This window comes from Toxotes jaculatrix, chromosome 12 (genome assembly GCF_017976425.1).
Source record: "Toxotes jaculatrix isolate fToxJac2 chromosome 12, fToxJac2.pri, whole genome shotgun sequence".
Lineage (NCBI taxonomy): Eukaryota > Metazoa > Chordata > Actinopteri > Toxotidae > Toxotes > Toxotes jaculatrix.
Window position 1 is genome coordinate 2,403,473 of NC_054405.1, and position 63,623 is coordinate 2,467,095.

Here is a 63,623-nt window from a genome sequence, read left to right on the forward strand (position 1 = left end):
CCTGTTGTTCCTTGAAATGTAACACCGGCTTTGAGTGTGATGGTCACACTCATCAGAAAAGGCTGATGATTGGCTTGTGTATTTCAAATTATAGCTTCATAAGGAATACGAGACATCTGACTACTCGTTCTTATCGCTTAATTATTAAAAATTATCATAAAATAAAACAAAAAACTGAAAAGTTGCATGTTAACCCTGTGAGACCTGAACTATGAAAGAATGGTCAGAAAATTCTAATTTTTCAAATATGAACTCTTTATTTGTCCCTTTGACAAAATGTAAAAAAAAAATAATTACAAAAATAAATTCTAATTATATTTTTTGTTTGTATCACACATGTCAAAACATTTGGAAAAGTGAGGGGGGTCCACCAGGAGTCAGTATACGAGCATAAGAGTTCATCTAAAAGGGTTAAATGCAAAGTTTATGCTTGATGGTGATGCAATGAGTCCCAGAAATGTGGGTATCATATATGATACGTACGGGCTCACAGGGTTAATTGACAGCATCTGAACATGCGTATCTTATCATTTAACATGTAAATGGCTGCCTGAACATTTTAACACAAACATTCAACATTCACACTTTTTTTGGACATGGCTTACATGCAGCCATTGACAACTGAACTGAGTGAGCAGCACGCTGCAACACTTGCACATTTATACAGCCGTATTTCACATGTAAGTATGACAGGCGGAAGAAGAAGTAGTTCCTCCCAACTGGGTATAATTTACATGATACCCCTATAATATTGTTACTTTCCACTGTGTTCCTGTTAATAATAATCTACACATTTACCCTGTCCAGACCTATGTCAGTATCAAGCTTACCACTGTCTTTTTGTCACACAGTATCATAAGATGCAGAAAAGAAAAAGACAGGAGAAGAACCTTTTTCAGTTCTGTAGGTGGGCATTCATTGAGGGAGCTTCATTTTGAGCCTGTTCTTTACCACTGCACCCTGCTTGTATAGGATGGACAGCTGCTAGAGGCATTTTGAGTGAGGATGCTTTGAAAACAAAATGAATCCTTTAAATGTCTTAAAAAGTTTTTCTTCTTTCATTTCTTTTTCTGCTTTTATCCACAAACTAAGAGATCTGTATCATTTTGCACTAGATAAGTCACTCAACAGATAAAAGAGAGACAATATCGGTTTAGTAATTTTATTTTTGTTGTTCCTGGTAAATTACACATGTTGCTGATACTTTGGTACAAAGCTGACTAATGATTTGGTAATCTGGCATAACAAGGGATTTTAACCAATTTGCAGCATCTACTATATTGTTAATTGCTTACATCCTCCTTATAAAGTAGGATTATCATTATCATTGCACAAGAAAACTCTGTGTTGGATGTTTACAACTTTCTCTTTTTTTGGCACTAATTTTACTGTCGACCTTTGTTTTATCTGCCAAGTCAGTTTGACTAACTTTGAGGTTTGACCCAGACGTGCCTAATCATCTTAATGCTTGACACTGACAAAAATGACATGGCTCATCAGAAATAAACCACACGTCCACCATGAGTTCACAGTGAAACCATCATTTTCATCCAAAGCTTCTTTAATATGACAACATTTCTGATAGTCATGTTCCATGCGAGATGTGTTTTCCAAATGAAACCTTCTGATCCAGTTACAAGCTGATGATAAACACAAAGTTAGACAAGGTGTTTCCATGTTTGAAAATGTCGGACAGTACAAAATGAGTCATATACAATGTTTGGGTTGAATAATAATAATAATAATAATAATTAAAGCAAAAGCTGGACTGCATATATATATTCTATGTTTAAGTTGATCTTATACATGATGGACAACATGGGAGAGAAAACACTTACAGCTGTAAAGTCCTGTTGCATGTCAAACTATCGTGCAGGAGTGCAAAAAAAAAATGTATCAAAGAGAAATGACTGGCTGGAATCCAGTTATGCCCTGAGTTTCTGTCCTGGTCACCTCTCCTTTGTGATAATGACCGACGTGCCAATGTAATGTGGGATCTCTCTGTGGCTCTCTGGGGACGAACTGGAGCTGGGGCTTTGGCTGTTACAGCTGTAAGAGGCTGTGTCTTTATTGTGGGAAACAGGGCGGTCTCTTATATGGCTTAGTGTGGTAAAAGAGGGGGTTTTACTAGAACCATGTCTGCCCAAGATTTGATGAAAGTTCAAAGACATATATGGAGCTTGGGGAAGTCCCACCCCAACCCCCCTACCTATCAACATTCTCCTGTCGTCCTCAGCAGACCTGGGCTGTAGCTCTGCGGCAGCTTCACACTGCTGGTTACCATCAGCAAGTTGCGGATACCCTGCAGTTGTGTGGCTGTAGGGAGCCTCCATCACACACAGCCTCCTCCTCTGCTCCAGCACCATCTGCACAGGGAGAGACTGGCCCATTCCATGCAACGAGCCAACCTCCTCGCCTTTACCCAGTACCAGGCCACTGATCAAAGGGCCGGCCAGGGCCCGGTCACCTTGAAGTCCCTCAGCACCTCTTGTATTATGTAGGACGTCATGGCTTAAAGGTTTACTGTCTTTGGTGGCATGAGGACAGGGAACATCAGACACCTCGCCGTGGACAAGCATGTAATGGGTGCATGGTTCTTCCTTCAGCCTGCTGGTAGAATGTTTGTTTGTGCTGCTGGAACTATCATGGTAGATCTCATCAGGGTACCTACTGTCAGCTGCCAGCACGGAGCCTGGTGAGAAAAACAAAAGCTGAAATTAGAACAGAACTTCTGCTTCAAATAAAATGTCAGAATGTCAGGCAGTGTGTTCAGGAACCTGGTCGAAAGATATTTGTGGAGATACACTACTTACTTCTCAATAAACTGTCAATATTGTATCAGCTTGTGACTATTTGTTGGGGCCTTACATCCACACTGAGCCAGCGTTCCACCTCTGACAGCTAACGTTTTTGTAAACACTTTCCAAAGCAGACACATTGGAAAATCATGGTCATGCATGTTGTGTGGTATTAAGGCCCAAAGTGAACCAAGAAATCCCCCACACCACCACCACCACCAGTCTGGACTGTTGACACAAGGCAGGTTGGGTCCATGGATTCATGCTGTTGATGCCAAATTCTGGCCCTACCATCTGCAGCCTCAGCAGAAATCCATCAGACCAGGCTACTTTTTCCAGTCTTCATCTGTCCAGTTTTGTGAGCCCAGATCTCTGTTCTTGGCTGACAGGACTGGAATCTGATGTGGCCTCAGCTGTTGGAGTCCATTCTCCCCAAGGTTGGATATGTTGTATATTCTGAGATGTTTCTCTACTCAGCACAGTTGTACAGAGTGGCTGAATTAGCTGAGGTTCTGTAGCCTTTCTGTCAGCTCCAACCAGGCTGACCTCTGACCTCTCTCATCAACAAGGTGTTTCCATCCTCAGAGCTGCTGCTTCACTGGATGGTTTTCATTTCTGGCTCCATTCTGAGTTAAACTCTACAGACTGTTGTGTGTGAAAATATCAGGAGATCAGCAGTTTCACATTTTTTCATTCTGTTGTTTTTCATTAACTGAAGTCCTTGACCTGCAGCATTTTATACCTGGCTCTTCTGCCACAGGACTGGCTGATTGGAGAATTTCATGAATAAGCGGGTGTTCCTAACAAAGTGCTTGATGAGTCTAAATGGTGGGGCAAGACAAACCTTAGAACTTAGAACCTAGAACTCAACTAAGGATGTTAAATGAGTTAGAGAGCAAGGCATTGTAACTGCAAACACTGATAGACTGATGTCTTTGCTGATGGCACACATCGTCATTGATATGAGGACTTTAGAGAGACAAAACTTTTTAAATCGCAACTGCCACCACTTTTTATCATGGTAACTTAAACTTAGTTATACAAAGAGTGTACCTGTGCATTTGTTGGGTGCTGGGGGGCAGCTGATGTTCCATCCAACAGGCCCCCTGCTGTGCAGCGAGCCTATAATCTGCTGAGCCAGCTGAGAGGAGGGAACTAAGCTAGGTAGCTGGCTCTGAGTGTCCAGATGCCGGCGATTGTTGGCGTAGTGGAGGGTCAGATTGTAAGTGGGGCTGCAGGACACCTGGCTTACTTCTGGGTTCAAGCTGGAGCTCTTCTCCCTGTAAGGGGTCACTGCATATGGAGGTCTCTCCTTCCATAGTCCCCTCTGTGGGGAGCAGCTCAAGTGGTCTGGAATCTGGAAGATCTTAGCAGCCTGCTGCTATCCATAAAGACACAACAGCATAGATAATGTTATTGGCTATTTCAAAATCACACTATATCAGTGTACATACAGACATGCAAGTACTGATTTCAATTATACATGAAAGAAATCTCTCCTTTAATACCATCATATAATTACAACTACATCACCAAGACCTCCTTAACTGATGGAGAAACTTTCATACAGCATGAAGAATTACCTACTAATTCATAGGTAATTACAGACTGATTTTCACACTCTAATCACATTAAAAAAGTGTGTTTCCTGGTTAAAGGGAATATGATTGTTCCAGATCCTGCCACTTCCACATGCCCTGCAGTAACCCCAGCCCTTCCTGCTGTTTTCTTTCACCTGATTCCCCACATCTTCCGATTCACCCCTGTTGCCAATTCCCTCATTAGTTCCATCGTATTTATAGTAGTCCACTTCCATTAATTTCCATCCAGATTGTCTAAAATGTCTTACCAGCTTTTTTCTTCTGCCAGTTCCACCTTTGTGTAGCCCCTTGCCTTCTGTCCTTTGCTTGTCTGTGTAACCTCATCCTCAGGCCTATATGAAGTTCTACCTGAGTCATGCATTTTAGTCTTGAATTTGAGTCCTACCTTTTTCTACTGAGCTGTGACAGAGGTGCTATCATAAGCCAAGTCCTACCTCAGGATAGGGAGCTGCTCTAGGTTTGGTCTTCATCTTGACCACTTTGGTTCTCAGTTGTTTGCGGTGGTCCTCGGAGGAAGTAAGACTGAGACCAGGCTTCGTGGCTTGAGTCTGGTCTTGAGATAACTGCAGCTCATTGCACTCGATGTCACTGTATGCAAACAGACAGACATACACTGCATATCTTTTTACTTGTTTAACTGAAGGCTTTACATGGAGAATTACAAGGGGAGGCCGCAGACTCACGTGAGGACGTAGTTCACACTCACAATACAGTGAGGTCTGGAGGAGCGGCTGTTGTGGACAATAGTGGCGTAGCTCTGCACCCACACCCAGCCTCCATGCTTTGATAACATGCGGTAGTACTTTGTGGTCACCTGCCCCTTTACTAGTACTACAGGAAGGACAAGGACAATCAGGATCAAAGACAGAATGGTCAAACCCAGCATCAGTCTGTCAGAGTCACACAGGATGGGATTCTTCTTATAACCAGCAGAAAGAAGCAAAAACTTCTCAACTGACTGAAGTTACAGTCAGTTGAGAAACTTCAACATTCATTGTGTTTTAAGAATAAAACACAAGGACTTACATAGATGGTGAGCATAGCGTAGATGGAAAATATCACAGGCATGGACATGGTGGTAGAGAGTCTTCTCTATCAGGTCCTGAGGCTCATAGCCTGTCAGCTCTGCCACCCTGGTTCCAGCACACAGGAGAGAGGGCACAAGCCAGCAGTCAGGGGCTATTTGGATATAAATTGCTGAATTGCATCATAATGTTCAGTTAACAATCGAGCAGTCCACATATTTTAAAATAGAAAAGTATTTCATATTGTGTACATATTTTTATATTCACACATTCATGTAGCAAGATTCTATTTGTAATTACACATTATTTTTTTCTGTTGATAGTTTGTTGAAAGGTTTTTTTTTATGATTTTATTTTCCATACATTTATTCCATACTATTTATCTGCTAACTTTGTCAAGAGTCTCTCCTACCTTGTGTCCAAGAAGATGAGTTTAAAGTCTAGGCTGGCCCGAAACATGAACATGTTGCTGTGGAGTTTGATCTCAGTGATACCACTTGGGGGGAGGGAGTGACCGACTGCCACCAGCCCCACAGTCTGATAACAGGATTCATACAGTGCCATGTCCATCATGTACTGGCGTATTTTCAGGTAGCCGCTGCAATGAATCACCTGGGAAACAATAGCATGACACCAATGTCATTACACATTTACAGATTCAGTAATTGTGAGAGACAGAGAAAATTTGTACCAGCCTCACAGCCACGGGCAGGCTATATGGCACCAGGCCTGGGCAGTCAAAGAAAGATATTTTTTGGCTAGCTTTAGCTTTGGCTAGATTTGGCTAGCTTATGTATAATATATCAGTGTCACATGTCAGATTCTCTGTTTTCCAACCAAAACACAAAATCAGGTAATCCCACCATTTACTCCAACACAGATTTACTTGACAGCTGCGTCCAAGATATTTTCCCTGAGCATGAATTCATTGCTAAAGGTCATTAGCACTCGTCCAATGACATCTTGCAATATTCAGTGATTGTTTAACACTCGTCTGAACAAGATGACTCACTGTCACGAGAGCTGACAGATTCATTGGATTACAATGAAATTTCTGTATTCAACTCCAAGACACACCACCTACACCTTGTGATGTAAGCTGGCAACCCTGTTGGTTTTCCTTTGACTTTGCTGTTTAGGTCTTTTCAGGCCTGCCCAAATGATATTTTCTGCCTGTGCCACTGGTTTACACCCAACACAAAATCCCAGTATTTTCCAAACCAAGCAGCACTTTTCAACCTAAGTAACGCACACACCAAAACAGGAAACTGGGATTTGAACTGTGAAACTACTAAGAGTATGCAACTACTACCACATAATCATACAGTATATCCCTACATTTAGCAGCGTCTGCTACATTATCCAATGTTGATCCACAGTCTCATTTAACAAACTCTCTAATAGTTTACCAATTGTACACTGGTGTGCGTGTAGCATGTATTGTCCTGTCCCAGGTTGCAGAGCCACATATACAATATAGGCTACTATATTTTACATGCTACCTCTTGGACACATTATACGCCGCCATGGACTTCATTTTCACTGCTATGCTGATGACACACAACTTTACATCTCCACAAAATCCATCCCCCCAGTCATCCTCTCCACCATCACAAACCTCCAGTCCCTAAATAACCTCACCCCCCCCCCCCCCCCACCTTACTGATCTTCTCAATCACTATTCCCCCACCCACCATCTTCAATCATCGGGCTCCAACATCCAGACCCCAATCACCAGAACCAAGCAGCGAACCTTGAGGGACCGAGCCTTCACAGCTGCCACCCCGACCCTCTGGAACTCTCTCCCTCAGCAAATCAGAAACTCAGATTCAGTACAGACCTTCAAATCCCAGCTCAAAACCCACCTGTTTAAACAGGCATTCCCTTGAACCACTTCATTTCTCCACCACTTGTCATTGTTGTTACTCTAACTACTACTGTTGCCATTGTTATTTTTACCTGGACAAGCGCTACACAAATTTGATGTATTATTGTTATATATTAATATAAACAAAAGTATTTGGCCACACCTGTTAAGTATTGAATTCAACTGTTTCAGTCAGACCCATTGCCACAGGTGTATAAAATTAACCACCTAGCCAATCAGTCTCCATTTGCAAACATTTGTGGTACAAATTGGGTCTCTCTGAAGAGCTTAGTGACTTCAAGTGTGGTACTGTGATATGATGCTACCTTTGCAATAAGACGAAATTTCACCCCTGCTGGATACTCCATGGTAAACTGTAAGTGCTATTATTACAAAGTGGGAGCATTTAGAAACAACAGCAACTCAGCCACAAAATGGAAGACCACGTAAAATCACAACAGAGCCCATGACTGCTTAGGCGGATGGTACATAAAAAAGTTTTGGCTGCCTGCATCCAGGAAACTAGATTAAAAGGCCCCCGCTTGCAGAGTGGCTCTTTTTTTTTCTCCCCTTGCTGCCTGCCTGCCTGAGCAGAACACTTCAAGATAATGTTTGTTTAACAAGAGGTATGTGGAGGGAGGTTGAGAACCATAGGTAAGTTGGGGTACCCTATACACTATTTTACTCACGTAGTTTCTTTTGTTAGACACACCAGGTTAGCAGTTGGTGCCACCCCCTGTATATTTATTTTATTGGTTTCATTTATTTGGCACATTCTCACTGGCTCATCCTCCTCCACATTGTTGTGAACCCTCTGTGAATCGAGAGCAACAAAAAATAAATAATTTTGTATTGTCTTCTACTCTGACTCTCTCAGTTTTCCTTGTTGGTGTGTGGCTATCCTATTCCCCTAGGGGATGTAACAATGAATCACAGTCAAAAGGGGAGAGTCTGGGTTTGGTGGATGCTGGGAGAGCATTACCTGCCTCACTGCCTTGTGGCAACTGTGAAGTTTGGTGGAGGAGGGATAATGGTATGGGGCTGTTTTTCAGGGTTTAGGCTGGGCCCCTTATCTCCAGCGAAGGGCAATATTAATGCTTCAGCTTACCAAGGCATTTTGGACAATGCTGTGCTTCCAACTTTGTGGCAAAAGTTTGGGGAAGGTCATTTTCTATTCCAACATGCCTGCACCCCAGTGCACAAAGCAAGGACTATAAAGCCATGGTTTGATGAGTTCAGTATGAAAGAACTTGACTGGCCTGCACAGAGCCCTGACCTCAACCCCATCCAGCACCTTTGGGAGGAACAAGAACGGAGATTGCGAGCCAGGCCTTCTCGTCCAACATCAGAGCCTGACCCATTCTGAGATTAATCAAATTTGCCTTAATGTTTAAAACTGTTGTTAGCAATGACTTGTTTTTAAGTCATCACCTAACGAAGACCCTGAGACCCCTAAGACTTATATATTACCATAAAGTCATTGTATTTGTTGGAGTAAATAATGCACCTACCTTATATCCTCCACATGTCAATCCTGCATTTCGTTTAGCTAGAACACACTTCATCCTCAAGAAGAAGGAGCGTTCTATTTCATAATCTATGACACAAATACACATTACAGAAGTATTACTCACATTATATAATAGAATGTGTTTTTACAATACAAAATCCCAGTGTTGTCGTCACCAGTAATACTACTACTACGTTTGTCTAAAGCAAATGAAGAAATTAGGTAAAATCCAAGCTACAAGTACACATGTAGGGTTGTAAAAAAAAAAAAAACTTGTTCACTGTATAATGAAATGGGCGTATTCTATGTTGCGCTTCCTGAGGTTGGACAATCAGCCATAAACCCCTCTTCAGTGGGCCAAAAGCTGACCAGGATCATTTCAAGGTATGTGAATGACACACTGTAGTGTGCCTTTTCAAAATTAAGACCACCCACTCTGTCTAGTAATCTGAGAATAAAGTTCATACAAGGGACATCAGCAATTCTCAAGACTCACAGGACTGAACAAAGAGCAGTCAAAATCATAGCAGTTTTAATGCTGTTGAGATAAATAAAACCTGCAGCCACTATTTGAGAATTTACAGTATGGAGACTGAAACTACTCTTTAAGTACCTGAAGAGAAGTGATGGTGTGGGGGCTGGCGAACACCCAGCACTGCTGTCATCTCATCATGGTCTGATGGGTGGATGTACTCAAATATACTGTTTCCTGTTAGCTCCACCTGCAGCACATACATTTTTCAGTATGCACACATAAATGTGCTGAGATGTGTAATGATCAGCTACACCACAACCAATCAACCAAAATGTAAGACAAAACATAGAACCGTATTGAATCCATGCAGAAATGAAAGCCCACATCCCAAATGGGCTGAAATTTGGAATATGTTTGTATATTGTTATACTGTATATTATATGTTCTTATTATATGTTCTTTCTTATGGTATAACTGAGGTCTTCTGGATTCATCTGAAATGTGATAAACATAAACAGCAGTTGTTCACATAAAAATGTACTTGTGTTTTTGCCTCCAAATCGTTAGTTTCAATAGAATAAACTTACTCGTGCATGCACTGTATCATGCTTGTAGCTTGTTGAGATGATGGAGTGTCTTACCTGGGACAGGCCGAGGTGGACTGATGCTGTTTCTGAGATGTACATGATTTTGCCATCAGAGGCAACAACAAACACAAAGCCATCCAGAGTCTGAGTGAAGTAACACAGAAGTTACTGTGTAATACAAGTTAGTAATGTTAATGGTTTTCATTTTTACAATGTTATATGCCAGTACATTTGCTGTTTAGTATAAACATTTTTATTATTTAACCTTTACTACCTTTTAACAAGCCTTTTTATTTTTATTAAGAAAAGCATGTGATCAGTGTTTATTATTTGCATTTATTTTTAATTTTAAAAATGGGTGAACATTTTTAAAATCCACTGAAAACCATATCTTAACAATATAATTCCAAGTTCAAATACTTTAAAAAAAAAAAAAAAAAAAAAAAAAACTCAGCCCACTACCTGTCCATTTATTGTATGGGTATGCCTTTACCAAATAAAGACACCAAGGTATTATAGAACACAAGTGCACTGGGGATGACATGGCTCAGGAGGTAGAGCGGTCATTTAGTAATTGCAAGGTTTGATCCCTGGCTCCTCCATCGAGCATGTCAAAGTGTCCTTGAGCAAGACACTGAACTCCTCACTGTTCCACCATCAGTGTGTGAATGGGTGAATGAGGCATACATGGTTGACTGACTTGTTTACCATTCACTACTGAGCTGTTTTCTGTTGCAAGAAGCATTCATTCTTGGCACCAAGACTGCAGTGCACCACTGGCTTGGCATCGCAGTCAGTGAATGTCAGCCATGCACCATTACTATAATAAAGCTAGTTTGGGCCTACATTCTGATCTGTGCAGTTACCTGCACTTCTACTTTATAATATATTATTATACAGATATCTGAAAATGTCTTGTAAATGGAAAAGCAAGGAAGAAAACCTCCCAAGGTTCTTAAAATGTTAGGTTATAGAAAGCCCCATGCTGAGTTCCTGCAGCCCGTAGTGGTAAAGGTCTTCTGTAAAGCTAAAATTCATGCAGTGAAAAAACCTACTGAAATACAGCTGATTAAAATTAATAAATAAACTGAACAAACCTTGCCATCTACTTGCTGTCAGTACTACTTTACAGTATTTAATCATATCTATTAATGGTGGAATGACAAAGAGAACTGTTAATGTACAGTAATATGAACATTTACATTCAGTTAAATAGACTGATGAATAATTTAGGATAAGACCAGATTTAATCCATTGGCTATTTTTTGCAGTTTGCTAGGTTCACATCAGAACATAGTTATATCATAGAATAATGTAACTACTACAATACAGTATGGAAGAGCATACTTGTAAAAGGTGGGAACCCAGCTCTTTGGCCATGCTGTCCAGTGGACTGAACCTTGTTGACTGGCCCCATCCATCACCCAGACCTACAGAAAGAGACAAACACGGTAAGATAGTCAGGGAGACAAAGACTGAAACTCCATCTATCATGGAGGAGAAGAATACTCTGGGCTTTCACACCTAACACACATTGTGCAGATCAAGAGCTTCATTTCTGATGGAGAGAGCAGTTCTTGAACTTTGACGCCAAATATTTTGCGGCAGTGATGGCACCAGTCTCAGGTCCATTCTCAGTTATTATGGGATGCCCAGCCCCCCCAGAAGTGCCTCCAATCCAGTGCCTCAATTCATTTCACAACTTATCCATTCAATACAAACAAGAACAACAACCTGCATAGAAAATGTCCCAATAACTTCTGGCTTCAAACTACTCTTGATTGAGGAACTGATTTTGCAGGGACAAGCATATCCACAAGATGACACCACCCAGATGAGAGCATAAGGAAATACGGCGTAATCCATACCCAAATGCTCAACATTCCAAATGATTCCAGATGCAGATTGCCTGAAAAAAAAAAAAAAGCAAAACGCTGGGAGATGCACAAAGTGCAACATGTTCCTCTCTTCTAGAAATAGTAAGAATGCTTCTTGAAATACCATCTAGAGTGAAGAAATCTCTTTTTTACCACAACCAAATCTCAAAAGATGTTATTTAAAATTCAATATTACAGAAATTGTCATAAAATTCAAATGCACAGTTACAGTAACTGTAGTTATGAATAAAAGTAACATAAAAATTTCAGTTAGGAATAAAACTAATGTACATGAGCTGTGCTACACTGATATGTTGGGAATCTCCATCAAATATCCATTAATACACAGAGTTTGTGTGCCTAAAACATACTTCTAAAATGGTAACAGCAGTGCACCTAATACAAGAGTCACATTTGGCTCATGGGCGCACTTCTGGTTGGCCAGTTCCAGATGTTTTCTATTGAAGGCCCTTTGATGTCAAACTGGGAAAGCCTTTCACCTGCAAAACTCATGATGTGATGTGTGCTAGGAGCTGATCCATCACTTAATGCTAGTTTAATATTTTTAAAATCCTGTTTTTAAAAATCACCTATTCAGCAACAGCACAAATTAAGTACAAGGCAAGAAACTGAACCAGTGAATACTAAGGACAGAGAACACTAAACTTCGTTTGCCTGTCCTTTCATCAGAGGAAGCTGAACTGCATCTGGCTTTCTGGCATCATCATCACAGCCCATTTGAGAACTAAAGATGTTGTCCATGCAGTCTCTCTTCTCCACAGCCAGATGAATGGCATGAAATACATTGATCCATACTTGAGGATCAAGTATGGATACTTCCTTGTCTTGGCACAGGTTGTTCAGTTTTCAGTGTGGATGCCTTTCGAATTACAGTAAAACTCTTTAATTAAGACATGGTGGATCACAGTGATTCAAGTTTGTAGAACAGCTTGTTAGGACAGGAGTTTCTGCTTCAGCTGAAGACATGTCTGAACTTACACAGTATTAAATGAACAAACTCCTACATGACTATGCGTTGTGTATTGTACATAAGAACATGAGGATCTGCTTGCAAAATGTAGTAATGCTTATGGCTTCATGTTGTTCCTACTCATCCAGCATAATTCAATGTCTGCACTACCTAACTACACAAACAACTGGCTAGTACATGGCTGTACAACACCAAATTAACAATTTGAGTGTGCAAGATAGGCATACAACTTTTTTCACCAGTTAACCTTAAGAAGTATAGCAGTTACACATAACAAATGTTGTTACATGAATGGGTTAACAGTGGCTAACACAGGTTAACAGACCAGCAGGACCAGGTACCGTTAGCATCAAATGTTGAGGTGAAATTATCTACAAATTGCATATAAAGTACATTTAACGTATTGGGTAATGTATTGCATCATTTCCAGTTGCTAGCAAGTGATGGTGTGTTGTGTTGTTCTGTCTTCTCTGAGTTAATTTTCTGTCTGTCTTTCTGTCTTTCTCCTCAGTATTTAATTATCCACTGTCCATTAATTTCATTCACCAGTGGTGCTCAAGCACTTACAACTTCTTTATTTTTCTTAGTGAGTTTCTCACAAAAAACTACTGTATTCACGTTCTTCGCTTCCGCTTGTTACTTTAGCTTATCACGTTAGCTTATCAGCTAGCAATGGCTTTTCTCTCTCACTCTCCTGCTCTCTCCTGCTCAGTGTGCCTGATGTTCAGTTATTCCTCTGCCTCCTTCAGTGATAATGGTAAATGTAATAAGTGTAGTTTATTTGCAGCAATGGAGGCCAGGCTTAGTGACTTGGAAGCACAGCTCTGCACCATGGAAACTCAGTCATCTGCTATGGTAGTTAGCCAGGCCCCAGTATCTGGTGCGAGCCCTCCAAGCGTAGCCCCTATCCCCCCCCAGTAGCTCCCAAGCAGCTGGGGAGCCAGGGCTGCTGGGTGACTGTCCAAAATAGGAAACGTAGCCCTAAGCAGAAACCTATGGTTTAGCACCAACCTGTTCAAGTTCTCCCCACTCATCAATACACCTGCTGAGAATCCAACTCTGGTTATTGGCAGCTCTATTTTGAGCTAGTTATTAGTCGCATGTCATCATTCAATAGCTGGCTGTCGAAGTGGTGTCCAGCAAATGACGTGGGCTTTGTAGACAATTGGTGGACTTTCTGGGGAAGACCTAGTCCGATTAGGAGAGACGGCATCCATCCCAATTTGGACGGAGCAGCTCTCATAACTAAAAAAGTGATTCCATCAGGACTTAACTCAGTGTCATGCAACAATATAACAGAGGACTCCTGTGCTGACTTCAGTCCCTCTCAAACTGACCATCATGTCGACAAAGTTGCTGCGAATGACACTTGACTCTATCGCTCCTCTAAGAAAGACGACAGAGAAACAAAAGAGGTTTGCTCTGTGGTTTTGCTCTCAAGCTCACAAATTAACGCAAACAACATGAAAACTTGAAAGGATTTGGCGTTCCACCAAACTGGGAGAATCCTGCTTGGCCTGTCAAGATAGTTTTAAAGCACACAGGAAGTCCCTCTGTAATGCTACAGCAGCCTACTACTGTTCATTAATAGAAGACAACAAAAACAACCCCAGGTTTCTCTTCAGCTCTGTAGCCAGGCTGACAGAGAATCACAGCTCTATTGATCCATGTATTCCTATAGCTCTCAGCAGTAATGACTTCATGGGCTTCTTTAATAATAAAATTTTGACTATCAAAGACAAAATTGATCTCCTCCTGCCTTCAATTAGCACTGATTTTTCTTTAAGCACAGGAACCTCAGAAACATCCTGATATGTATTTAGAAAGTTTCTCCTCCATCAATCCTCCTTACTAACAGGTTATGTACCACAGTCTTGTAAAGCAGCTGTAATTAAACCGCTTCTTAAAAAGCCTACTCTCTCTCTCGTCTCTCTGTCTCTCTCAGCCCAACCGGTGGAGGCAGATGGCCGCACACCTTGGGCCAGGCTCTTTTCAAGGTTTCTACCTGTTAAAAGGGAGTTTTTCCTTGCCGCCGTTGCCAAGTGCTGGTCTTGGGAGAAATGCTGGGTCTCTGTATATAATTTTAGAAAGAGCATGATCTAGACCTGCTCTATATGGAAAGTGCCTTGAGATAACTTCTGTTATGATTTAGTGCTACATAAATAAAATCGAACTGAATTGGAAACCGAATAGAAAATAAAGACATCATACTTACCGAAAAAACAGAAACCAGAATGTTGGAAGGGTTTGGGTACAACTTACCAAAAAACATACAAACAATTAAAGAAAAATAAGAAAAATAACATAATACTTCATTAATTAGGCAATTATTTTCAGAAGGACTGCCAGAGCACAGATCAGAAGGAGTGAAGGAGAAGGACTGACATCCCATGCTGGACAGATTTTGATCCCATAATTCCCAGATTTACTTGGCATGTACTGTTTGAATGGCCAGCAACCTTTGAAAGGGACCACATGTTAAACCATTGTAACATCTGGACTGAGACTGTGATTGAATTATTAAAAAGAAAACATTATTTGTTGGCGATGAAATACAAATTCCAGTGTCTCCCATGAAAGTCAGAGGCACTCCATGCCCATCCACAACCCCTCCTACACACCCACACTTATTTTCCACTTCTCTACATATAGAGTACACTCACATTGCTGAATGTTGAAACTGGATGTAAACTTTGTCCTGCAATTCATGTGAATCATCCAATATATGTGTATTACCTTGGCATACTAGGCTGTGGCCCATTTCCATATTAACCGTCAGTCTCTGAGGTTAGGAAATCCCTCCTAATGGTATCACTACAAACGTTCCACAATTGTCACATTTCCCAAAAATCACCCTTGTATGAGGATAGACACACATCGCCCACAAAGTGGAGGACTGTCATTTATCCCTTACTCCCCTTATACAGTAGCTGCTGTAATATGTGGGATGATTCTCACTTTTTGAATTAGTGTTGTATTTTGTTATGTAAAATTATTCATTAAAGCACAGTATTGCATAATTTAATTGTTAAAGCTTCATTGATCTACTTTATACCCCCCCCCCCCCCCCCCCCCCCCCAACACACACACACACACTCACACTCACACACACACTCTTATCAAAACTAACACGGCATTAAATGACACACAAAAGCTTCAAATGCATAGAAATGACACACAAAATGTGGCAGAAAGCGATGTACTTTTTAAATGCAATTCCATGAGGTCATGGGGCCATGAGGTTAAACGTGCTGATACACTGAATGGCAACTTAATTTCTTGGGATACATTTCCATGTATGCTTTTTTCTAGAAATAAATATTTGTATGAAGATATGTGTGGGAACAGCTCTACTTGGAATTGTTCAATCAGGAAGGACAGGAGGAAATCTTAATGTTTGACAGTGTTAATCTAAAGTCTTTTTTATTTATCTACCATGCTGCTCCACTCAAATTCCCAACCTAGGAAAGTCAACAGTAAAAAAGTGATCTTTTTTTGGGGTGGAGAATTCATTACAAAACATTTTGTTTTCTGTAGTCATCATCAGTTGCTGCATGTGTGTGTCTCTCTCATGCACTGATTTGTCAAGAAACTTAAATACGGATAAAAAGATGAATAAAAGATAGATCTAAGATAAATGTATGGTTGAGTACATTGTGTAACTGATAACATATCACATAATGTAATATCAGATTATTCTAGACAGTGGATGATTTTTTTTTTTTTTGTTCTTCTGCTACACAACAATTCTGTTTTTCATATCAATTGTAATTTCATACCAAAGGTGTGTGGGATATACCAACTGAATCAAACAAAACAACCAAATGACCAAAAAAGTCTGAATTCTTAGAATTGCCAAGAAAGAGGACAAATGTCATGGGACATGAGACCAGAAAAGCTCAACCTGTGTCGGTTAGGTTTTATCTTTGGCTGGGACACTTTTTATTTTATGACTACTATGCTCACCTGTTCTGTTTGACTCTTGAATTGACTGTGTTTACCAATATAACTGTACATGTATCGTGTTTTTTTTCTGATACAAAAGTGGTATTTTACTTTTTTTTTTTTAATTAAGGGAAATATTGATGATGGAAATTGTGACAAGAACATAAATGTATAAAATTTCCTGGCAGAGTCACAGCGATGCTCAATCTCCTCTTTAAATTAAAACAAAATCGTTCAGCTCCTGAACTTATGGCGAGATGTTTCCCTGCGACATCACAGCTCACCTGAACGCCTGCAGCTCACTTGTCTGTCCGTGTTGCTCAGGCTACTACTAACAGGACATTCACAATAAAATAAAGCCTGACATTATTAAACAGATTAGCTGGATAAGCTGCGGCTGATTTACTTTATGAATCATGTTCATGTCTTAATGACCCACATGCAATAAGAACTCTGCTCCTGATGGAAAGAGGGAGGGAGGCTTTAAATGGGAAATACTTCTCAAGCTTATTTCAAAGAAGACATTGATTACATAATATTCTTATTAGCTAAGCTCAGCCGTTACTTGAACTTCAGTTTTTCTTCAAAAAGGAGGCATTTTCACTTCACAAATTATCTAAGTTTAGCTTAAATATAATCTTAGAATGCTGACTATGTCCAGTGAAGATGCATTTAATTCTGTGATATTTGAAACCTTTAAACTGTAAGTACTTGTTTCACATTCACCATAAATTAAACATTTACAGCAGTATGGAAGTATCAGCTGTGAAATGCACAAAGTTGTGTGATTTGGTAGCTTCAGACCTGACTAATAAATAAAAGCATCAGTGTCTCCAAACTGCACGAACAGTGTCTGGTAAACATTTTACTTTCCATCTTTGTGATTACATTTTTAACACACTTTAATAGCTATCACGAATCTGTAAAATTACAACACATATTTCAGTATGTTCACATGTTTTCATTATGGGAATGTGCTTGTTGGAAGACTCGATCGTGGCCCCCCCACACTTCAGATGGAGCACTGTGGGGCCAGAACAGGTCAAAGTCCTGCAGACTGTCCTCAGGTTGACACTGACTCTTTTGAAAAAAAAAAAAAAACCTTAGTGGAAAAGAAATGCTCTTTACCAGTGCTGAGCGGCTATGGGGTAAAAAAGTTATTGAACACAAGTTGACAGTTTTAGTGGATTTTTCTATCAGCTTCATGCAGTTTAAACACCAGCTTCCTGTCAGCTTCCTGGATTCTTGATGCTCTTTCCCTTTAAAAGTCACCACTAACCACCGAGCAACTCTACCAAAATAACAAAGGGCTAAATGGAATTGATATGAAAGAAATGTTTGTGTGTGTGTGTGTGTGCCGTTTTTACACATGAAGTGGCTGCAATGAATAACCTGTCAGTTACAGATTACAAGTGTGTGTCCCATGGTTCCGCCTGTCGCTGGGATCTGGTTCAGAAGAATCCAGAATTAAAAAAAATTAAAAAAACAAAAAACAAAAAAAAAAACCTTCACATTTTACTTTTCATTCTAAATATCTGCAGATTCATATTCATATCTGCGGTCTGACTGACCCGATCTAATAACAAGGTAACGAAACGCCTTCAGCGGGGAAAAGCATCCCGCTGTTCCCCGGACATCGCTACTACTTCACCGGCCAGGGAGAGAAATATACGTCCCGGGGTAAAGAGTCAGTTCAGGTCGTTCTGACGGGTTTGTTCACTTCACGTGTTCAGACACGTTTATTTAAATGTAGAAATATATTTGTATCCGTCAGCGAGTGTTAGGAGATGAACGCAAACAGGAGCTGTGGCTGATTTTCATGCTTTATGTTTGTAGTTATACAATAACATGTTGTTTTCTCCCTCTCTGCATCATAAAAGCATCAAGCTGGGTGATAACTTATTAAAATAAAGATTAAAACATAATTATTCTACATTTATTTAAGATGTTAAATGAAGAACAGGGTGAGATCATATTGTCCTACTGTCTGTTGACTTTCCCGGGAGATCGGAGCTTCACCGCGGCTACAGGACTTACAAAATAATTCAGCACTAAATAGACCCGGGACACCGTGGATTCCGAAAAACACCCCCGTGGATCAGACGCTTCCCTAGAAGCGATTAGAGTTTCACGGGATAATGGAGTTAATCAGTGCGCCGTGGTGTCGCTGAGGCTTGACGGGGACTCTAACGGGTGGGCCCGTCCATGAAAGGCCGAGTGTTAAGTCTGACTATATGAGTGATGACAGGGGAGGAAAGCCTCTGTTTTCCTGCCCTCTAACCTGCCCCAGTGTAGCTGTGTGCAGCCTAATGAAATAATTCACCTTGATGAATGAGTGAGGCACTTGAAGCAGACATCACACTTTAATCAGACTGAAAAAAAAACCAAGTCCAAACTTAACGAAGTGAGTTTAACAGCTGGGAAGGAGCAGATTGCCGGGCCTTTCACTTTTACTGCTCAGAGAGGTGGTAATAAATGAATACCTCATAAGTGATGATGAATGATAATAAACTGATATTATTATTATTATTATTATTACATTTTACAGCTAAATTTTGCCATTAAGGTTTTATGGGGAAAGACTCCAGTGATTATTTTTAAACTGAAGTTTTAAATAATATTTTTTTTGAAGTTATTTAAGTTTACTTTGAAGCTGTAAACATTAAATTAATTTAATTTAATTTAATAAATCAATTTACCTCAATAAGAAATTTACCACAAATTTTGTGTGATGAAAAAATCCCTTAGTTTATGCTCTTGTAGCAAATTATTTCTTTTGGTCATTAATATATACATCTCACGTTTAAACAACCAAATCATTGGAAAGTTATTTATTAAGCATTAATAAAGCCATGAGTTAGAACTTTTAAACCTTTACAAAGACTTTCTGAGAGATAGTAAAAGCTCCTCTATGTGCATTAGTTGGATGTTTACGCCTCTGATCCGTAATCATCCTTCTAAACGGGCAAATTTTCGAAAGGAAAGAAAATGTCATTTATGTCAAAAATAAAATACAACTGAAAAAAAACACATTTAGCAACTTTTCACATTTCAGTTTTAAGAGTTGCCTGATTAACAGAACTTGGAGATGGTCCTTTCTTAAAGAAAATGGCTGTGACTATGACCATGTTGTGTATTCTAAAACTACGTTGGTTGATGAAATGTGATGGCCTCGGTTCCAAAATCTGGAATTATATTTTATAATATTCATAGTTCCCTCTGCGTGCAGCCCGAGGTTGTGTCCCTACCGTGGGGGAAGACTGCCCTCATCTTGAGGTAGCTGCTGGTCAGCCGGATGATGGAGGCCTTGTCCAGCTGGGAGGTGATGGCCGCCGGCAGCGGCAGCAGCTTGGCCAGCTCGTAAAACTCTCCGTTCTCTTTCTCTCTCCGTGTCTTCGCCGCGTTCTTGCATTTTTCCTTCATCTTCGGAAGATTCAGCTAAATGATTATTGCATAAAGGTAAGTCTCCACTGGGCTTTTTCCCGTAGACACATATAACAAATACATTTATGTTACTGGGAACTTAAAAATTAAAAAAACAAAAACAAAAAACAAATCGCACCCTGAGCAACCCTTATGTCCACATTCCTTTAAAAAAAAAAATCCAGAATCTGAATCCAAAGAGCAGAGCAGACTGCTTGAGTTTCCTTTATCTCATCAGCTCAGCGCATTCCCGAAAACCCAGAGAATGACTGAATATGTCCGAACTATCCTTGTTAAAGCTTCGTCCAACTCTTCAGCTTCACCTGTTCAACAGTTAACAGGCGTTAAAGTTAGAGAAACTCCGGAGCTGAGCTCCACGGCCAGCGAACGGTGTTTTCACGGTCCTGTCAGTCTCCCATCTATCTGTCCATTCATCCAGACTGCCAACTGAACTGGTCTGAAAAAAAAAAAAAAACTCCTCAGACCAGATCTGCACTCTCTGCTGCCTGGCTGTCTCTCTCTCTCTTACTTTGTGTGTGTGTGTGTGTGTGTGTGTGTGTGTGTGTGTGTGTGTGTGTCTGTGTGTGTGTAAGCGTGAGTGTGAATGAGTGAAGAAGAACTAATTTCAGGCTGTAGCTATACTCTGTACAATATTTACAGTTATGTTTCAGCAAATAGAAATCTTCCATTTAAAAAAAAAAATATTTTAAATGATATTATTTATTAAAATAAATTTTTACCTTATTGTTTCTTTATTAAATTCAGAAAGCCATGATTTGGAGGCATGTGTTTATTCTGAAGTGGTTTAAAGTTTACGTCCAGCTTAAAAACTCAAAGCTTAAAAAAAAACAAAAATGCAGCTCAAGAAATAAAAGAAACATCTGCCATATCCTTTTATAAAATTCCTTTTATTTCTGTATGTCTTTACCAAGCTTTTTTTTCCCTCTCTACTGTATAATGACAGCAGAGAGCTGATAGGAAAAGAGTCTTCAGCTGGAATCTTAGTAGGAGTGATTACATAGTCCTGTCCAGGGCCCACCACTCACGTGGACTGGTTTTGAGTGCCTCGTCAGCCGGGCAGCAGGCAGGAGCAGGGGGGGACTATGCTGACTCCTGGCAGCTCTTATTTAAATTGACATAATTCGGTGTCTCAGTGTTTCTGAAATTAAAGCACAGAATAAAATAAATGACTGGAAATGTTGAAAACAAGGAATCAGTGAATCTTCTTGTTGATCTAAATTGAATCTACAACTGTTTGACTCACCCAGCAGCTAAACACACTCCTCATGTTCTTTCCTCAGTGGAAATCAAACATCGTGATGTGATGTTTCTTCTAATGGAACTGCAGCATTTGCCTGTTTTGAGCCTATGTGAAGTTTTGCCCCATGTAATAGTTCTTGTCAAAATAATAGAAACACCTGAGGAGGAGGTGCTGATTCAACTGTATGATCATTATATGGGATGTATGTATGGTTTAGTGCCTTCTTTGCATAATGCGACACCGCCTGAGTTGAATGTTCAGGCCGTATGTCTTTCCAAACTTTAGGATTTCCAGCAGAGTTGAATCAGCTGGTCCTCACCACATCAGCTGGTAAAGAAGGTCCCACCAGATGGTCAGTGGGGTCAGTCACTTGATCCTTTTATCTAATTCTGTGTGCATTTTATGCAAAACACTCATCATGTTGCTAAATGGACTGATAGGGAAATACAAGATGTGTCTGACCTGAAGGGATTTAAATCACATTGTGACAGAAGCCTGGCTATTTTGACCTACAGCGCTGTAATACTGATAAATCTATTCCAACTGTTCTCCAGATAGAATTTCTCTATTATCATATTTTTTAAAAAAACTGAAGGATATGCTTTCTCATTTTATGGACAAGCAACACTCAAAACAAAAAATATCCATAATTGCTTGTGTGATCATATTTGGCTTTCCTGAATCATTACCAATATTATTAGTATCACTCCATATTAACCCGATTAGTGTAAAAAAAAATCCTCGTATAGTGTTTTTACTACTTTATAAGTAGGATCACTTAGGTAAAGAATCTGATTTCTTCCACTGACTGCTGTACATTGTTAGGAAGAGACTGTCTTGTGTCAGAAAGTTGCTTGTATTAGCATGTTTTCAGCTGTTAATAGATAATATATATAATAGATATTACAAAAATAGACAATTATTAGGTGTAAGTACAGTCACTGATTCATTGGTGAAAAGATGCAGCTATTAACATTTCACATTATATTTATTTTAAGAGACTAACAGGGACATAGACAGAGAACAGAGGGAGACATGGTTTCAAATCAAGGTTTTACATTTAATTCTTTGAGTCTATGATTTCATTCTCATTAGACTTTATTTGGAGACATTAACAAAATACAAATTCATTTGGACTCACCTCAAACTCATGTGAATTAATGTTCAATGTAATCATATTATCACCTAATAATCTAATGTAAAGTGTGTTCACTTTGTTGTGGGTTATTGAGTGCTGGGCAACAATGGCGGTTTTATCTATTTAAATGAAATATACAACACAATAAAGTGCAAAAAGTGAAGGGGTTAGTGAAAGTAAAACACTTTATCACAGCATTCTGAAATCTATCAATTTCCATCTCAACATAACATTTAACTGACAAACCTGAAGAGGTTTGTGAATCACGCCTATATGGTTCAGAGTTTACGAGCTGGACAGTAACTGGAGGAAAAATGTTCGTCACCCCCCTAATGGCAGCTTTCATAAGGGTGTAATCAGTCCATTTATTTGCATTGGCTGTTACAGTCTGCTATCACTTTCTGCACGGCTGTCGGTGTTGATGGATGAATATTGCTCTGAGAAAAAAAAAAAAAAAAAACACTGACCACAAGACTCACTGGGGGACTTTTCAATCTGAACATGTAGAGTCCTTTCAACTCGCGGAAACAGGATCGCAATCTAAACAATAAATAAATGTTACATAGGTTTTATTATTAACACAGATAGCACGGGTATATGATGGATGACATGTTTGAGGTGGACGGTCATTTGCTACCTGTGCTACTAGTCAGTTCAATCATGTACAAGGCAGTGCTTTCTTTCAGTGCGTTAGTTTTCATCATAGTGCTTTTTTTTTTTTAACTTGTTTTAAGAACAGCTGCTGATGAAACAAACATAAGAACAATAAATTCAGGACATTGGTGGAGCCTGAAGATGAGAAGCATGCGAAACATACAGTGTGCTGATGTTGTTGGTTTAGTTATTGTTCATGTTCAGACCAGTGCCTAGTTTACTTTTCTGTAGAATGTACATGTTTGGTTTTCTGAGCTCATGAGAGACAAGTGTGAAATCCATCCAGGTCTGTAGAACATGGATCAGTGTTTGAAACAACAGTCAGAGTGTGTGGTAAAACTGGGCGATATGGCTAAAAACTAAAATATCAGTACTTATGTAACACTTATATAATACTTGTATTATGTGTCTTAATAAGGTGTTGGCCACCACATGTCTCAAGAACAGCTTGTGCACTCCTTGGCATTGATTCTCCAAGCCTCTGGAATCCTACTGGTCCCCTTCATTTGGTGGTTTGATGATGGTGGTGGAGTGCGCTGTGTAACGCACTGATCCAAAATCTCTCACAGGTGTTCTACTGAGTTGAGAGCTGGTGACTGAAAATGATACGCCATACCATTCACATCATTTTCATACTCATCAAACCATTCAGTAACCCTTCGTGTCCTATGAATGAGGCTATTGTTATCTCAGAAGAGACCACTGTCATCAGGATAAAACAACTATGTATAGATAGATAGATAAATAGATAGATAGCTTTGGGCGAATCCCCTGCAGAGGATTATTTCAGGTCGCTCAACAGAAAAACTGGCCATCAATTTGATATCTTACTGATGCCACTAACATGTTGTCAACGTGTTTCCTGAGGTTTAAAACAGAAATCCTCTGTGACAAAGGAACCAGTTTCACAACAGGAGGAGTAAATCACAGGTGGAGCAACTGAGGAGAGGACTGGTCCAACAACAAATAAAAATTTCAGGTCAGTATTGACTGACTAGTTTTGGACCAGCTTCATACAGCATTAGTGACCAACTTTACAAGAGTTGGAGACAGTGGAGAAATTAAACTGAGGACTTAAAGGCGGACAGGTGGTATTAATAGTCGATCCTCAGCTATTAAGGGCACTGACCACAACAGATGGATAAGGATAGCTTTTTTTTTTTTTACCCCAGGAGGATAAAAGGTCAGACATTCAACCTGTGGCTTGTTTTGGTGCCACTTCCACAACTGTCTGATGAAGAAGTCAGCAGATGCCTGTAGGATCATCTGGGGGGAAGCTTTATGTTGCCCCCTGCTGGTCACACAGCACATCACACATAGCCAGGGATATGAGTTCTTGCTGCATTTATTGACCTCCCTGACTCCGATCAGTTTTTGGCAATGTCTTTTTAGCTGAGGGGTTCAGGTACTTTTTCCAACCTACATTGTGTATGTTTGAGATTACGTATCCAACATGGACAAGAGCAATACAACGTTTGCGTCTTATTAGTTAATTAAAATAGATTTCATCATTGGTAGATCTGACCATATTTTAAGTAAAATCTACACATAAATGCAGGTCATTCCACATTTCACTTCAACTTCTAAATAAACATTTAACAGCATGAACAGGAGGAATGATTATAGCAACCAAACTCTATTTAATGATCACATGACCACCTGGTTAAGACAGTTTACTATCTTAACTATTGACTCGCTGGTCTTAAGGGTTAACAGTTTATCTCAAATATGAGGCTTCACCCATCCAAACTAGTTAAATCATTCGGAAATTTGTCGACCATTCCGCTTTGCCTGGAAGTTTCCTGTCGGACACTTTTAGCGAAACACAACTGGGTTCACGTGGGGCGGCGCCGGTCTCCTCCAAGGCTTTGCTGGGAAGCTGAGTGAGTATGTGGAGTTATTGCGGTTGTTCCTCGATAAGGTCACGTTAAACTTAAGACATAAACGCAGTGTATGTGAAGTAAGTCACCATCAGCAGAGACAGCGTCAGGTCTTATTCAGAGTTCTGCCCGCTGGTCTAACCAGAGCGCACATTTTCAGAGATTTCTGAGGCCAAATATAATAATCTTCTCTGTCATCGCTGCTTTGACAGCACGGAGTTGTCAGTCTGGACAAAACCACGTTCTCTAAGGGCTACAGTTGGTTGAAAGCTACACTTGAGAGACTGAGAAATGTCTTGTGACACCAAAGTAAAAGGAAAGAAAAACAAATACACCCCAGCCACCTGCAGGTTATTAAAAACAATTTGGTTTAGTGGAGAGGTGGACCCCTGGGGGATGGGCCCAGCTGTGGATTTACAGGTCCACACAGGGATCTGAGGCAGGCTTGAGGAGGTACAGGGCTCAGGAGATGCCTGTCCTACATTGTTTTGGGAGGTTCCTGGTCGCCCTGGTACAAGCTATGCTTGAGGTCAGTGTAGGGGCATCAGCTCACAGCTGGCAGCGGAGATATAATAGGTTGCCCAAGTTGCGGAGCTGGATTTGAACCAGTGACTTTGCTATTTCTGGTAGCTGAAGCCCTGAGACGACTTCTGTTATCATTTGGTGCTATATAAGTAAAACTGACTTGACTGATTTTATTTCAGCATCCTACTGATGGTGTTCTTTGATTTTTTTTTTTCTTCCTCAGATTAAAATGCCAAAGAAAAGCAGAACAAAGGAAGCAAAGAGACGGAGCAGTGACGATGAGCAGCTCCCCGCTAAGCAGAGCAGGCACAGCAGTGATGCTCCATCCCCTCTGTGCTTCCACAGCCCAGGCAGCTTGTTTGAGAGCCTCATTCAGCCCATGGGCACAGAGCAGTTCTTCAGGGAGTACTGGGAGAAGAAACCACTCCATCTGCAGAGGTCTGATCCCAGCATAGCCTCCTACTACCAGTCTTTGTTCCAGCTGTCTGACCTGCAGAGCTTGTGTTCTCAGGGCCTGGATTACTACAGGGACGTCAATGTTGTTCGCTGCATCAGTGGCAAGAAAAAAGTGCTCAACAAGCAGGGGCAAGTTAAGAGCAGTGCTCTGAATAAGTTCTTGGTTCAGAATAAGGCCACCATCCAGTTCCACCAGCCACAAAGGTTCAAGGTGAGAGTGTTTGATCAGATACAATAACCCTATCCTGCTTTTTATGATCTGTATTTTTTTTTCCCCACAACTCTCTCAGATCTGAAACTTGATTGAAGGTTTGTCAAAAGGCAGCTCGTGTGGTTTTTCCCTGTGTGTTGTCAGGATGAATTGTGGAGGATCCAGGAGAAGCTGGAGTGTTTCTTCGGAGCCTTGGTGGGCTCTAATGTCTACATCACACCACAGGAGTCCCAGGGCCTTCCAGCTCACTATGATGATGTCGAGGTACAATGTGAATCTGTGACTCACTTCATATTTATGGCACAACCTAGTTGGACAAAGTATTCACAACACAAATGTGAAGGAACTTTGATGAGAGTGCTGCTGCTCAGTCAGTCATAGAGTTTCTCAGCTTGCCAGCCTGCAGATACAGACCCTGACCAGCAGATGGCAGGGACTAACATGGAGGTCCGCCTTTTGTCCTCATGCTGATGGTGGTCTTTGCACAGGTATTTATTCTGCAGCTGGAGGGGCAGAAACATTGGCTTCTCTACAACCCTACAGTTCCGCTGGCAACAGAGTACAGTGTGGAATCAGAGGAGAGGATTGGCAGCCCGACCCATGATATCCTACTTAAGGTACAGCTTCTCTAACTGACAGCAGTTAGTTAGCCCTTTATTATCTCTCTGTCTCAGGGGTCCTTAAACCTTTTGGGGCCAGGGACCCCTTACAGGAGAGGGAATTTTCCAAGGACTCTGCATTGGCTAATTCATTTTTACACAGAACAAGCACTGTATATTTTATCCCCCATGTCTTACTTTGAAATCACAGTAGGATTTCTCCCTTATTTTTAATAATCAAAGCTGTTTACAACACATGAGCTAAATATCTTGCTGAACTGAAGTTACCGGTGCATTGAACACAGGTTTATGCTTTCTGTGTGACTGAGTCATCCTCTGTCTCCACAGGCTGGAGATCTTCTGTACTTTCCAAGAGGAACCATCCATCAAGCCAACACTCCAGCAGGAGTGGAGCACTCCACCCACCTGACTCTCAGCACCTACCAGAAAATGTAAGTGTGTCATACTAGTGTAATACTTTTGGCATCCAACTTCCTGTTCATATCCGCAAGACAGTAAATTAAGGTCTAAGAGTTCCTCTTCTCCGTAGCCTTCACTTTAATGTTGTGTTTACACACAAGGCTTCAACATGAGCAGCACGTTGGTGGCCCAGCAACCACAGCTCTAGTGCTTCAGTTCAAGCTTAGTGTTTGTGCTTTCAGTATTGAGTGTAGGTCATCTATGTCTAAGTATTGCACAGAACCAACCTCTAGGTTTGGAGATTTGCTGGTCTGTTGCTCCTCTATGGATGAATACTTTGCTTCTGTTAGAAGATGTATATAATTAATGAAGGTACCCACGCTGTGCCAGCTGTGTTTAATACTAGGCACGATTCTGAAGATGTGTCAGTGTGTGTCTGTGCCATCAGGTTGGTCTGAGCAACAGGAAACAGGAGTGTAAATAATTTACTTAAAATTGTTGCAGTGCTTCTGCCTGTGAAATCTGCACATCAAAAAAAATATCTTCCCACTTTGTACATGTAAAAACTTTTTAGTTGCATTTTTAATTTTTTTTCCAAGCAGTAAACATTAAAATGAGCATTTCCTTTAAACGCCCTGTTACTTTTTATTTCATAAAATTAATGGATGGTCTTGGTCTGGTCTGGTCTGGTCTGGTCTGGTCTGTAGGCACCAAGTAGCTTCATTTTCAAATCCTTAGTCCGTTCGTCTGAGGAGCAGATTTTTGTTGAGCGTTACCACAAGGTTTGACTCTTCAAACCTATCCAGCTCTGGAACTGTCGTCATCTGACAATTACCAATGCCTACTAATGAATTACTAATTCTTGACTCGCCATACCAGTCCTAACAAGCTAAAGAAGTAATGAGTGCAACAACGTTTGAGGAACTGAAGCATGTGAAGATGTTGTGTTTGCTACTTCTCACCTCAAAAATCAATTTGGCCTGGGATGAATTAACACGTAATCATGCAACCGCCCACAGAGTTACAGTGTCTCCACTGTGGCTCTGAGTTTTGGATGAAAAAATATTGTGTTAACAATATTAAGCAGACAAACAGAAAACTCCTGTGATGACTTATTGTTATATATAAAGAATAAAAAGCAAATACCAACACTGACCAGTCAGCTTTATAACAGTATGATAACCACTGATCCACTGATGTTTGAGCAGAAAATGGACCTAGCACCTCTATGTAAAAAGCACTGAATGTTTGTCAGACTACAGTAGGAGAAGTGTCTCGACCTGTGTGCCGTCACCTCTGCTGATTTGTGCACACTACCCGCAGCAATTGCAATTCCCACAGTTTTTATTAACAATGATGGAGGAAGCAACTAATAAAAAAGGATCCAATTTGACTGTTAGCGAAATAAAAGTCAGCACGCCAGCATCTTCAAACTCTTGTTTATGTCCCCTCTTAAATCATATTCATTCAGCTTAGTTTCACACCATATTTTCCCCCTAGTCGTCCATGCCCTCCCTGCAGGGGCTCTGTGCTCCTCTAGCCCCCCCCCCCCCCCCCCCATTTGTAATAGCTGTATGCTGCCATTGTACAGCTTGTGTTATTTTCCACTTCCTGCCCACAGTCAGACAAAGATATTTCAAATTTCGAGAGATATGCACCGGGTCCATGCATCAAGGATGTAATTGCATGTGCCTTTGCATCTACGAACTGTTTATAGACCCTGAATATCTTGTTAACCTTGTTACTCGCTCACCTGTCCTCTCTTGCCTGTCCTTATGTCAGGTCATGGGGAGATTTGATGTTGGACATCCTTCCCAGCATGCTATGTGACAGCAGCAGGACTGAAGTCGGCCTAAGAGAGGGCATTCCCAGAAGACTCTTACTGGTAAAACAGCTGTTTGAATTACGGTGACACAAATAAAAATGAAAAGTGGCTGTAGTTGTAGCCATAAAGATAGAATCCATTTTGGAGAACAAGTCCCCTTGTTAACCCTTTGGAATTCCATGGTTTTCTGCATTCATTTCTCATAAAATGTGATCTGTTCTTCATCTAAGTCAAGAGTATTGACAAATAGAATGTGCCTAAAATAATAACACACCATAAAAACCTCATAGTGCTAGTGGACAAAGTATGTGAACCCTTGAGCTAATTGGAGTTAGGTGATTTAAGCATTCACACTGGCTCTGTCTGAATTCCTCAGCTGTGTGTTTGTGTATGTGTAGGGGAGCAGTGGAGGCCTAGACTCCAGCCGGCGTCTGGCCAGTGGCCTCAGATCTCTGGCTGATGAAATAGAAAAAGGAATGCTGGAAGTCCGCTCTACTCACATGAAGAGAGACTTTATCATGAACAGACTGCCACCATGCGTCCTGCAGCAGCAGCAGCAGCTACTTACTCCATGTGAGCTTGTTTGTGGTTATCTGTTTGTGGTCCAGCATGTTCAGGGGGGGCTGTATATTATGTGTACATCAGCAGAATTTACTTTGTCATTTTGTGCAAATGCACATCTAAGTGTGTGTGTGTGTGTGTGTTACAGCTGAGAAGATTCCTGCCCTGGAGGATATGGTGTGTTTGAGGTTTAAAGACCATATGGTAATAACGGTGGAGCCCAGCCAAGAGAGAACAGTAAGTCCATTAAGGCTGTCATTTAAACAGGGGTTGACTTGGCCGACACTTGGATCCAATGGTCATCATTTTTTTCCTGTTCCCGGAATTGTTATTTTGTCTGATCTGATTGCTGATAAATATCTAACTGAATATGTGCTCCTTTGGCTGTGATGCAGCTGTCTCTCTGTGAATAGGTACTGCTTGTAGTCTGGAGTAGCACCCTGCCGGAAGCTCGATCAGATTGGTTTTAGAGGGAGACACAAATCAGTGAGCAATTTTTTCCAGGAACCCGTGTTCAATAAAGAGCAAAAGTGATAAAGGGTTTTGTTCAGGATTTTCGGAGGCTTTAAAATCATTTACCATCTCATTTATCTCTTCTTTTGAGTCCCAACATAATCCACTTTGTTGCGGTAAAAGATAGCTAATGCTAACATTCATTTTGTTTGTGCATTAAAATTTTTGTGTAGCATTAGTTCTAATTCAGCTAAAATATATAAACGGTTGATATCTAACAGATTACTTGCTTTCTTGAGTTAGTGTTTTTACATGTTACAGCAGATAATGGTAATAACGGAGCTAGCTTGCTAGCTAACATTTGGAAGTTTAGCTTTTAAACATAGCCTCAACTTTCTAATCCTTAAAGCTTTCTCTTCCATCGTGAAAGATGTTTCGTTGCCTTTTTTGACTGTTACTAAATCGGCTAGCTAGCAAGCTACATGACTATAAGTGCTATCAGGGTGCAGTGCAGTCGTGGAGACAGAATGAAGTGTGCTTCACAAGGGAGAAAACACCTCTGCTCACCATCCCCGTAACGATTCATTTAAAGTATTAAAGTAATAAGTGTTAAACTTGCTGACTCTGAATGAAGCCCAGTGTCTGGTGCGGATATTGGCTGCCTCATTTCAGCGAGCGTCCTCACAGAGTTTTTGTGTTTATGCATTTGTGTTTCAGGATGAGACCACAGAGCTGGTTGTCTTTGTCTTACATTCTTTGAAGAACCACAGGGAGAGCCACATGATGGGTGGAATCTGTGATGAAGAGGAGAAGCAGGACATCTCCAGGGTAAGCTGCTGACTCATTGAATCCTGCTCTCTTTACTGATGTGCTTACAGGATGTCACTGAAGAGCGTGGTACTGTGAGGCCACCTTTGCAATAAGACGGTTCGTGAAATTTCAACCCTGCTGGATATTCCACTGTCAACTGTAAGTGATATTATTACAAAGTGGAAGTTTGGGGAAGGTCGTTTTCTATTCCAACATGCCTGCACCTCAGTGCACAAAGCAAGGACTATAAAGACATGGTTTGATGAGTTCAGTGTGGAAGAACTTGACTGGCCTGCACAGAGCCCTGACCTCAACCCCATCCAGCACCTTTGGGATGAACTGGAATGGAGATTGTCGTCCAACATCAACTTCATAAATCCTCTACAGAATTAATAAAACAGAAACACTCGAGGATCTTGTGGAAAGCCTTCCAAGAAGAGAGGAAGCTGTTATAGCTGGAAAAGGGGGGGGGGGGCAGAAACTATGAAACGTCTTAAAACAAAATGTACGACTAAAACTACAGTAAGGTCCAAAAGTCTGACACAACAATATTTTCATGTAAACCTGTAAATGATCAAACAGTTTGAGGATTCTGAAACTTTATTTTTGTGGAAAACAGCAATAAAATAGGAAAGTGACCACACCATCAGAGGATCAACAGATCAAGCGTAGTTCCCTGACAGATAGAAGAGCAACTTCACCACAGTTACAGGATCTGCTAAATAAAGATTCAAGGCTCCAATCATCCAACATGTTTTCAAAAGAAGGCTATTTTGTAGTGGTCTCGCAGGACAAGGAGCAGTTTCTAAACCACTTCTTATGAGGAGAAACAAGGAGAAACACTCCTATTTACTGATGAGTCCCAGTTTGAGGTTTCTGGCACTAACAGTGGGATGAATGTAAAGGCTCAAACAGGAGAGAGAATGATCCCACATTGTATCAAACCCACAGTGAAACATGGTGGTGGTAATCAGGTCTGGTGGTGTTCTGATTTCTCTGGATTTTGGACACCTGCACTAAAGTGACCACACCCTCACCACGGAGAAGTACCACTCCATTCCTCAGAGGCATGCTGCACCCTCAGGTCTGCGTCTTTGTGGACAAGGGTTTGTCCTGCGGCAAGATGATGAGCCCAAACACACCTCAAAGATTTTCAAGAACTACTTAAAGACCAAAGAAGACCAAGGAGTCCAGACTTTCCTCCACAGTCCCCTGACGTCAACCTCACTGAACATTCATGGGGACGCCTGAAGACTGAGAAAGCCAAGCATTCGGTGACACCAAGAGAAGTCAATAAGAACAAGTCCATTCAGCGCGAGTGCTTTCATTAAAGCAAAAGGGGGACAAATCAAATACTGAGATATTCTGAAATTCTGAAGTTCTGTATGTATGAATAGGTTTTGTTGAGAATGTCCCCAGTTGTCCAAACCCAGAAACATTTGTTTTTGTCCCTACAGGGCCTGAAGTTCCCTCTGTCCCACCTCCAGGCTCTGCGACAGCTCCAGCAGGCAGAGAAGCTGGCTGTGGCCCAGCTCCAGCTGCCCACACAGGAGGCCAAACTCAGTCTGGTCCTGGCTCTCTGGAGCGAGTGCCTGCTGGATGTGCTGTAGCACACCACTACGTCAAATTATCATTCAAGCGAAGCCTCACATCCACATATGTTGATTTTTTATGAAAATAAACATTTCTCTTTCGCTTACTGTGTTTTCCTCCTCAGTGAAGTTGCCACAGCTCCAGCAGTGCAGATGTAGCTTTTTGTTCCCATAGCAATACTATGTCAATTAAATAACATATTCCATACAGATACAATAAATTGATCCGGTTCACATTTACATTGTTATCAAGTTTGTGTGTAAACAGCGCTCGTTATAGAGTCTGACAGCAGCAGGAAGGAAAGATCTTCTAAATCTCTCCTTCACACACCGAGGGTGGAGCAGTCTGTCACTGAAGCTGCTTTGCAGAGCTGACAGGACGTCCTGCAGGGGGTGGGACTCATGGTCCAGCATAGATGACAGTTTTGCTAGGACAACATGTCGACCCATTGTGGAAAAATCTTGGAAAGATGCTTTTTGGTTTTCTCCTTGTTCCCTGAGAGAGTCCCAAGTTCCAGCAGCTCTTGTATCTTTGTGCCTCCATTTATGTCTTTTATTTGAGTACAATGTACAGTAGAAAGCAGGTTTACTCACAGGGGATCAACTTGCACTTTGATATTTGCTCAGCTATCCAAAGGAAACAGTTCCCTTTGTGTCTCCAGCTACTGCTTCAAAACAGACCCGATTAACATCCCCTGGTTACTGTGTGCGACTCAGAAGACTAATTGCTTGAATCATGACTGGACGTTAGACACCTAATATCACACACATCCATCACTCTAATTTAGTGAATGGTTTTGGGCAAATTGTTAATTTACCCAAAGAATTTGCATGCCAAGAAATAATGTCAATATCAACAGCAACATTCACAGAGAGAAGAGTGGACTGAAAATGATACCTGCAGCCTGTCACTTCCAAAACACATGTAAATAAAACTATACTGAGGACATGAAATAAACAATTTTCAAATTATGGGCCCGTCTATCAGAAATGTGTCTGACTGGGCCTTCACCATAGACTGTATAGAAAATAAAGGTTATTGATGTCAAATAATGTTCAGTTATGGTGAAGGCTGAAGACTGCTACTGATCAGCAAGATTCCTGCCATACTAGGAGGTGATACAGTTTTGAAGACTGACAGTTTGTTAGTGTTGTTTTAGGAAGCCACACAATTAATGCCTTGGATGCAGTGTTGTTTTTCTTCTGTGACCTGTCAGATTCCATCCCTTTTATTAATTTTATTTTACTTTTATGTGACAAAAGTGTGAAAATCGTATATGAAAAGAAAAACATGGCACCAAGGAAAGAAAAAAAACTTATGTAAAGTTTGGAAATTTGTGACTTTTATTAAATGATTTGAAACCTTTGACCGGGACGAGCCACTCTATGACAACACCAACAACACTGAACTTCCATTAGAGACTTAAAGAAGCTGAAATTGTAAAAAAAAAAAAAAAAAAAAAAAAAAAAAAACCTATATAAAATGTCGGTGAGAATGCTGAGGAACATTCAATGAATCCTGACAAGAGAGCAAGACAGCAACAGTTGGGGAGCATCTCGAGGCTGCGGACAGACTCTAAGACCGGAAAACTGTCGCGTGAAGACATGGCGGAACCATAGTGTGAGAGTTACTAACACGACCGGGCCCTTTTTATTGGCGCACTCCAGTACCCTCCATGACATGGATATATGATACGGTCGGCGAACATATCGAGGTAAACAGACATGTTTCTGTCCGTCTACGCTGTAGGACACAGTTATTATGTCTCTCTTAGTGTCCCTGCTCGTTGACTTCCGTCTTTAATATTCACCCAGAGCGCGAGGCACAGCGAAGCAAAGCCTGCTATATGTGGAAACGTTCATTCATCAGTTGTAGAAAATAGAAACACATACGAATTGTTTTAGAAAAGCTATTTACGATTAAAACAGGCGAATCAGTACAAACGGGGCGAGTGTGTATTTGAAATGTACTATGGGTAAATAACTGTTCCTTCCAAAGTTTGGTTGTGGTTGAAATGAACCTACTGGGTGTAACTAAGCTAACATTATTAACATTATTAATATAAATAAAGTGGCTTTCTTTGCGTTTTTCCCGGTAGCTGTGTGCAGGCTGCAGACAGCATTTCAAACTGTTTCTTAACTGATTGGACTAAGTTAAAATTGTATTTTTGTAGATACTTAAAATGACCATTAAATGCCTCAACAATTCCTTTTTTCCCTAAAACACGAGTGGGGTGTGACTAATCACAACAGTGAACTCTTTCTGCAGTGTGTAGTTTAACAAAAGGAGTTATAAAGTGTATTAGTGTATTAATAGGAAACTGTTTTATCTTTTTTTGATTTGTTTGCATGTGTTTTCTTTTTATTAACTATAGTATGTAATGTTACTGGGCCAGCTTTGTGACCTCCATGAGCCTTAGGAGGGTGCTGTCCCATTTGCAGGTCCAGGGGCTGATGCATAGAGCCCTAACTTCAACACATCCAACTCAGTCAGCCCCAGTGTTACCTTACGACTGTAGCCAACAGTGATGGCACACGAGCAGCAGATAAACCATTATATTCTCACAGTCAAGTTACATTTAAATCGATCTTGACTGTGAATGTTAAATGTGACTGTGCCCTTTACAGAGTGCTGAAGTCCTAAATGTTGTCAGTCCTTTACCTTTGAAACATCTGCCGATGATCTTTCTTGTAGTTGATGTTGGCCTCTCTGTCCACGATGATGTCCCATGGTTTCAAGAGCAGTAAGCAGGACTTTACCTTTGGACCATGGAAAGTGACTGCTGCCAAAAACCACATCATGAAATCCAAAGACATTGAACGGTGAGATGTTCTTTCTTAAGTAAATGTACTTTTCTTCCAACTTTTACCTGTTAAACTCCGTTAGGCTCTCTGGTGGGCTTAGCTTTTCCACAGGTTATGCAGCCCGGCTACAGTGTCTTCAGACCTCTTTGCACACTTTGTGTTATAGATTCAATTTTAAATGGAAAACTGCATTTCTGCCTATTGATTTACACTCAATGAACCATAAAGACAAAGTGACAACCATTTTGCAAATTTCTTAAAAATAAAAAATAAACTGAAATCTCTAATTTGCAAAAGTAGCCCCTTACTTCAGGCCTTTGTAGAAGCAGCAGCAGCAGTTATAGCTCTGAGTCTCTGTAAGCTCTGCACACCTGGATTTGGGCAGTTTATCTCATTCTTCCTGGCAAATCCTCAGAAGTTCTCTCAGATTGGATGGGAGACATCTGTGAACCATCATCTTCAGGTCTTTTTACAGGTGTTCTATGGGGTTAAAGCGTGGGTTTTTCACTGGGTCACCCAAGGACAGTTAGAGACTTGTCCCAAAGCCACTCTATCATTATCTTGGTCGTATGCTTCAGGTCATTGTCATGCTGAAAGGTGAACCGGTCTTAGATTGTGGACACTGTGGAGCAGGTTTTCCTTTAAAGACCTGTCTGTATTTGGCTGTGTTCATCCTTCTCCCACTTCTGACCAGTTTCCCAGTCCCTGCTGCTGAGAGGTACCACCACAGCATGATGCTGCTACCACTGTCCTTCACTGTAGGGATGGTCAACTAATTTCCATAGTTATATTGATGAAACTTGGCAGTAAATGAAGTTGAATTACATTTGTGAATTTTTTTCCAGAAAGACAAGTGTCATTGTTTCAAAGTGTCATCAGTGGCCAGGTCAGCTTTTTTTTTTTGCTGTTTTTATTTTCGCAGGTTGGCAGAAGAGATGAACATGCCCTCCCTTCCGGAGATGCTGTTTGGTGACAACGTCCTGCGCATTCAACACACGGATGGCTACGGCATTGAATTCAACGCCATCGATGCCCTTAAGAGAGTCAACAACATGGAGGATGCTGTCAAGGTGGCTTGTGCTCAGGAATGGCAGGAGAGCAGGCAAGATGAGCGTCGCAGTGTGTTACCAAAGGCCATGGCTGGGTTTGGGTGTTTGCTTTAACGCTTGAAATGTAAAAAACTACTCAGATACAGAGAGCATAAAAGCAGCCATTCGACTTGTCACCCCCACAGTAAGAGAAGTCAAGTTTTATTTATATAGCGCTGAGTCATAACAGAGGTTATCTCAGGGCAGTTTTTGTAGAGAGCAGGTCTAGACCATATTTGTTATTACACTGCCCAAAAAAAAATTAAAGGAAAAATGGGGGGAAAAAATCATGCCAGATATCTCTACTGATATGGATGGATGCCTGACAACGTCGGGGCATGCTCCTAATGAGACAGTGAATGGTGTCCTGGAGTATTTCTTCCCAGATCTGGACCAGAGCATCACTGAGCTCCTGGACAGTCTGAGGTGCAACCTGGCAGCACCGGATGGACAGAAACATAATGTCCCAGAGGTCTTCTATTGGATTTAGGTCAGGTGAGCGTGGGGGCTAGTCAATGGTATCAGTTCCTTCATCCTCCAGGAGCTGCCTGCATACTCTCGCCACATGAGGCCGAGCATTGTCATGCACCAGGAGGAACCCAGGACCCACTGCACCAGTGCAGGGTCTAACAATGGGATTTCATCCTGATACCTAATGGCAGTCAGGGTGCCTGTAGAGGTCTGTGCGTCCCTCCATGGTCATGCCTCCCCAGACCATCACTGACCCAGCACCAAACCGGTCATGCTGAACGATGTTACAGGCAGCATAACGTTCTCCACAGCTTCTCCAGACCCTTTCACGTCTGTTACATGTGCTCAGGGTGAACCTGCTCTCATCTGTGAAAAGCACAGGGCACCAGTGGTGGACCATTTTGTAGGGCTCTGGCAGTGCTCACCCTGTTCCTCGGATACCGGTCCTGCTGATGGGTTAAGAACATTCTACGGCCCTGTCCAGCTCTCCCAGAGTAACTCCCTGTCTCCTGGAATCACCTCCATGCTCTTGAGACTGTACTGGGAGACACAGCAAACCTTCTGGCAATGGCACGTATTGATGTATGAATCTCTGTGATCTTCTTCCAGAGCTGATTCTGAACACTCCAAAGAGGTGGTGAGACCTTACGACTGGACGTACACCACAGACTACAGAGGCACTCTGATAGGAGAAGGTATGCAGATAAAGGTGGGTCATTTTTTATGAATGGAATGGAAACGTAGTGTCATCAGCACACACATGTTTATGTGTATTATTAAGCAGCTTCTGCTTCCACCTGTGTTTCATTTCTACCTGTTGCTCACCTGAAGGTGAACGGGACAACGGAACGTATCGACATGGAGAAGCTGAAGGCTCGGGAACAGATCATGTTCTTTGATGATGTGCTGCTGTTCGAGGACGAACTGCACGACCACGGAGTCTCCATGATCAGTGTCAAAATTGTGAGCGTCAGTGATGCCAACGAGGATCGGATTTTCTAACCTTTAAGCAGAAGACACACGTTCTTCGTTTTGTGAGCGCAACACTGCAGTCTAACATGTTGTGTGTCTTGTTAATGACGCAGAGGGTGATGCCCACCAGTTTCTTCCTGTTGCTGCGCTTCTTCCTACGAGTGGACGGAGTGCTGATTCGAATCAACGACACACGACTGCATCATGAGGCAAGTTTGGTTTCCTCCCGCCGGGACAGTGCAGGGTTTTTATCATGAGTTTGTCATAGACTTTAAATGCGATAGATGTTATACCACGCGGTCTGTGGTAATGAGTCATGTTTTTGATTCCAGGCTGGAAAGAATTACATGCTACGAGAGTTCAGCACACGGGAAAGCAAAATAGCAGAACTGAAGGTGAGTTATGTGCTGATAACAAACCGCAACACACTGCTACTCAGCAGGGATCTGCACAGCTCTGCTCAGGGCTCTCTGGTGTTAGATTGGAACGTCATGCTTGATCTTTCTTCATTCATCCGCTGACCCATAGTTGATGACCTTTGACCCCTTCCCAGTGGACACTACGAGTGGTTTTGGTTTGTTTCTGGTGTTCATTCAGTCTCTTGTCCAGAGTCCTTGCTGTTGCACTGATGCAGTGTTGTCTTCATCATGGCACCTGTTAGTGGGTGGGATATATTAGGCAGCAGGTGAAAGGTGTCAATGGGCACGTGAGCATCAGAACTGGACCATGGAGCGATGGATGAAGGTGGCCTGGTCTGATGAATCTATTTATTATCTATTTATCTTAGCAATACCTACTACTAAAGTGTAGTAGTAGGCATGGTCTAAGACAGTTGCTAAATGATAATACAGAAACACTCAGGAGAATATACTTAGGCCTTAGAGCTGATCAGGAAGCAAGGTAGCAGCTTCTCCTCAGCACATGATGGCTTCACAGAGTACCTGAACTCACCTCTAGAGAGTGACTGGAGGTGCTGATCTAGCTGACTGTTACAAATATATATACATATTGCCCAGACTTGATGTATCATTTTCTAAAGCTACTAGTTGATGTTGTTAAATTTGAGTATAAGTTCTGAGAGTGTCTCAGGTTAACTTAAACTACAGTAAAACCACTTTTCCTCCCCAGGTTCACCTCCTGCTGATGTTTCTGTCCATCACCAATGAAACATTGTACAAACATCAACTTATGAAATTAAATTTGTTCATGTAAAAAAATGATTTATTTTTATAAATGTTCCGCTGGTTTGCGATCTGGTGATTGAAAGCTTATGCTTCGCATCATTTTCATAGAGGGTGGCATTTTCATCCTCTTTCCTTTTTCTCCTGTCTGTTATAAAGTGGCAACTGAGAGTCTATGTGTCTTCTTACACAAAGTATTTTGTCTCTCTGTTTTTTGTCCCCATGCCACGATAAAAACCCGTCTCACTACAGCATAAAGACTTCCTACATCAGAAACACAAGACGTGTATCATAGAAATTTGCCTAAATCCTACCTGTGGTACAGCATTTGTATAAAAGTGTTCTGTATCACGTTACTTGAATAAAAAGTGAAGTTTTGTTAAATGATTATAATTAGAAATTCAATTTCAAATGAGACCTTCATTCACCACCAGATTTTCTGTAAAGCCTTTGCTAACAGAATATGAAACTTTTCCTATCTCCTGTGATGTGCTGTGTTTATTACTGTTGTTTTAACCCCAGACGTTTCTCTCTCCCTCAGAATGTTCCTGCTGCACTGTACACTGATCCTAATGAGATCGCCCAGCACTTAACCCTGAAGCTGACCGAGTGTGAGAGGCTGGAGCTTCCTGTGATACCGCCTCAGACATCTGTTCATGAAGTCCTCCAGTGACCAGTGTACTCTTAAGGTCCACATTGATGTTTTGTATGATGAAGAACGGAATCGTAGTCTTAAACCAAGTCCTCGATGTAACGGTAACATAACCAGTGATCTCCCCTTCAAATATCTGAGGAATAGTTTTTACAGGACTAGCTTTTATATGTGACCGGTATGATGGCATGTTCTTAAAACCCTGCGAGCGGACTTTGAGGATGTTCAAAGCACATATTGGTGCACTGTAAAATGGAATCTTTTACCCATGTTAAACACTGGTCTAACTTCAGGCTTTGTTCAAATTTGAACTGATTTTGTTTTATGAGACATTTTTCACTGTCAGCTCGATCTGCATTTTGACATACTATTTGTTTCCATGCTCGTATTATTAGAATATTGGTAATGTATTTGTAAAGAGCTACACAAAACAAGCTCCTAAGTCATAGTCATCAAGAATTTCTGTAAATATGGCCACAGTTTTTTTTTTTTTTCTACAGTGACTCACAGAAGGTGAAAAAGCTTGTTTTCCATTAGCGAGTGAAACACCTTCAGAATCTATGTGACTGTGTCTACTACATGGCCAAATAAATTTAGTTTGTGTACATATAGCTAGCTTGATTTCTTGCTTGATGCTTTACTTCAGCTGTGTAAAACAATAAAAATGGATTTTATTCTGTTCATTTTTTTTTGTGACACTGCTTCAGCCCCTGTATTATTTATTCTTTGAATTTTGTATGGCCGGAAAAAGAGCACAGTCATTGTGGTATCTAGAACAATGTGGCCATCATTCTACTGGTAAAGTCTCAGAACTCCATCAGCTGTCAGCTGATGATAAATTCTGGACTAGAAAACAACCATGGGTTCCTCTTAAAAAATGACTGTGAGTCTGAAAGTGAAGCTAACGGAAGCCTACAAAGCAGAAGAGGCTAAAAAATATAAATGTGCTTCCATATTCCAATGTTCACTGCCTGAAATGTCACTAAGAAACAATAGTTAAGGGGAACTGTGGAAGTCATGACAAGAAAACTTGGAACAGAACTGCTGGACAGAAAGTTAGAGCCAAACCCACATATGACTGCAGAGAAGCTGCACTGTGCAGCACTGATATACAAACTTACCCATAACCTCATCACAAAAACCATCACTAATCCTCTGAAGTCTGCAAAGCAACATCTGGATAAGCCAGAGTGATTTTGGAAGCAAGTGCTGTGGATAGATGAAGTTCAAACTGAGCTCTTTGGCCACAATCGCCAAAGCTGTGTTTTGGAGAACAAAGGAGCAAGCTGATCTGATGAAATGAACATCTTTCAAACTGTTCAGCACAGGGATTGACATATTGTTCTTTGGAGTTGTTTGGCACAGGAAACACGCGCAGAGAGACGAAAGAACTAACCACTAAATATCAGCAGATTCTGGATGCAGTTTTCCTCCAGTCTGTCAAGAAAGTGAAAGTGAAAAGAGGCTGGCTTTTCCAGAACAGGACCATGATTCAAAGCAGGCCGCAAAATCCACCACGGTCGCCTGCTTCACTATTGCAAGAAAATAACACGCATGTAAATATTTCTGTATATATGGTCTTTGATGATTAAACTACTAGTTTAGAGACCTGCTGTCTCTGGTTTGTTGTTATGGAACTTGTGATAAAATGATGAAGTAATGACGGACTCAGTAACTACTCCATTACTGCACGAGTAGGGTAAGTGGTTTCAGGGTTAAATCAGGGATGATTCCTCAAGAAAAAAGTATGACAAAACTCATATGCTGAGGTCCAAAAGTCTGAGACCACTTTCCCATTTAAGTTAATTAATATGGGAAAGGGGTCTCTGACTTTTGGACCCCACTGTATGAATTCATTATTTTCTCATGATCCATTAATATGGCATCTCCCAGTCTGGTCTCTAGAAACATATTATCTGCTTAATAATCCTGGTATTGGAATCATTGTCAGTCACTGAAATATTTAACTTTTACAACCATATCTCAACCATAATCTTTGAGGGCAAGCAATTCACAGTTATTGATGTTAAAGCACAGCCTAGAGGCTTTAGAGAAAGTCATGTCATGTCATCATCTGCCGCTTATCTGGGTCCCGGCCCAGGTCGCGGGGGCAGCCCGCCCATTTCACAATGCACCGAAGGCCTATGGCACCTCCACAGGTGGTGAGCCCATTGGAGGTGGTGCCACCCGGAGTGGGATTCAAACCCACGACCCTGAGAGGTCGAGTCTCATGCTCTGCCAACTGAGCTAACCAGGCGGCGCTTTAAAGAAAGTCTTCATGCCAATTTTCATTCAAGTGACTGGGTGCCACCTCTGAATCTGGTATCCAGCCTCTACAATACATGCATAGCATGGATGTATTTAAAGAGCTAGATACAGCGCCACCACAAAGTCACTCATTGCACTGCAACAAAATTATCTGCTGCAGCTGGAAAACATTTTTTCCCGTAGACCACCATTTTAATCAATCTGATCAGTAGCCTATGTAACAACAAACGTTACAAAATATCAGTGGAGTTTGTACCGTCCATATATATATATAGGCTAAATACAATGGATGCCTGTTTGTTTATATATAAAGTTTAACAGTTATCAAGTCATAGGATCCATCTACAAAACATTACACAAGATTTGGCAGTTTAAAAAAAATCTATCAACACTATTATTTGTTGTTTAATTTAATGTTCTATTGCTACAGACACACATTGCTTAGACCACTCCTTCAAATACACACACTTTCTTACATATAAGATAAATGTACGCCTGAATATACAGTGCTACAAACAATGCATATATCCATATGATACAAGTATAAGTCTGACAGCAAAAATGCTTCCAGTCAAACACTGCTTCCTTTCACTTCACTTGGAAATATTTCTCTCGGTCTACCCTTTGGCGCTTTCAGCTCAAAATGGCGGCAGCGCTACCGTGGCGCCATCTAGCAGCGGTTCTTTAAAAAAGCATCACAGCGTCGTCTCTCTGCATCCATACTCTTTAGCCTAACCCTAACTATCGCACATGCGTAGAACAAATTGAGTTTCCGGTACGGATCGGGCGGTGACACACCAGGAGACGAGCCGCGCAGTTTCCATTCATGTGACTGGACGCCATCTTTGAGCCCGCTATCCAGTTGCTTATATACGCGCATGGCAGCAACACGGCTCTCACGCAGAGCAGAGCGGAGGCTCCCGTCTCACACAGCTGCCCAATCAGCTTTCTCCATTCCTGACAGCTGGCCAATCAGAGAGCTCGCATCAGGCTGAAAACTATTCAACATGGAGACAACAGTTGATAAGCTTGAGGCCATGGTAAGCGCAGTGTAAAACTATTTTATTGTCTGTAATATTATTTTACTGAAACTGCTTTTATCCTCGTTTAATGCTTACACAGAAAACCAGCACCTCGTTCATTACCGCTTAGTTATTCATACGGGGAACCCATCATAGCAGTCACGTCAGGGTTTTCCTCTTTGTAACGTTATCAGTAAACACTTCAAACTCCTTTGCGCCATTCAACAGGGCCGCCCGCTTAGCGTCTGTTAGAACATCAGATGTTACAGCCTCGTCTGTAACTTACTAGCGAACTATCAGAACAACGACTGATACACCCAGTTGCGAGGCCAGCCCAGGTGTATGCTGGTTTTAAAAGCGGCTTCCTACTGTCTGTCGGGATTTAGAAACATGACCACCATTAAAACACAGTACACGGCCGTTGTTGCCGTAAAGTGTCATCATAACAACAAAGCTTCACAGTCAACACAGCTGGCCCCAGTTCAGCATGTGGATCGAAGGCACTCACACCACAGTCCTCAGGATAGCTCAGATATCTTTCCGTGTTGTTGTAACCAAGTAGTAGTTTTTTTTCTCCTAAAAATGACGATTAACTTTTATTACAGGAAACAAATCATGTGTAATTCAATGTTTGAGCAAATACTCTTAACCTGAGCTCCATTCACTAGCTTTTATCCAGACCAGCAGTAACAACAGCGTCTCACACGCTGTTTCCCAAACCAATACTGCGGACTTTAGGCAGTTTACTTAAAGCAGACAGGATTAAAACTTAAATACGGTCAGTATCTGTGAAGATTCTCTGTCATCCAGGTCATGGTATTTTTTTAAATGCTATACAAAAGGCACCTGGATTTGCTTGAGGAACTGAAAAGGCAAATTTTGAGTGTGCTGTTGTTGCACAATATTCTCCTACATGCAGTTCACAAAGGATATGGAGGACTTATTCCTAGCTGAAAAAAAATTCAAATAAAATGTTGATTATGGTGAAACAGCTTAAGACAATGTTGGAAAAATGATCATGGAATTAAAAGTAACAAAGTTTTTGCATACCACTATAGAATAAAGCCTTTAGTTATGCAAACCCGCTGTCTGTCCAGTTCCCTTTTACATTGTACTACTGGTGACCCTGCTAGAAAACCAGTGCAATGTTAAAAGGGCATTGGCCAGAAATCGTTACAAGCAAAAGGAAAAGTTTTCCGAGTTCTGAAGTTTCAGCTGTTGGCAGGTGCTCTGACTTCATTGCACTACTGTATCAGACAGCTAGCAGTGCAATAGTATTGTCAAAGCATCTGAGAACTGCAGAGACCAGCTGCACTGTCTGCTGTTACATTTTCTAGACTGTATCAAGTCAAGTGGACATGATAGATGGACCATGGTATGATCTGGTAGGGCAGGTGAGAGCGCTACACCTACGCTACCTACACCTCTTTAAACAATAACTGATAGAAAAGTGTTGCACTGCCTCTAGAGAATTTAACCAGTGCTACCAGTCTCATCAAACACCCATTTTAACCAGCGCCGACGGTTGGATCCGTCACCTTTGCCTGCATTAAAACATTTTTTTAAAAAACTTGGTGACATGAGACAAAGAACATCTAGGTTTCATTAAAGACGGCAGCATTTTCATGGTGTTATTTATTTCAAGAAACACCTGAAAGTACTGAAAAGTTGACATTGGACTTCTGTCAGATTTGTAGTCTTGTGTACTGATTCTTTGATGAGATAGTTCCCAGGTTTCGTGATCCTTTTGTCAGTCAAGGTATCAGAGAACTAGTATCGAACTTCAGAAAAAAAAAAAGCCCGACCCTGCTTTGGAGCAGAGGGAAGTTTTGTCAGTGTACTATCATGGTGTAAAGGTGAGTGTCTTTGCAGTTCCAGAAGTCAGAGGCTGACCTGGAATACATTGAGAAGCGGCTGAAGCTGGACTTCATCAACAACGCTGCAGAGAATGGATGTCCTGCTGAGGTGATAACTGATCTACCACTGCTCTTATTTCTTTAAACATTACAAGTCATTTCTCCATGGGGTTTCTCCATTTCTCTCCCTAATATAACATTTAAATTCTTGTAATTCAAAATTTAAAAAATGAATTTTACATAAATAAACATGATGTAACTGTACAAGTGGGAATATTAAGTTCCTGTTGTGTTTCTGTCTTTATATACATTAAAAATCAGACCAAACTTCACTTGCTGACTGTTAATCCTTGCAATTATAGATTCCAAAGGAAAAAAACAGCTTGACCCTTTTAGTGACTGAGGACAGAAATGTCACAATAATAACTGAAGTGTCAAGTCCAAATTTGTGTTTGGATGTAGATAGCAGGAGAGACCATAGCAAGGGAGACACTGAAAATGGTTTGCAACCACTGTCCTATACGTTTGATTACTCGTTTCCTAAAAGAACAGAAGACCCTAATTCATTGTTACATTTTTAATAGGACCTGTATATCATTTTGTAGTCTTTTTTTTTTTTAAACCTTGTACTTAGATTAGACCTTTAGGGATAAATCACTAAGCATCCGAGGCTGGATGATGAACATCAGGTCCGTACAGGCTCTTGATTTGACACTGTGCCTGCAGGAGAACCCGGCGGTGATGCTGGAGAACCTGAGGGCCATCAAGGCCAAACACACAGCGCTGTGCTCTCAGGTGAAGGAGATTGCAGCTGCACAGAGAGAGTCCATGGACTCCATCAGAAACAACCTCGGCAGTGTCATGAAGCTGATCCAGCACCTGCAGCAGAATACTGATGTGGAGGTGACCACAGCACACTCACTGCTCCAACACCACCCTGTGCACACATAGGTATATAGCTTTGGCTATGGCTTTCACATGCTTATGCAACTGGCATGAGAATGGTGTTGTTTTGGTTCGGAGGCTGCACGTTGCAGTTTTGCGGCCCCCAGGTGTCAAATATTGTGAAACCACTGCTTTTAGATTTAGATTTAACATAATGATCACAGTGCATGAAAATGTGACGTAACAGGTACACAAATATATCGTGTCCCTAGTTACAAGCTGTTGACTGTGTCCTTGCTGCAGGTTCAGCCGCTGACGGAGACGGAGCAACAGTCGGCAGAGTTCCTGGGTTTACCTGTCAGTTTCACCACAGCAGAGGTAAGACACTCAGATCCCAGAGGCCTTGATGTTTACTGGTAACCTCTGTGACAAAGCCAGCACTTCTTTAGCTGATGCGTTGCATTTCCTGATCTTTATTTACTGAGGGAAGGTTCGCTGAGTGGGAAACTGTGGAGAAACGCTCCAGATGCAGCAGATCAACAGTCTTGGTGTTGTTCATTATTTCTGCTGCTGTCGCAGCTCAAAGGAGTGAATGTCTTTTTTTTTTCCAGGTGCCTCCTGCTGCAGCAGCTTTGGACCAACAGCAGCCACTGAGTGAGTTACCGTTACCTTCATGTCTGCTCTGAATACTATAGAGATGGCAGTGTGGGTCTGTCGGCTGATCCTTCTGCTGGTCTGCCCCCTCCTTATCTCTATGTGTCCAAAATCCATAATTACGTCTGCAGTTTTGGATTCATCGAGTCCAAAAATCTGTCATCATGCCACTTAACAAAAGTAGAAGGAGCACCGCCATGTTCCTGTTCTCTGCCCTGTTTATTTGTTTGTATTGGTTTTTTTTTTTTTTTTGCAAAAATCGAATTTGAAAGGCAGTTTGGCAGGTATTCAACAGGAACTGTACAGTCCAAAATCGGAACATTTACATATCGTTTGAAACAATATATAAATAATAATTTCATCCTCATCCGTATGTCTCCATCAGCTCACTGTTAAACTCTGTGATCTCCATCCACAGGCCCTGAGTACGAGGAGCTGAGTGAAGCCATGTTGGACGCAGTTCCTTCCAGCATACGCTCCAACATCAAGCTGGCTGAGCTCAACGCGTTCTACCAACAGCTGCAGCAGCACCTCGGCAAAAACAACAGGTCAGACTGAAGAGCCAATCTGACCCGTGCTGCATCATTTTGATTTCAAATACGTATTGTGAAACGATGAGTTCAGGAGGAACAGAAGTAATCAGCAGTGCCTGTCTGTTTTGCTCTGTCCCCTGCAGCGAGTCCCTCAGCGTGCAGAGGATGAAGCATTTGAAGATGAAAGTGAGCGATGCCAAGCTGAAGGTCCTCCAGCACCTCTCTTTAGTGGAGCTGGACAGGAAAGGACATGTTCGTCTTGTGAAGTGAGGTGGAGACTGTTGGAAGGGGGGGGGCATGTGGTCACTGGGACGCTCAGAGGTCACAGGGGGGGGGTCACACGGCCAGACCAGACACACCCAGACCACCAGATATCCACAAGTGATGGACATCACTCCTTTGTCCTTTCCAGGTCATAGTTCTCTGACTTTGTCCTCTGCCTCCTTGCTCTTCACTGCCTGTCATCAAACACGTGTTTCTCCTCATTAATCCACCTCCTGCTGCAGCATCACGGGCTGCTGTGGCTTCAGCCTGAGCTTATTATTATTATTATTAGCCCCATTTTACCTGGAGCAAGGTTTTCAAAGTGAATAATGTGCATATTATTCATGAACAATGATGAACGGAGTAAAAAATACACAGGGCTCGTCACACACTGCCACAGCTTATTGTAGGTGTCTCATAATTCTGAGCCCATGAGCTGACACCAGGTTCTCTGCACAGCTGAAATCAGTGTGGCTGCTTGTGGTCAAACATGTGCTCTGTCGCACCTGTTGTCACCAAACCCAACAGTGATGGCGTCTCTAGAGTGACAGAGTCTCCAAAATCCTCCGCCCTCTCATCCTTTCGTGGTGTATGCTAAACGTCTGGCAGCAAACCACGAGGAGCTGTACTGATGTCACTGATGGACCTTGGCTAACAGCTTTTAACATCCTCTGAGATGAGGGCAGGGATGTTTCTAAACTAGAACCCTACGGACTCTTGAGGAAACGCGTTCTTGGGATGGGACTGTTCTGTATCATTTTTTAATTTGCACATCCTTAAACAGCACAATGTAAATAAAACACTTTTTTTGCGGACGGTGTTTTGTTTGTCCTCGTTTCATGGAAACATTTCGCTGAGATGCTTCTGATGTTGGAACCGGTTCTACCTGTTGCACAAACGAGTACATCAAAGAGGATTTCTGAACAGAACTGGATCGGTTCCTTTATCATTCAAATCATTAAAGCTCGGATTGTAAACACTGACATTTCTAAAGTCAGTTTGTTCACAGCCTCAGCAGCTAGTTCAGTCCAAACCGTCCAGAATAACAAAGCTTAAAAAACATTGGAAATACAAAACAAGTAACAGAACAAATCTCCATTTTCTCACATAAAAGAACATTCGCCTCTGCTCAGGAAGAGTCTGCTCCTGATCCAGTATACAGTCTACTGACTGTGGTGTCTCCTGCTGGGTGTCATTCATTCATCATCGCCCATCTGCTCTTCAAAGAGCTGACACCTAGACATGGAACACGCTCTGTAAGTATATTACATATAAGGACTTCGTCTTCTTCTAAACAGAAAGGGAGGGGCCTTTTTTATAGGCTGGGGTTTATATGTATGTAGCTGCTGATGGGGTCACTGAGTTTCACCCAGTTTCAGCGTAAACATGTTCCAGGCTGACACAGTACTGGATCTTACCCAGCCTTTAACTCTGCGCTCATCTGTACTTGATACTCACGCTGCTGCGGCTTCTTTACTTGGTTCCCAGGCTCTTTATTAAAAAAAGCCCTGCAGCACATCATCCAGTGTTGAGTGAGCTCTGGAGAAACACACACACACACACACACACACACACACAGTGGTGACGTTACCATGACTCATGAGTGCAGTGGAAAAGTCTGAGTTATCCTGAATCCTGAGGTTCTCAGATGTTCTGAGAATGTTTCCACTCACTTTGTCAACAAGAGCAAACTACCCGCTACTCATCTTCACAAAATCACCTGCACATGACACCAAAACAGCCACACACACACACACACACACACACTCCATCACCATTCATGTAGCTGCTGCCACCCACCTGTCCGTGTCCTCCAGTAAACTGGGACTCTGCTGCCGTGGCTCTTTCTTCTTCTCTGGATCTGCAGTGTCTGTGTCTGCATCTGGCTCACCTGAGTGGACACATCGGTCCAAGTCAGTTCACACTCAGGAGCTGATAATGCTCACACATAAAGTAAAGGCCAGGCTGTTGAGTGTTTCTAGAACTGTCGTGTCTGTTTGCTTACAGATGTTGACAAAGGTGTTGTCTCCTGTTCCCTCAGCACTGCCAAGTAATCCTGTTATTTTCTTCCTCCTGTCCTTCACATCTTCTTTATCCTCATCTTCCTCCAGCTCTGATCCCACATCTGTAAAGCAAAGTACAAAGCCTAAAACTCCCATCAATCCCAAATGAAATCTGGTCTCCTGTGTTCACATATCTCAGCTGTGAATGTGGTGAGTGCTGTGTGATTTTATTACCTCTCTCCTCCTTCTCCTCCTCCTCCTTTCCTTGACTGCGCTGTGTGATCATCTGTAATCCTTTCTCGCTTTTCTCAAACTCATTCTCTGCCTCGTCTTCCTTTTCTTCCTCCTCTCCTCCCTCCCCATTTTGACCGCCTCCGCCCATTTCCTCCTGCCTGTCTTTACTCTGCTCCTGCTCGGACTCTCCTGCTCCCTCTCCTTCCTCTTCCACCTGTACTTTCTGCTCTTCTTCCACAGCGCTCCGGCATCTGCGGGCACTTGAGCTGGGAGATACAGCATCTGTGATCAGGCTGGCGGTGACGAAGCCCTGAAGACTGCCGGCAGAGTCTGTCTCCAAAGGTGGACACTGAAAAACGTTGGACGCCTACAGATTTAGGCGGTAACAGCACATATCAGCCTGCCAGTAAATGCAACCCAAAAAACATATATGTGCATATGTGACACATATGTACAGTATGGGATACTGTAGCTGGAGTGAATTAAAAGCTGAAGAAGCCCACACCGCTCCATGACACAAGTGGTTGAACCGTTACCGAGCTTTCTCTTGGTGTGGTGAAATTCCCATTCTGGAGATACACAGGACTGAGGTGGCTGCAGGCAGGGGATTCTGGGAGACTGGCCTCAATGAGATCCATCTTTACACGCCAGTGTACATCTGTCAATACACAACACAAGCAGGTAAGTAAGTCACATATGTTGCAAGCCTCACTTGAATTCAAGTAAAGGAGGCTATGAGCTTAGGAGGCTATGAGACCAGCAAGGTCCTCTTGCTCTCTTACCCTGGCCTGCTGACTGATACTTGTTTCTTCTCTGTGTGTTACTCTACAATGTGCAGGTTTCCACCAGTTTTCACTTTGCGCTTGCTTTTACCTGGGCAACGTGGGGTACTATTACAGGGTGGGCCTCGGCTGTTGGCACAGATGCTGTAGAGTTTCTCCTGAGGCTGAGCTGGAGAATACGTGATGCTGGAGAGTTCAGCCAGAAGACCCGCGTCTGACCAAAGCCTACACACAGCGTCTGCTTTCTCACAGCTGTTTGGAAAGCTCTCATATTCTGGGGGAGAAAAAAACGATGACGCCACTCGGCAAACACTTCTGATCGTACATTTCTGACACTGCCACAGTGGCAGGAAATATCAGTGTCTTACTGGTGTTGTGAGTCTCCAGCAGTGCACTCCCTCTAGCTGCTGGTCTGCACACGTCCACAGTAATGTCTGCATCTTCTTGTGAACTGTGTGTCTGGAGAAGACATAGCACATCTTTACTCTGAAAGCATAGGACCAATGTTTCCCCTTTAATTTCCCCTTAAACAGCTTCCACAGACTTAAAGTCTCACATCTTATATCTTGTTCCAGCTTTGAAAGTGTTTTTTTACTGATTGCGCAGCATCTGATCATGTAGACCGGTGTCACTTGACAGAAAAATCGAACACAACACTCCTTTCATATTATGATCAAGGACGGTAACAGTCTTTCAAATTAAACCCATGTACCTGCAGCTTCGTGTCGGAGAGCATGTTGAGGGGGCTGTCGTTCAGAGCTGATCTGTACTGGCTCAGCTCCACTGTGCTGGGATCAGTTCTCACTGAACGGATCCCTGTCGTGTAGCAATTTAAGGGAAGTTGCAGCAACCGGCCCCGCTCACGTTGCTGCCGTTCAGTAGGATAGTGACTCAGCCATAAAGCCAGCTCTTCTTGGCTCAGCAGTTCCCAGTCTCTGCTCAGAAGCTGGGCCTCCAGGTTATTTACCCAGTGATGTCCCCTATGCGGTAACAGGCTGTATTGCTTTGAAGGTGGTCCGGAAGCAGTACTAACTCCGGAAAGATCTGTGGAGGACACGGAGAAGGAAGACGTGGAGGAGGCACGAGCAGAGATGGAGTGGATGTAGGGAGAAGCATCTCTAAACCCAGTCACTGGGTCCAGTTGATCCTCCCCTGTGTGGTCCAGCTGGTGGGGGTTCTCCACTGTGTCCAGGCTCCGGCTGGCCTGCTGCAGCAGTTCCTGCGATACTTTGAGGTTGACCACAATGCTGTTCATCTTCTGGTCCACTGTTACTCTGGACATCCTCAGGACATTCAGCTGCTCCACTAGCTCCCTGTCTATGCCTGCCTCCGGTTCAGCGTCTTCTTCTTCTTCGACACTGCCTGAGTCAAACTCTCCAAGCAGAGGACACATGTCTGTGTTAGGGTCCACTTGGTAGAGCATGGATTCTCCATCTGTACAGTCACCTCTTTCTCTCCCCAGCTCTGGCTTTGCTCCACTGTACAGCGGTTTGTCCAGGCGTCTGTCCAGGTGTACCTGTCTTTCCACCACTGTGATGAGTTACGTCCCCAAAGCACATGCAGTAAACATAGATTTCCAAGTCATTAGTTGTATAATATCAGTACACATAGGAACACCTGTGTTTTTGTGTGTTGGGCTCAGTACCGCTCTGCGCTGGTTCCCCTGCAATGGTATGCTGTCTTGTGGTCTGGACTCCAGGCCCCAGATCTTGTTCTGGATAAGCACACAACCCACCACTCAGCTGTTCCCCCTGGGACAACCTCTGCAGCTCGTACAAACAAACAAACGCATCATGTAAGGACTCGTTTCAGAGCAGGAAGGAAAATGTTCCGTGTTGTTTCCAAACCCAAACCTCACTGAAAACTCGTCTTATTTGCTGACAGCTGTTGATATTTGTTGCAGTCAACTATTCCCACATGTATCCTAGGGAATTATACTGTATGAACAGAAACACCTTGATGTCCTGTTGTAGTGTGTAGCACAGGCTCTGCAGGCGGCAGGTGCGGGCCTGTGGGTGCTGCTGCAGGCCTTTCAGGACCACATCATAGTAAGGCTGCGGAATGCTGCTGCTGTCTGCTGCCAGGGTCTGACCTGCGTCCATCACCTGTTTGATCGCGTCCAGGCTCACAGTGCCCCATGGCTCACTGTCTGAAATAATGTGTGAAGCATGTTCCATTTGAACAAACTATCGCCGACTTTATATCCTAAAACTAAAGGGAATTTAAAATCGAATCTTCTGTATTTTTGGAAATATCTGTTCATCGATCTATTCATCTTTATTTCCTGGTTCTAATGCTTTGTTCAGTTTCATTCAGTCTGTTCTTATAGAATGAAGTAAAAAAAAAACTCTATTGGGTCATTTTCCATTTCAAAGGAAAACAAAAAACACTATGTAACTCACAAAATTATACAGACGACGGTAACTGTGAAATTGTCAACAACTCATTCCCTAACATGCGACGTCTAAAGTCCAAAATCAGAAGCCAGCATGAGAGAGCTACCTGTGTAGAGTTCCTGGATCAGGGCACACAGACTGTAGATGTCAGCCGCCTTTGTGCAGGGTCGCTGTTTAATGACCTCAGGAGCAGCCCATCTGTGAAGGCTGGGGGGCAGGGCTACATGCTTAGGGACTGTGACGCATGTACTCAGACTGCTGCACATACACAAACAAAAACACACACAATTATAATAATTGTAAGCTGAGTGTGGGGAAACACATGAAATATGACAAACGCGGTGTAGGCCTGGGTCTGCTTACCTGGGAACCATGAAGCCTAAACCCGTTAGCTTGGCCACAGTGAACTTTGTTAGGACCACACTGTGGGAGGACAGGGCCCTCATCACCAAGCCTCCCCTGTGGAGGTACTGCAGACCTTCACAAACCTGCAACATCACTGAGAGCAGCCATCTTTCCTGCAGCACTGGGAACTCAGCACGCTGCAGAGACAGGGAGAAGAAAACACACACTTAAGGTCCACAACAAACACCGTTAAAGCTTTTTCACAAGTCAGCATTCAGAGGTGAGCAGTGTTTTGAAACAACCCCAGAAGAATGTGGCTGTTAAAACTGCCACGAATGGAAAATGCCTACATTTATTGACAACTGACATGAAATTCACATGTCATTCGCTGTTGGCGTGTCGTACTGCTTTACGTACATCTTGAGGTGATTTTTCATGTTTATTTTTGTCACTCCTATTTTCCTTCTGCTTGATAAACATTATTTAGGAAATACAGACAAGATAAATGAATTTCTCTACAGGGATTAATAAAGTTTCAATAAAGTTTTTCTGATTTTGATAAAAAAAAAATGCTGTGTGCAGTCAATCAAACATGAAAAGTACCAAAAAAATATCTGTTCTAATCACATATGAGTTGCTATCATGAAGAACAAATATCCCCTACCACTGATCTACTCTTGCCTTTGAACCCCTTCAAGGTGGATAACTGACTGTTGGCCATTATCATCCCTAGAACCATGCCCCCAGCATAGATGAAAAGGCAACATAACCACAATGTCCATGGTTTGATTCCAACCAGGGACTTGTGGTCAATTTGGCAGTTGTCAAGCTGAGGCCAAAGGCCCCAAGATAGTCTTAAATAAAAAAAAACAAAAAACAAAAAACATAAATCTTATATGTCTGTGTCTACTCTAAAATCATCCAGGCGTGTTTTTGTTACCCTGTTGTGCAGCAGGTTGTGCAGTGTGCCCACAGAAACTCGCTCAAACACCAGGCTGGTCCCCTGGAGGTCATCAGACACAGCTACTGCCATCAGCTGCAACAGCTGTGGGTGGAACAACTGGCTACTTACACACACACACACACACACCCATACAGGATATTAAGTTACGCCTCCTATGATGATTGTGTGGTCGTCTGAAGTCTGGAGCAGCTTAAACAACATGTATTCATCAAGTTACAACATTTTGTACCACTTCCTGTGTCTCACCTGCAATAGTCTTGTTCCATGAGAAGAAGGTCCAAATACGCTATGTGACCGTCCCTCATTGTCTTTACTGTCACCTTAGAGCCTCTCCAGCTGTAACTGAAACACACATTAGTACACAGTTCGGCGATCAATGTAGTGGGTTAAAGAAAAATGCAATATAACGTTCCATATATAATAACACTATTCAGCACCAAGAAAGTGCTTTGACTCTGTAATGGTATCTTTTAACTTCCTGTCTACATTGGAAGTATCTTGCGGTATCGTGTGGGCATTAAATAATAGTCTTACTTGGTCATGGAGGTCAAAGAGCCACAGGTGAAAGAGAGTGAAGGTTCATCATCATCCTGGGTCAGATCACTCTCTCTGATCAGTGGAATAGATGCTGGCAAAGCCAAGGCCTGGCATGGCCTGTTTACACACACCTAGACAAACATACAAAGGAGAAAACTCAGGCCTCTAGTTTTGCAGTGTGATACTGCAGTATGTGCTGTATATTTCATGAAGGCAGGACTGCATACAAACGGAACCAGTATGCGGCAGGTTAACCCAGCAAACAGATTAAAGGGGAAAAAAATGAGAAAATGAGAACTCATGGAAGCACAAAAAAAATCTGATCTATAAAAACTCTATTTAAGATTTAATGGAGGACATTGGGTTTGTTTTATATTTCCAGGGGAAGGCTAGTTTTGGACCCCTGACAGCAAGCACTCTAAATCTAAGCAGATATAATGGCTCTTATTTTGTAAATAATGTCATCCAAAGTCTTGCTGAACATTAGCAGGTGTAGCTTGCCACCCTGCCTGTATGGGTGCAGTGGAGAGAGCAAACAGGACCCTGAGGAAGAAACTGACATAGCTTATGGCAGAAACCCAACTAACTGGGGGTGCAGGTGCTTCCACTGGCTCTCATGTACATGAGGGGGAGTGCACTGTCTTCCAGTCTCACCCCAGGTAAGATAATAACAGGACACTGACCGCAAACTAAACTGCAGTAATTTTATTATGTGACCAACGTTTCGACCACACCCGGTCGAATTTATATCCGGATATAAACACTTTAACTGCATGTTAATATAGAGTTAACAACTGAAACTCACTCACCCTAAATTCTATGTACAGATCCAGAGGCCTGTCTTTGAAGTGCTTAGAGAAGTTTGAGGTGTTTCCACCTTTAATTTGAAATGCTGTATGACACTGATTGCATCCTGGCTTTTGGTTGAGTATAACTTGTCCAGGAGGATCTTGCCTGAATTACAGTGACTTCTTCTTCCCCTTCCCATCTGAAGTCAGACTAGAACATCTGTAGGTTATTATGCTGCCTCAGACCCCAAAAGAATCACGTCTCCAGTACCTACAGCATCTACGATACCTTCAGTGCTTACAGTATGGTAGAAAAACAAGTACCAACATGTTTTCAGAATTTTGACACTGACTTGGCAACGTGGTATAGATTCCTGTGACAGCTCCAGTTACAATGGAAAGTAAAAAAGAAAAATTCAGCCAGGAAGTCACTGGTTGTTCCCGGCTCTATCGCCCTGTGGTTTGGACAGGTTAACTGTATAATGTGCTGGAATAGCCAACACAGCTGAACGTCAATGTCCATCGTCAAAATTGATTTTCTCACTTCTCACAATTCACTGCAATATGAAGAAATGGCAAAGGGACCTAGAGAGGGTCTGGGCCTGTTATATGCATATGTATACAGTATTATATGTATTATTTGCATGTGCATTACACGTGTTATAAGCATATGTATTCACAGGGCTCAGACCCAGAAGATATCAAATGCTAAGGGAGTGGTCCTTCTTTGACTGGAAGTAAACAGGAACTGGAGAGGCCTGAGAGCAATACAACGGCTGGATGCTACACACAGTACAACAAGTGTTAACCAGCTTCACGTGGGCGGACACCACCCTCACTACTGCTTAGTGCAGACTACAGCTATGCTAGTGGCTGTAGTTTGCTAGTGGTGCAAGGTGTAACCATGGTAAAATGCTTAGTAAGACAACGCAAACCTGCTGCCATCCAAGGGTTGTCGTTGAGATATTTCAGTCTGGACAGTAGTGAGGGACCCACAGACCCACTGACACTGCAGCAATCAATAAAGCTATTCTACCAGCACAGCTAAAGCTAGCTCACTGCTGGAAGCAGGGTGATACTGAAAAAAGCTAAGCTATCCAAACATTGCTCAGCAACTACTGTATACTGTATGAAGGATATACCTTTCCAAAGCCCAGACACTGGGATGTTGTGCAGGAAGACTTGCTGCTTGTCCTCTTATTGAACTGCATGTCAACGCCACTAAAGGGAGAAGAAACACAAACACATGAGCTGATTATACATTAGACAGCCAACATCAGGACTATGGAGCTAATTCTAATTTGTTACGTTATTCTTTCATATGTATTAGATATAGTGCTATTTCATGTAATATGTGCATGTAATACTCTACCAGCTGGATGGTTCTCAGCGAACCGCATGCTTTGTTTTCACTTCCAGATTTTATGTTTAGATATTTTTTTGCAAACCAGTTTTTCTTTAAAAAGAAGAAAGGTATATATATATATGTAAATTAAAGAAGAACTGAATACACATTGGATCCTGAAAAAAAAAATCTGTTCAGGCCCAATGTGAAAGTAAATTCTTAACAAAATCAATCACAAAAAAAATCACACTGAACATAAAACAATGTTGTATAGATATATGATAAATATAGACTTATTGATCAACATACCGTGACTTAATGCAATCCAGCAAAGATACAGGGTGTAACAACCTGGAGGCTGAGATGTGGGACAGTCCACTGAATAGATTCTTCATGGCTGAGCTCTGACACAGTTGTTGCATAGAGGACATGCAGCTCTCCAGGAACTCTTGCATCTGATGAAACAGAAGCAGTATGAGACTGAAATTAGTAGAACACAGAGCAGACTCATCTCGCCTGGATACTGTTCCCCCATTGGGAGAACTGCAAAAGCCAATGTGTTTAGAGTTTGACCCATACTAGAGAGCAGCTTACCCGGGCACTGCCGTCCTTTTTCGCAACCCTGAGCCAGTCAACGGGGGTCCTGCCTTCCCTATCATGGAGTCTTAGATCTCCGCCAGCATCCAGCAAGCCACTCACTACTGAAGTGTTACAGGAGAATACACCTGCATGGACTGGGGTGCTCCAGTCCTCACAGCGACTAGAAAAAAAGTTGATTATATCAGAATGCTGTCATGCCGTAAGGCAGCTGTCATGTTGTAAGGCAATGAATGTAAACAACAGAAGTTTGTTTTTTATAAGTAAGTCTCATGATTTGGCTGTGAAGCTCCAGGTCATTGAATCTCAAGTCCAAGTCCTTGACTTAGCATTTAAAGTCCTCAAGATTATACACCCTTCACCTATAATGCCATTTATACATTTTAAACAACAGAAATGATAAATGCTTTGTCAAATTTGTATTGGAAACTTTTAGAACACACGTATATTATTTGGGGGACTAGAGTTGAGGTGATAATTTTAGCAAATCTGAATCTAGTTTTAAATCTCTCATTGAATCCATTTGTCTTCAGAAGAAATTAGAAAAAAAAATGAACACGTTTAATTAACATTTAACAGAAATCTACGCTTTTATTGGCGAAGAGGGCAGATGTACTAGAGTTCTGAAGGAAAAAATGTTATCCTTTAACCCATATAAACCTGAAAATAGAAAAAAAAACAATATGGCGTTGATTTAATATGTACCTGAAGCATTAAAATAACAGCTGTGTCCTACTGACTGGGAACACTAGTTTTCATGAGCTACATGCTCAAACCCCAGGATATAGCTACATCTTTTCACTGTAGAAGACTTACTACTCACACAGTCACTGCTGACTTTGTTCAACTACAAAAACAAGCCACATTCCCCTCAGGGACATGAGAGTGATGTTGCAGAGTGATGTTTCTTTAACTTCACAAGTGATCTTTGGTTGATTAAGGACACCAACTCGTGAGGTGAGGTCAGGAGTCACTGGAGTCAAAGTCAAAGTCAAGTCCAAGCTGTGTCACTTGAATTAACGCCTCAGGGAGACACCAATTCTTCCAAAAACTCAAAGCCAAAAGCTTTAAAACAAAATTATCATCCTCCTCATTATGAACAAGACTTTAGAAGCAAGCCTTTGGAAAATGGGCAAGTATCCTTACACTGAGTGACAGACAGGCCCTGACTTACTGGTTGGGGTCAGCTCCATAATGAAGAAGCAGCTCCGTCACCTTCATTTGGCCCAATAGAGCTGCACAGAACAGTGGAGTCTGACCCAGGTGATTCACACAGTCCACATCAACACCTGGAGCACAACAGAAAACAATAAGGTCCTGGTATTGTTTTTAGTTTTTCACTTTCAAGTGTAAGTGCTCCTTTGTTTTAAGTGATGGGTGTCACCTTTAAGAGCAGTATTGAATTAATCTGTTTCTGCGTGATGCCAACAAAGATGTTTTATTGGTACAATTACAATACAATACTACTGCCATTACATTAAATAAGTTCATACCCTTCTTCAGTAGTTTCTCCATCTTGGTAAGATTTCGCTCCAAAGTGTATTTGTGCAGTTGAGCATGTGCACCTCCACTGGTAACAACACCCATATGTATAGGACAGGGTAGCAGCAACGCAGTCATCCTGTTTCCCCTGGTCCACTGAGTTGTACACAGAGGACACTGTCAGTAGAGAGAAGTCAAACTTGTTACAGCCTGTTTGTCTTTATGGATGTTTTCACACCTAGCATGTTTAGTACAGTTCAAACACTAGTGATCTATGTAATTATACAAGATCATTTCAAAACCATAGTAACACATACGTGCATCAGTGTTTGTGTGCAGGGATTTTCCAGCTTCCTTCCTACCGCTGCAGTATTTACACCACTTTTCACCCCTCCAGTCTCTGCCAGATCACTCAGTTATCCCTGCGCTACAAACGCTGTGCTTTTTGTCTTTATTTTATTGTAATTTACTATTTATTTCTACTTGTCATCATAATCAGACCCTCTCTGTGAGTTGTTCTAATGTGCCTTGAGGTGATCCAAGGGTTATTTTTGCTGGACTTTTGATTGTAAGGAGTCTTTGTAATAACATATTTTGACACTGTATTATTGCTAATTTTCCTTAAGCAACTGTCAACCCTGGTTTCTGCTATCACTACTATCAAAAAGACCTCTGTGTAGGCTCACCTGTTTTGGTAAAGGCTAGAGCAGTGTCAGTATAGTGAATGAAGCCAAACATTTTGGCTAGTTAGCAAAACTGATAATAGGATGCTAGCTAGCTAACTTGGTATAACTTACGGAAAAAAGTAATAATAATATGAACTCAAATAATACTCTAATTGTATATGTACCATGTACATGCGTATTGAGTATTGAATTATAAATTCAAGACTTACATAACAGTTGTGTTTTCTCTTCTGTTAGCAGAAAGCTGTTGCTACTGCAGATTAGACTGCGCGCGCGGATTGAAGCCAAAATGTCTCTGTCGCCCCCTGGTGGCTGGCTGTAGTACAGGGTAGTCTCGCGATAAAAAAAAAACACAGTATGATGTTTCTTCTCAGTCACTGATCTCAGGACGCCCTGATAGCTAAAATAACTATGATCCATTAATAACTAAGAAAGACATCAACATTACATTCATACATCTCCATAATTTTCTGGAGTTATGTTTATTGTGAAGTGGCTTTTCTAATAACATACAACATAAAAGAGGGAGTAAAAATGTATTTAACACAAAGAGAATGTGAAGGATTTCACTGTCATCCATCTGCCACAGCCCTGCCACTGAAGACACATATGGAGGCAAGCGGGATGAATTAAGGAACTTTTAAATTAATCCCTCTGCAGGCACATCTGACTATTCATTTTACAGGTGAATACAGCTGAAATCACAACAACTTGCAAATACTCCAAAAGGTGTTGTATTGTCGAAACCCTTTACACAATCATCAAAACCCTTTATCGGTGTCAAGAAAAAAAATCTTATTCAAGACAGCAAAAACAAACCCGCTTTTTCAATACAATGAATGAGATCTAAGTTCAAACCTGTAATCCTTTAACGGTGATAGATAAAACAAAATATTAAAAAATAAATATTTAAGGCTGTCTGTGTCCTGCTCCATATTGGTTCTCTCATTTACACTAAGCCATAGATAGATAGAGAGGACACTTTTAACAACAGTTAGAATTTCTGTAACAAATTACTATATGGAGACCTAGAAATATTTTGACTTTACAGTAAGTAAGTTCATGAAAACAAAATGTGAAAAGTTATCATTCTAATTTTAGCTTTTATGACTGACAGAAGTCCCATATAAGTAACTAAATAAGTTTGAATAAGAATATACTTTTGTATAAATAGAGTTGCTCTGACTGTCAGCTCTGGAGTGAAATGTGCAGCACTGATGGAGATGGATACACCATCACAGGCTGAGCAGATTTGTTCTGCTGTGCTTAGAGGGTGAAAAAGTGACTCCATCAGAGGGTGACTGGATGTCACTATTTATAAAGTCAGACTGATGGGACTGAGATCTCTTTCCTTTTCTCAGCAGAAAAACAAAGGCTTTGATGATTCTCACTCCAAAGAGATAGTGTCCCACCACCTTGTGGGAAAAGATGGTACTACACACAATAACCCAGATGAAGAGATGCTGTGCTGTTCTGCTGTTCAACTGGCCATTGGGACTATTGGGGACAAATCCCAGTGGACCACTGCATCGGTGGACCTCTGCATCAGTGGACCATTAAAAAATTAGTGTTCCAGGTCTGGGCTGGCAAGTTGCATGCTAAAAGTAACAGTTAAATGTGGGGGGTAAAAAATGAAAAGCTGCACATGGACAACAAAAATAACAAGATTAAGACGACATATAAAAAACTGACACACTGATGGAAAAGGACCAAGTTAACAAAGCCAAATCAAAAGCTATCCAGAACCTTACCACTCAGACAGCAGGCCTAGGCTGTACACAAAGAGAGTGAGGCCAAATCTGAGATCTGATCATTCAGACCACATTCGGGGGTGGTCTGGGTGCATGTGGCCACATTCTTTTAGGAGCGTGGATGCAAGTGTGTCCTGGGTCACACTGAAGGACCGCCTACTCAACTGACATCTTCTGTCAAGAGGATGTAGATACTTATTTCTTAAATAGTGTAAGCTGGCTTTGTCATTGACAGTAGTTGGTTTGACTGCAGCACGCCAGGGATTACACATAGACTGTGCTGTTAGGGCCTGAAAACTGAAGGTGCGAGGACTCTGGATGTTCATGAAATTTGGTGTGATCATTGTTCTCAGGCTTGATCAAATTTTTTCACCACACAGGAAGCCAGTCATTTTGGATATCCTGTAGCAATTTTCATTTTACAAACAAACGCGAAACTTTGCAACCAAAAAACTCAGCAAAGTAGTCCTCATGGTATGTTTCACTAAGATGTACAAAAAGCGACAGACAACTCAAATATACAATCCGCCCAAAACATCACGCTGAACAAACGTAATGGCCCGAAGACATCAACAGGCCAATATTCAGTTATAGTTACCCCATTGCAACAGTAAGTAAGCCTTATGTGAAAATTGTTGTTTTATTTACACAAAATCCACAAACACCATGCAGGAATTAACACTGTACTCATTTGCGCAGTGTCCGGTGGTCGCAAAAATGCTTAGCTGTGACCTGAGCCATAGCAGCATAACATATATGACTTTTGGGCATGGTTAAGGCAGAATGACTCAAGGTAGCTCTCTTGGGCAGGAACACAGGGGGACAGGACCCAAGTGCAGAAATGCTTGAAGGCAGATAGATGCAGTAATAGAAGAATGAAACTTACAATTGGTGAGTGAACTAGATGCAAGACAGGAATCCAGATAAACCAGCAACAGGAAATGCACACGAGGAAAAGCTATGGAACATCACCAGAAATAGAACAAGGAAGTACAAGGTATGTCAAGGAAACACAAATAGGGAAGGTGACAAGGACGGGCTCAAAGCGGGAGGAGCAGGCCCTTCTGCTTGCAGCTTTAAATTTGATTTCTTCTTTCAGTTTAACAGGAAGTGTATAGCCGCAACTCACTGGTTAAAAACAGCAATGCATTTGGTCTTTTAAAATGGAAATGATGTATGTGTTTATTTATACTTAGAGCAGGGAAGTTAGATCCACAAGTGGTCACTTGAGACACGTGTGGAGACGCATTTTAATTAATGCCAGGTTTGCTCGAATGCACTTAGAGCTGTCAGCTTGTGATTGGATCACCCAAGGCACATGTTGGGCATGGGCACATGGTCTGGCCAGGGCCATTTTTTGGGGCAGACTGGTGAGGGGTGGATGCCCCCTGGAGAGACCTTGCCTAACTGACTCCAGTAATAGCCTGAGCTGTATGTTATTCTGTGGGCGGGATATGTTTGTGATAGAATTCACCTTGCTTGTACTATGTCCCTGCTGATGATGTATCTCGGTTCACTTTAGCCAAAGTGGGACTTTTCTTTGTTTAGTTTGAGTACCATCTCTTTGATCCGTCCAGATCCAGACCAGTGTGTCATTTGTGGCCCTTCAGCAGGTTTCTCATTTCCTACTGGAAGATCTTGTGGGAGGGAAGTTATTTGAAATGGCAACTTCTGGAAACAGAGCCTGCCCCTGTGAGTAATGAAGGTGGCTAGCTTGGTATTTTCAGGGTGTTGGGGGATTTGCCAGGCCAGAGAATGCATTCAATGTGAAAAACTTGCTTGCTTGAAAGCATAAGCTTTTTGTCAGTATTTTAGGTCCATATGATTTTATTTTGCCACTTACTGCTCTCACTGGCAGTGTGAGCAATTGCCTCTTGTGTGTGGAGACTAGAGGTTGCTTGAACTTATTGTGATGTGTAACTTGATTAGTTCAAACCCAGACTGGATGGTCCCTTCCACTGTCAGGTTGCTTTGCATCTGCCATTTTTTAAAGAATCCTCATTGTTAGTGATGCTTTTTACCAGTTCTCCTGCTTTGTAGACCCAAACAGACATTGTGGGTGAACTTCTTTCCCCATGGCATCCAGCAGTGAGTTTCCATCCACAACTCCATCTTCCTTATTTAACTTTGTGGTGCTGCCAAATGGGAGAACCTCTGTACCCACAGTGGCTGCATAGATATCTGGCTGAAGCTGATGGGCTCCTGAGCTCTGAATGCTGAGCTCTGCTGGCTGCTGAGTTGAAAACTCCAGCAACACTTGCTTGCTTACACTTTTTTTTTTAATTCTTCAAACTATTCCTCAAATGCACCTTGGAAGCAGGTGAGGTTGTGGCAGAATTCCCAGCTCAGCTGATTAAGTTCTCCTTGATAAAGTTCCAGCAGCTTCCTGTTTATAAATGTCTTGCCTCCAGAGATTGTGGGAAATATATTATTGCAGGTACCAAGATGTCCAGCAGCTGACCTGCCTTTAAACGTTAGGTTTCCCCTTACTTAAAGTTAACTGCCTAGTGTCCACATACTTTTGACAATAGTGTGTTCCAGAGCAGCCATCAATCAATTTGCACGTGCACGGCCGATG

The 63,623-nt window shown here is 41.9% G+C and overlaps 3 protein-coding genes and 1 non-coding gene across 8 annotated transcripts; 2 read left to right on the top strand and 2 right to left on the bottom strand.

The window, feature by feature from the left end:
• Window positions 1-1,949: 1,949 nt before the first annotated feature.
• On the bottom strand, window positions 1,950-20,099 carry sim2 (SIM bHLH transcription factor 2). Its single transcript, XM_041051936.1, has 11 exons — window positions 19,925-20,099; window positions 11,211-11,293; window positions 9,918-10,007; window positions 9,415-9,523; window positions 8,803-8,888; window positions 5,837-6,036; window positions 5,426-5,532; window positions 5,083-5,230; window positions 4,834-4,987; window positions 3,852-4,176; window positions 1,950-2,692 (listed from the first exon to the last, which is right to left on the bottom strand). The coding sequence occupies exons 1-11, from the start codon at window positions 20,097-20,099 to the stop codon at window positions 1,950-1,952; spliced, it is 2,220 nt and encodes a 739-aa protein (XP_040907870.1).
• Window positions 20,100-24,981: 4,882 nt separating this feature from the next.
• On the top strand, window positions 24,982-32,719 carry riox2 (ribosomal oxygenase 2). 4 transcript variants are annotated; one of them, XM_041051632.1, is made up of 10 exons: window positions 24,982-25,035; window positions 25,781-26,224; window positions 26,369-26,488; window positions 26,713-26,841; window positions 27,172-27,275; window positions 29,026-29,128; window positions 29,467-29,641; window positions 29,778-29,866; window positions 30,800-30,910; window positions 32,350-32,718. In XM_041051632.1, exons 2-10 carry the CDS (start codon window positions 25,787-25,789, stop codon window positions 32,500-32,502), a joined length of 1,422 nt encoding a protein of 473 aa, XP_040907566.1. In that variant the 5' UTR covers window positions 24,982-25,035; window positions 25,781-25,786; the 3' UTR covers window positions 32,503-32,718. The 4 variants fall into 4 exon arrangements, with proteins under 4 accessions (XP_040907566.1, XP_040907567.1, XP_040907568.1 ...); XM_041051633.1 differs by having other exon boundaries at window positions 24,994-25,039; XM_041051634.1 differs by lacking the exon at window positions 24,982-25,035 and adding an exon at window positions 25,050-25,112.
• Window positions 32,720-34,082: 1,363 nt separating this feature from the next.
• Window positions 34,083-47,644, top strand: tiprl (TIP41, TOR signaling pathway regulator-like (S. cerevisiae)). Of its 2 annotated transcripts, XM_041052186.1 has the most exons (13): window positions 34,083-34,199; window positions 35,180-35,307; window positions 36,212-36,391; window positions 37,458-37,557; window positions 37,680-37,811; window positions 37,934-38,029; window positions 38,153-38,215; window positions 44,816-44,908; window positions 45,526-45,702; window positions 45,988-46,062; window positions 46,296-46,338; window positions 46,757-46,886; window positions 47,015-47,644. In XM_041052186.1, exons 1-13 carry the CDS (start codon window positions 34,161-34,163, stop codon window positions 47,139-47,141), a joined length of 1,383 nt encoding a protein of 460 aa, XP_040908120.1. In that variant the 5' UTR covers window positions 34,083-34,160; the 3' UTR covers window positions 47,142-47,644. The 2 variants fall into 2 exon arrangements, with proteins under 2 accessions (XP_040908120.1, XP_040908119.1); XM_041052185.1 differs by lacking the exons at window positions 44,816-44,908; window positions 45,526-45,702; window positions 45,988-46,062; ... (1 more) ...; window positions 46,757-46,886; window positions 47,015-47,644 and adding an exon at window positions 39,543-40,334.
• On the bottom strand, window positions 41,838-41,910 carry trnas-cga. The gene has a single exon. It is a non-coding gene; the product is annotated as a tRNA-Ser (tRNA).
• Window positions 47,645-63,623: the final 15,979 nt, after the last annotated feature.

What these genes read in the sequence shown, in the direction of transcription:
- tiprl (XM_041052186.1), top strand. Translation starts at nt 34,161, where the DNA reads ATGACATGGATATATGATACGGTCGGCGAACATATCGAG. An exon ending in AAATCCAAAGACATTGAACG is followed by an intron (nt 35,308 to 36,211) that starts GTGAGATGTTCT and finishes TTATTTTCGCAG; the next exon opens with GTTGGCAGAAGAGATGAACA. An exon ending in AGAATGGATGTCCTGCTGAG is followed by an intron (nt 44,909 to 45,525) that starts GTGATAACTGAT and finishes CTGTGCCTGCAG; the next exon opens with GAGAACCCGGCGGTGATGCT.
- riox2 (XM_041051631.1), top strand. Translation starts at nt 25,502, where the DNA reads ATGCCTGTCCTACATTGTTTTGGGAGGTTCCTGGTCGCCCTGGTACAA. An exon ending in TGGTACAAGCTATGCTTGAG is followed by an intron (nt 25,562 to 25,780) that starts GTCAGTGTAGGG and finishes TTTCTTCCTCAG; the next exon opens with ATTAAAATGCCAAAGAAAAG. An exon ending in CCCATGATATCCTACTTAAG is followed by an intron (nt 26,842 to 27,171) that starts GTACAGCTTCTC and finishes CTGTCTCCACAG; the next exon opens with GCTGGAGATCTTCTGTACTT.
- sim2 (XM_041051936.1), bottom strand. Translation starts at nt 20,099, where the DNA reads ATGAAGGAAAAATGCAAGAACGCGGCGAAGACACGGAGAGAGAAAGAG. An exon ending in ACGCTATGCTCACCATCTAT is followed by an intron (nt 5,231 to 5,425) that starts GTAAGTCCTTGT and finishes TCCTTCCTGTAG; the next exon opens with TACTAGTAAAGGGGCAGGTG. An exon ending in AGCACCCAACAAATGCACAG is followed by an intron (nt 2,693 to 3,851) that starts GTACACTCTTTG and finishes TTTTCTCACCAG; the next exon opens with GCTCCGTGCTGGCAGCTGAC.